The sequence below is a fragment of the Ornithorhynchus anatinus genome, chromosome 10 (genome assembly GCF_004115215.2).
Source record: "Ornithorhynchus anatinus isolate Pmale09 chromosome 10, mOrnAna1.pri.v4, whole genome shotgun sequence".
Lineage (NCBI taxonomy): Eukaryota > Metazoa > Chordata > Mammalia > Monotremata > Ornithorhynchidae > Ornithorhynchus > Ornithorhynchus anatinus.
The window spans coordinates 55,820,672-55,888,444 of record NC_041737.1 but is presented as its reverse complement, the minus strand read 5'-3'; the positions used below and the strand labels follow the sequence as shown (position 1 = coordinate 55,888,444).

At 66.2% G+C, this 67,773-nt stretch overlaps 2 protein-coding genes across 3 annotated transcripts in view; both read left to right on the top strand.

Moving 5' to 3' along the window:
* Positions 1-24,144: 24,144 nt before the first annotated feature.
* On the top strand, positions 24,145-55,495 carry DIP2B (disco interacting protein 2 homolog B). Of its 2 annotated transcripts, XM_029073373.1 has the most exons (36): positions 24,145-24,228; positions 27,357-27,482; positions 33,137-33,349; positions 35,040-35,186; positions 35,875-35,994; positions 37,189-37,386; positions 38,375-38,466; positions 39,064-39,174; positions 39,504-39,627; positions 40,248-40,357; positions 41,041-41,143; positions 41,864-41,928; positions 42,383-42,476; positions 42,933-43,052; positions 43,391-43,505; positions 44,282-44,421; positions 44,639-44,775; positions 44,967-45,047; positions 45,754-45,881; positions 46,312-46,426; positions 46,815-47,016; positions 47,272-47,381; positions 47,490-47,570; positions 48,056-48,179; positions 48,809-48,930; positions 49,101-49,212; positions 49,438-49,547; positions 49,873-50,003; positions 50,131-50,299; positions 50,378-50,548; positions 51,646-51,707; positions 52,162-52,219; positions 52,828-52,902; positions 54,023-54,200; positions 54,377-54,500; positions 55,163-55,495. In XM_029073373.1, the coding sequence occupies exons 2-36, from the start codon at positions 27,410-27,412 to the stop codon at positions 55,413-55,415; spliced, it is 4,368 nt and encodes a 1,455-aa protein (XP_028929206.1). In that variant the 5' UTR covers positions 24,145-24,228; positions 27,357-27,409; the 3' UTR covers positions 55,416-55,495. The 2 variants fall into 2 exon arrangements, with proteins under 2 accessions (XP_028929206.1, XP_028929207.1); XM_029073374.1 differs by lacking the exon at positions 33,137-33,349 and having other exon boundaries at positions 55,163-55,415.
* Positions 55,496-63,302: 7,807 nt separating this feature from the next.
* The window catches only part of ATF1 (activating transcription factor 1), a 19,612-nt gene continuing 15,141 nt past the window's right edge, over positions 63,303-67,773 (top strand). The window contains exon 1 of the mRNA XM_029073608.2: positions 63,303-63,444. The gene's annotated coding sequence lies outside the window, so the exon portion shown is untranslated. The remainder of the gene's footprint in view (positions 63,445-67,773) is intronic.

The following is a 67,773-nucleotide window of genomic DNA, read 5'->3' as shown; positions in this document are numbered from 1 at the left end:
CCCGGCTCCGCCACTCATCTGCAGGGTGACCTTGGGCAAGTCGCTTGACTTCTCTGGGCCTCCGACCCCTCACCTGTAGAGTGAGGATGAAGACCGGGACCCCCGGGTGGGACAGACGGAGCCCGTCGTCGTGGGCGGGGAATGGGTCTGCTTATCGTTGTACTGTCCTCCCCCGAGCGCTCAGCAAATATGATCGAACGGATGAGTGCCGATCTCGTATCGACCCCGGCGTTCAGGAGAGGGCCGGACGCGGCGCAGGCGCTCAGTCCGGCGCTCAGTCGATACGATCGGATGAAAGTGAGCACTTAAGAAATACCTTAACAGCCGAAAAATCAAGCATCGCCCGGGAGCCGGCTGGGCCGGGGCTCGCCTTGTCCCGGTGCCCGGGAGGCCCTAGGAGACGGCCGGGACCCCGAGAGTATGCGCGGGGCGGGGGAGAGGAGGCCGCGCCGACAATGAGCAGAGGCCCGGGGGGGGGGGGGGGGGGCCCGGGGGTCCTCACCCCGGCACTCAGTTTCCCACGGAGACTGTCTTACCTCAGTTTTTTGGTTTCCGTTTTTGTGTTTTTACTTCGTCTTCTAGGCGCTTACTGTGCGCCGTGCACCGTTCTGAGCGCCGGGGAAGGTTCACCAGGCCAGATACGGGCCCGTCCCACACGGGGCTCACGGCCCGGGGAGACGGAGCCAGGGACTGAAGCGTGGTGTAGCGGATGGACTCCGGGCCTGGGAGTCAGGAGGCCGTGGGTTCCAATCCTGGCCGGGCCACTTGTCTGCCGTGTGACCTTGGGCGCAAGGCGCTTCACTTCTCTGGGCCTCAGGCACCTCATTGAGACGGGGTCCCGTTTAATTTTGCCTCTGTCCACCCCGGCGCTTGTTTTAGTCTGACTCGTAGGAAGCGCTTAACAAATACCGTCGCCGTCGTCAGCACTTTACAGTTGAGAGAACTGAGGCACAGAGACGTTTTTGAGGGGGTTTTTAATGGAATTTTTGAAGCGTTCGCTCTGCGCCAGTCGCACGCACAAGTTACTCAGGCCGGACACGGTCCCCGGCCCACACGGGGCTCACGGTCTCAAGCCCCGTTGAGGCGACTGAGGCCCAGAGACGCGAAGTGACCGGCCCAGCGTCACGCGGCAGGCGAGCGGCGGAGCGGGGATTAGAACCCAGGTCCTCCGGCGCCCGGGCTATACCCGCCGGGCTACGCTGCTTCTCGCCAGACCCCGCTGTTTCCGGTCAGATCAATCGGTAGTGTTTAGTGAGCGCTTACCGTGGGTGGAGCACTCTACTGAACGCTCGGGAGAGTGTAATATAATCGTCGGAAGGCACATCCCCTGCCCGCGGCGTCCTTACGGTCTAGACTGGGAGCCCGGTGGTGGGTAGGGGTGGTCTCTATCCGTTGCTTACTACAGCGCTCGGCACACGGTGGGCGCTCACTGAGTACGACAGAAATAAATAAACCGCCGCTATGGACAGAAGTGGCTGGGGACGGGGGACGGGACTTTGGGCGAGTCACTTCACTGCTCTGGGCCCCGGTTACCTCATCTGTAAAATGGGGGTTAAGACCGTGAGCCCCGCGTGGGACAGCCTGATCCCCTTGCACCCCCCCCCCCCCCCGCCAGCGCTTAGAAAGGTGCTTGGCACATTCATTCGTTCGATAGTATTTATCGAGCGCTCACTATGTGCGGGGCACTGTACTAAGCGCGTGGAATGGACAGTTCGGCAACAGATGGCCACAATCCCTGCCCGTTGACGGGCGGCAAATGCCATTATTATTATTATTATTATTTTTATAAAGGGCGTAAATCCGAGCAGAGGCGCCACACAGGAGGGAGTGGGAGAAGAGGAAATTGAGGGCCTAGTCAGGAAAGGCCTCTCTCCTCCGTAATCTGCCGTTTCGGGCCCCCTGCCAGCCCGAAGAGAGGGGAACCCGTCCTCTCGGCTCATTCCCCGCTCGGGGGAGGACTCCAGACCCTCCCCCCCCACCCCCCCGCCTCAGTTGGCGCGGAGGCTTCTCGTCGCCCTGTCCTTCGGGCCCGCAGCCCGAGGAAACCCCCCGGCCTCCGTAGCGAGAGTCGAGGCCGCGACTCCGCTCCACCGCGTCAGGCCCCCCCCCCCCCCCCCCCCCCCCCCCCCCCCCCGGCGCCCGGGAGCCCGGCTGGTGAAGCGGGAGGCCGCGCTGCGCTCCGGGAGCCTCGGGCCCGGCGGCCGTCCACGCAGGGTCAGCGCCGTACGGGCGGGCGGAGGACGAGGGTGACTCATTTTTCTTCCCCTCGGGGTCACGGACAAGGGGAAAACCTCTCCTTCTGTGGAAAGAAAGTCCCAGAGAGTCGAGGGGCAGTCACCGCTGGCGGGGGAGGAGTTGGTCCGCCGAGCAGCGTGGCCTAGCGGGAAGAGCCCGGGCCCCGCGAGTCAGAGGACCGGTTTATTTATCCGTTTACTCCTCTTACCGTTCCGTCTCCCCCTCTGGACCGGAAGCTCGCTGTGGGCCGAGAAAGTGTCTGTCTGTTGTTCTCTTTTACTCTTCCAGATGCTTAGTACAGGGTTTCGGATACAGTAAGGGCTCAGTAGATACAAGAAGCAGCGTGGCTCGGTGGAAAGAACCCGGGCTTGGGCGTCAGAGGACTTGGGTTCTAATCCCGACTCTGCCGCTTGTCGCCTTGGGTGAGCCACTTCACTTCCCTGTGCCTCAGTTACCTCACCTGTAAAATGGGGGTGAAGACTGAGCCTCTACGTGGGACAACCTGATGATCTTGTATCTACCCCAGTGCTTAGAACATAGTAAGCGCTTAACAAGTACTAACATTGTTATTATTGTTGGATGAATGAATGAGTTGGGTTCTCATCCTCATCACTTGTCCGCTTGAGTGACTTCACTTCTGGGGGGCCTTGGTTTCCCCCTCCGTAAAATGGGGATTCGGCGCCTCTTCTCCCCCCTTGCCCGTGAGCCCCCGTGGGACGGGGACCGCGACCGGTCCGACGAGGTCGTACGTAACCCGGCGCTTACTACAGAGCCTGGCCCACGGTAAGCGCCTTACAGGCAGCGCGATCTTTATGGGCAGGGGGTTCACGCTCGCGGCCGTTTTACGAATGACCGGGGACTGACCGATGGCTCGATGGATTGACGGGTCGGAGGCAGCGGCCCCCCGGGCCGTGAGTCCGGGGAGGGGGGTAGTCCGAGGAGCCGCTCCCCGTTGGCGTGAGCCGGTCGCGGACGGGGACCGGCCGTCACCGCTCCCCGCGGGCGCTGGGGACGTATCGGTACCGCCACGACTTCCGCAGCCGGTCGCGTCGGCCGCCCCGCGTCCGCGGGGCCGGTCGGCGGCGGGGGGTAGGGGACTCCGCGGCCTCCTCGGACCTGTGCATTTAGCGATCCCGGCGCTTCGTGGGGCGTCGGGTCGATTTTCCTTCCCCACCGGATGGACTGGTCTTCCTTCCCTCTCCCCACCCCACCCCGGGCCCTTCCCTTTCCCCGCCCCGTTTTCGAGAAGCCGCCCCGTAAGGATGGGCCGGAAATGAGCGGCACCTGATGGAAAAGTTGATAGAGGCTTTCGGTCATTCTGTCGGCATTCAAGGAGAGAGCAGATTTGAGCTTAAAGCAGACTGCCCACTGCCCGCTCTGTGCAGGGGGTTTCTTGTAGGGGGGGCGAGGTTTCAGCTGCAAACGAGGAGGCGGCCGATCTGGGCGGGACTGTCCTACGTCTTGCCCGGCGCGGGACGGGGCACCCGTGAGTAAGAACAGACGGGACCCGCGACGGCTTTGCCAGCGGCGAAGCCGACGGCCCTCCCGCCTCCGGGTCGGCCCCCCGAGACCAGCGTCGACCTGGACACGCGGCGGTCCGGGGAGGGGCCGTGGGAGAGGAGGGGACGCCGGGGGAGAAGGCTTCCTCCTCCTGCTTCCAAACTCCTCCTAACCTGCCGGGCGGGCAGCCCATTCCCTCCTCGAGTCATTTCCCGCCGTTTTCTCAAGGTCCCCCTTTCCCAGTCGCGGCCAAGTCTGACACTGCTCACCTGAGCATTTGGGCGGCTCCCTTCCACCCCACGCACGCCCCAGTTCAGCTCTAAACTCACCTTATCTTCTCCTCTGGAGTTCAAGCTCCCCGAGGGCAGGGCTCGGGGCTACTAATAATAAAGAACTCAAGCGAGCTCAGCAGCGGGTGCTGGTTTTGCCGACTGATGGATTGATATCCGTCGATCCCTCATTTCCTCTTCTCCCACTCCCTTCTTCGCCGCCCCGTTTCGCTCCCTTCGTTCACCATCCCCACCTCCGCCCCACGGCACTTCTGTCCACACCCGTAATCTCTGCATTTCCGTTAACGTCCGTCCCCGTGACCCGTCTTACTCGGTCGAGTCGTCTTCGACCCGTAGCGACCCCACGAACGCATCTCTCGCCGAGTGCCCCGCCTCTGTCCACAGTAGGGAACGTGTCTACCAACTCGGGTCGCTTCGGGCCCTCCCGAGCGCGTAGTTCAGCGCCCCGCACGCAGTCAGTGCTCGTTGCGAGCGACGGATCGATCGGCTGTGCCTAGGAGCGCTCGCGGCCCAGGGCATTCCTCCAGAGCGGCAGACGTCCTGGGGTCTGGAGCCATCAGTGCCCCGTCGCTTTCCCGTTTGGGGGCGTTAGAAAGAGGCGGCGGGTGCCCCGGGGGAGAAGAGGAGGTCAGGGGGTGGCGGGCGGGACCCATCCGCGCCCTCCATGTCCCAAAGGGGTGGAAGAGGGGCCGCCCCCACCCCCGGGACCCCCTCGCCCCGGCTTATGCCCCCCGGGGTCACGGCTGGGGGTGGGGAGAGGGAGAGAAAGAAAGAGAGACGGGCGAGAGGAGGGAGAGAAGGGAGGCCAAGGCCCCGGGGTACAAGCTAGGCGACCCCCTGGCGGGGCACCCAGCCCGTCCCCGGCCCGCCGAGGTGGGTCTGACCGGTCACAGGTCAGACCGGGGTCAGTGAATGATCATCATAATTAAGAATAATAACGATGGCATTTGTTAAGTCCTCAGTGTGTGGCGAGCACTGTTCTAAGCACCGAGGTAGATACGAGAAAATAATAATGATGTTGGTATTTGTTAAGCGCTCACTACGTGCAGAGCACCGTTCTAAGCGCTGGGGGAGATACAGGGTCATCAGGTGGTCCCACGTGAGGCTCCCAGTTAATCCCCATTTGACAGATGAGGTCACCGAATCCCGGAGATGTGAAGCGACTCGCCCACGGTCACACAGCTGACAAGTGGCAGAGCCGGGATTCGAACCGAAGACCTCTGACTCCGAAGCCCGGGCCCCGTCCACTGCTTCTCTAATCAGTTTGGACCCAGCCCCTGTCCCACTTGGGGGTCACGGTCTCAATCCCCATTTAACAGATGGGAGAACTGAGGCCCGGAGAGGGGAAGGGACTCGCCCAACCTCACCCAGCCGACAAGCGGCGGAGCCGGGATGAGAACCCGGGGCCTTCCGGCTCCCGGGCCCGGAGTCCATCCGCTACGCCACGCCCACCGCGGCGTTTGCCCCCGACCTCTCGGCCCGACCCCCCGCCGCGGGCAGGGGGGTACTCAGGCCCGACTGGGACCCTCTGATCTTCGGAGAAACCCTTCGGAGTCAGTCCCACCCCTCCAAGCGGGCCCCCTCCCTCCGGCCCCGGCGGGCTTTGAATTTCCCTTTACCGGACAACCGCTACTCCTAGCCGGCCTCGGATTGGTAGTTTACTTCACCTTTTCGAGGGCCGGACCCCCTTCGTGAAATCCCCGAGACCCAGCGGCCGAAGGGGAAAACTCGGACTGGAAACTGAAGTGGTGTTTGGAGAAGGGGAGGAGTAGGGAACTCTCGAGGATAACCATCGGTAGGTCGGGGCTTTCTGTAAACGGAGGAGACCGTAGGTCGAGCGGTGTTTATTTTGGTCTCGGTGGGAAACGCACACGTTGAACGACTCGAGGTTGGGGCTCTGCGGCCCGAATTGGGCCGAACGGCTTTGGGGTCTCGGTCGGTTTGGATTTCCAGCTCCTCCCCTTCCGCCCCGCTCAGCACCGGGAGCCGATTCCGTGGAACGTCGCTCGATCCGGGGTGTTTACCGAACGCTCACCGCGTGGAAGCGCTCACCGGATTCCGTCGTTATTGTCGTCGTCGTCATTAAGCGCTCGGGAGGAGACAGGAGGCGTCGGTAGGCGTCATCCCCGGCCCTCAAGTAGCCGACAGGCTGAGCGGCGGGCCGACCGGCGGAGTTGGTGGGCCCGTGTTCCCTGCCGGCAGAGAGCTTCCGGTCCAGCTCGCCGATGACCGGCTGATTTCCCGGAGGCGGATGACTCGACCCGGAAGGTCCCGTTACGGGGGACCCTCCTCTGGGGCGGGGGATTGAATGAAAGAGTGAATGGAAGTGCCACGTCGCCCCGCCGCCGGCTGGTCGAGTCACCCTCCCGACTCCCACGAGGCCGCTCTGGGTTTCGGGGGGGGTCTCGTTAAGGGGGTCCCGGGCCTCCGGAGCCAGCCCGGCCCGCGACGGCCACGCGGGGCTTTCCGTGGATCTGTTTGCCGAGCGGGGAGAGGCGGATCGGGCCCGGAAAGGATCGCCGGCTGTCGGAGAGAGGGCAAACAGAGACCCGCAATAAAAGACTATAAAAAGAAAGCCCGGGTTTCACCCCGGCCCCGCTCCCCGCGAGGTTCGCTCTACTCACGCCCGTGTTGGCCCGGGCTTTGGAAAAGATGCTCAGGAAGGAGCTTTTGAAAAAAACGAAGGAATCCAAAAGGAAAGAGCCACCCCCCCCGAAGAACGCCTTTCCTTTTCGGCCCTCCCTGCTCTTCCAGTTCCACGGCCTCGACGTTCCTTACGCCCAGCGCAGACTGTGTCACCCGTGACTCAGCGCGGGGCTCCGCAGGGGAGGGATGAACTCAGCTTCCTGACTCACCCGGTCCGGGTTCGAGGGTTACCTCGAAACGGTGAGGGAAAGAGAAAAAAGTTCCCGGGGAGGACTCGGGCCCCCGGGCTCCCGGCTCTGACTCCCGGCTCCGCCCCGTGCCAGCCGGGCGACCCCGGGCAAGTCACCTCACTCTGGGCCTCGGTTCCCTCCTCTGTGAAATGGGGATCTGGAGCGTGAACGGGGAATGTGACCTGATGAACTTGGATGGCCCCCAGGGCTTAGGATGGTGCTTGGCACATAGTGAGCGCTTACAAGGACCATTGTTATTATTCAAAGGAGACCTCTGGGTGGACGGTCGGTCCCCCAGAAGCCCGGGAAGGGAGGGAGTCGCACCGTGGACCGTCCCGGCTACTCCCAGATGGGGTACGCTCTCTGTCTCTCCTTCACCGTCCGCCCTCCTCCTCCTCCTCCTGAACCCCGGCTGGCTCAACGGAGGCCTCCTCCGCTGGTTTGTCGCCGTGGATGGACGACGGAGACTGCGGCCCCCTCCTCCCCTCCTCCGGCCCCCTCTCCCCCCCCGGGCTGTGCCGTCGGCGGGGGCCGGGGAGTTCCTCGGCTACCCCGCGGCTTTCCGGGATTCCTTGTCCACGTTGGGGGGTGGGGAGGACCCCCTTCCGATGCCCCCGGCCTCTTCCTCCCGCCCTCCGTCCTCCGGTGTCGACGGGCCGACTGACGGGGCGCGCCCCGGTCTCGGCGGCCCGGGCAGCTCCCGCAGACGGCCGTCGCCCCGGGGGAACTGACCGGGGCCGGCCCCGCCCGGCCCGCCTCTTCCTTGTCCTTCCCTTTCTGGTTTGCCTCCCCCCCCCCCCCCCCCCCCGCCCGGAGGCGGGGGCAGGCCTCGGGGCCTCCCGGCGGAGCCCCGGCCCGCAGATCCTCGGGAGCGATTCGCCAGCGGCGGGCGACGTGGACCGAGAGGGCCGCCGGCCGGATATCTCCGGGGAGGCGTCGGCCGGGTCGCGTAGGCCAGGTGGAAAGATCCCGGACCTGGGAGTCGGGAGTCCCCGGGTTCTAAGGCCGACTCCGCCACCCGTCTGCTGCGTGGCCTCGGGCGAGTCGCTTCCCTTCTCCGGGCCTCGGTCTCCTCGTCTGTACGGTGGGGACTCGAAGCCTGTTCTCCCTCCCCCTCAGTCCGGCGGAATTAGCAGAGCCGTCCCCTGCCCGCACCAAACCCACCATCCCGAGCGGGAGAGAGGTCCAGAGATGAATAACTAAATTCCGGCGACGACGGGAACGCGGGCGCCGGCCTCGGGGGAGGTCTCCGGGGCGGTGGGTCCGCGGGCCGTCGGCGATCGGGGAAGCGAGCGCTTGGCATCGCTTTCCCCGGCCGCGTCCGGCCCAGGCGAGGACACAGCGGGCATTGTGCCGGGGGAGCGTTCGTGACCGGCCGAAAGGTCGCGTTCTTCGCCCTCGCCCCGCCGGGGGGGCCGGAAGGGCTCGACGCCGGGTGCCGGGCCGTACCCGCGGCCGGCGGAATTGCATTCCGCCTCGGTTCCCCTCCCCGCCCGTCGGCGAGGCGCGGGGGCCGCGCTCGAGGGGGGCGTGCGGGGGGAGGAGGGGCCGCCGTCCCGCAGAACGGAGTGGCCGGCGGGCTCTCCTCAGCGTCGGGGCCCCGGGATAGAGCGTGGCCCAGTGGCGAGAGCCCGGGCCCGGGAGTCAGAAGGTCGTGGGTTCTAATCCCGACTCTGCCACGTGTCTGCTGGGTGACCTTGGACAAGTCACTTCACTTCTCTGGGCCTCATTTCCCTCATCTGTAAAATGGAGCTCGAGACTGTGAACCCCACGTGGGACAGGGACCGCGGCCAACCCGACTGGCTTGTAACCGCCCCAAGCGCTTAGTACGGTACCCGGCACGTAGGAAGCGCTTAACGAGCACCATAATTATTATAATTGTTAGGGGTCGAGGGTCCTCCGAGCTCAGACACGGGCGACGAAAGTCGGTCGTCAGTCAGTCGTGTTTATTGAGCACTCACTGTGCGCTGAGCACCGGGGACAGTGCCACGGAACAACATTCAGTCGTCCGTCTTGATCGAGCGCTCGCCGCGTGCCGAATGCCGTACTGAGCGCTTGGGAAAGTAATAGAACACGAAAGGGGGCACGTTCCCTGCCCACAACGAGCTCACGGTCCAGAGGGGGAGACGGACGTTACCGGCGCTCTCCCGTTCGGGCCCGGGCCGTCCGGACCGGGGTTTCCGGAACGGCTCGGCTCCGAAACCCCGGGGGCTCCCCGGCAGCGCCGGCGGTGAATCGATCCGGACGGTGGATTTCCCCGCCTCTCCCCTCCCCGCCCCCTGCCAGACCCTAAACTCCGCCAAGGCCGGGATCAGAATAAAACCCGATTATACGTCCCCTGACGCCTCTCTGGTACAGTGCTCCGCGCACAGTGGGCGCTCCGTAAATACGGCTGAATGAATGAATGGCTAAACGAGCAGATTCGATCGCTCAGTTGTATTTATCGAGCCCTCGTTACGTGCAGAGCACTGCACTAAAAGCTTGGGAGCGGACAACACGAGAGTGTAGCAGACGCGCGTTCCCTCCCTCGCACGACTGGTGCTCGACCGATGCCGGGGACGGATGGTTGGAATTTGGGTGCCGGGTAGCGCCCCGGACCCCACAAGGATGGGAAATTAATGCCGGAGATGGAGAACGGGAGAGAAGCGGCGTGGCCTAACGGATAGAGCGTAGACCCGGGAGTCAGCGGGACCCGGGTTCTAATCCCCGGCCCGGGCAGATGTGTCTGCTGTGCGTTGCCGGGCAGATCGCTTCACTTCTCTGGGTCTCGGTTCCCTCATCTGTAAAATGGGGATGAAGACCGTGAGCCCCGTGTGGGACCGGGACAGCGCCCAACCCGATCACCCTGCGTCTGCCCCGGCGCTTAGTACGGTGTCATTGTGAGGGCTCAGCCGATGCCACGGTTATCGTCATTATCGTTATGATTATCATTACGAGGAGGGATCGCAACCACAGTCCGCCCCGGGGGGGGCCCTCCCCCGGGAAGAGTCAGCGCTCTCTAAAAATCCCCAGTCGTCCCCCGACCGGAAGCCCGGGCTCCGGGGAAGACCGTCCAGTCCGACGTGCGGCCCCGCGCCTTTTATGGCGGCGCCGCCAAGCAGCGCCAAGCCCCTGCGGAGCGGGGAGCGGCCCGTGCGGTTTCGGACCTCCCGGCCTCCCCGCATCGAGCTGCGGCCCCCGCCGAGGGGAAGGAGGCGGAGGGGATCGGGAGGATTTATTGGTGCCGCCGTCGTCCCCGACACCCTTTCCCCACAGGCTACCTGCGCTCGGCGGCGGGTGGTGGTGGGGTGGGGGGGCGGGTCACGAGCTCGCCGCCTCTCTTATTGTCTTGTTCGCTTCCTGTTGATGTAATCCGCGGCAGCCGCTCGGCGAGGAAATCCGTATTTACATTCGGATTCAACTGTTTCCATTTCCCGCAGGGTAGCAGGACGGGACCCGGCAAAAAAAAAAAAAAATGCCGGAGAGGTTTGTTTCCTTTTCTCTCATCGAGCCACACCGAGAGACCCCCGAGGGAGCGGGAGGCTCGTCGGCAGTCAGTCGGGGCCGTTGGAGCGAGCGCCGATGGGGCGCGGGGCACCGACCTGAGCGGGAGGGAGAGCGCGGGAGGAGCCGCGCGGCCTAGCGGAAGGAGCACGGGATCGGGACTCAGAGGACGTGGGTTCTCGTCCCGGCCCCGTCGCCCCGTCTGCTCCGCGGCCTCGGTCGCCTCATCTGTAAAACGGGGATTGAGACCGCGCGTCAATTCTCGATCCGCGTTTTTCGGACGAGGGGACGGAGGCCCAGAGGAGTCCCGCCGCCCGCTCGAGGTCCCGCGGCAGACGAGCGGCGGAGCCGGGATCGGGACCCGCCTGTGGGCTGAGCCCTTGGGAGAGGGGGCCGGTAGACGCGTTCCCTGCCCCCGGGGGGCTTCCGGCCTGGAGAGGCGGCGTGGCCTAGTGGAAGGAGCTCGGGCTTGGGAGTCAGAGGTCGTGGGTTCTAATTCCGGCTCCGCCGCTCATCAGCTGGGTGACTTTGGCCGAGTCACTTCACTTCTCCGTGCCTCGGTGACCTCGTGTGTAAAATGGGGACTAAGACTGTGAGCCCCACGTGCGACAACCTGTTTCGCTCCCAGTGCTTAGAACAGTGCTTGGCGCATAGTAAGTGCTTAACAGACACTATAATTACTATTAGTTCCTTTGGAAGGATGTCTCCCCCCCCCCCCCCCTTTCCCCGACGTGGATCGCGGACGCTTCCGATTCTACAAGCCTAGACTGAAAGCTCCTCGCGGGCGGGGAACGCGTCTACCGGTCGACTCTCTTGCACCGTAATAACAATAATAATAATAATTACGGTATTTGTTAAGCACTTACTCTGCGCCAAGCACTGTTCTGAGTGCTGGAGTAGATACGAGGTAATAGGATTGTCCCGCGTGGGGCCGGATTTAGCCCAGCGAAGAGGAGACCGAGGGAAGACCAGACCTCCTAAAGGTTGTTAACTGACCTCATTCGTTCAGTCAGTCGTATTTCTTGAGCGCTCACTCTGTGCAGAGCACCGTACTACGCGCCGGGGAGAGTCCACGCCGAGCGAATCAGCAGCCGCGTTCCCCGCCGCCGGTCCGGAGGGGGAGACGGACATTCGGAGGAAGGGATGATCGATCAGACTTAATTTAGAGCGATGTCCGTAAATCCCGCGGGCTCGGGAGCGGGGCGAGTATCAGATGGCCAAAGGTCACGGATTCCAGTGTCGACAGAGGGAGAGGGAGCGGTGGAAAGGTGGGGTCGATCAGGGAAGGCCTCCCGGAGGAGATGAGACCTTAAGAAAGACTTCGGAGGCGGGGGAGAGCGACGGTCGGGGGGATGTGCAGAGGGAGGGTGTTCCAAGCCAGGGGGAGGCCGTGGGAAAGGGGTCGGCAGCGAGCTAAATAATAATAATAATAACGCTGGTATTTGTTAAGCGCTTACTATGCGCAGAGCACCGGTCTAAGCGCTGGGGGAGATACAGGGTCCTCAGGTTGTCCCACGTGAGGCTCACAGTCTTCATCCCCCTTTTTCCAGATGTGGGAACCGAGGCCCAGAGAAGCGAAGTGACTCGCCCACCGTCACCCGGCTGATAAGTGGCAGAGCCGGGTGTCGAACCCACGACCTCTGACTCCCGAGCCCGGGCTCTTGCCACCGAGCCTCGCTGCCCCTCCGTGGGATCGGGCACAGCGAGTATAAGCCGGCGCTAGGGGAGCAGGGTCTGTCGATCGGTGGGATTTACTGAGCGCTTCCTACGTACAGAGCGCTGTGCTGGGCCCTTGGAAGAGAACGACAATAAGCAGACCCATTCCTTAGTGGAGTCAAACGGGGATTGAGACCACGAACCCCATGTGGGACCTGGACTACCTCTATCTAGGAAGCGCTTAAATACCACAATTATTATTAATATTATCGGGAGCGGGCCGCAGTAGGGGGCTCAGTGAGGTCCTCGTGTCGGAGCGTCCCATTCACGTATTCGTTCTTTCACTCGGTCGTATTTATCGCGCCCTTAATGTATGCCGAGGTCGAAGCGGCATGGCTCAGTGGACAGAGCGCGGGCTTTGGAGCCAGAGGTCGTGGGTTCGAATCCCGGCTCTGCCACTCGTCAGCTGGGTGACTGTGGGCGAGTCACTTCCCTTCTCCGGGCCTCAGTGACCTCATCTGTCAAATGGGGATCAAGACTGTGAGCCCCACGGGGGACAACCCGATTCGCCTGTGTCTACCCCAGCGCTTAGAACAGTGCTCTGCACGTAGTAGGCGCTTAACAAATACCAACGTTATTATTGATTAATATCATCACCGAACGCTCGGGAGGGGACAGCGGTAAAGAGACGCATTCCCCGCCCGCGAGGAGCTTACGGTCTAGAGGGGGAGACGGGCATTAATGGAAAGAAAGAAATGAGCGATGTGGACCTAAGCGGCGCGGGGCCGGGCCGGGGGATGAAGAAAGGGAGCGAGTCAGGGCGACGCAGAAGGGAGTGGGAGACGAGGAAAGGGGGGATTCATCGGGGAAGGCCTCTCGGAGGAGGCGGGCCTTGGATTAGGGGGCCGGAGAGGAGGCGCTCCGCCGGGCTCGGGGGAGCAGGAGCCGTGCCTCCGGCGGCCGGCGGCCTTTCCCGCCCCGGGCTTGGTCCTGCCGAGGAGCAGCGCGGCTCAGTGGAAAGAGCCCGGGCTTGGGAGTCAGAGGTCACGGGCTCGAATCCCGGCCCTGCCGCTTGTCAGCTGGGTGACTGTGGGCGAGTCGCTTCACTTCTCTGGGCCTCTGTTAACGCATCTGGGAAATGGGGATTAACTGGGAGCCTCCCGTGGGACGACCCGATGACCCTGTTATGTCCCCCAGCGCTCAGAACGGTGCTCTGCTCAGAGTAAGCGCTTAACAGATACCAACATTTTGGGGGGGGGGGGCGGGCGGCGTGGCCGACCCAGCAGCCCGGGGCCGCCGGAAGAAGCAGCGGGGCCGAGCGGATGGAGCCCGGGGCCCGGGGGTCGGAAAGATCTGGGTTCTAATCCCGGCTCTGCCACTTGTCTGGGCAAGTCGCTTCAGTTCTGTGGGCCTCAGTCACCTCATCCGGAGAATGGGGATGAAGACCAGGAGCCCCACGTGGGACAGGGACTGGCTCCAACCTGACTGACTTGTATCTGCACCGGCGCTTAGTACGGTTCCTGGCACATAGTCAGCGTTTAACAGATGCCACGATGATTAATATTAATTATTATCCTCATTATCACCCGGCCAGGATTCGGGGGGGTCGACGGACCCGGTCCCGTTGACCCCCCCCCACCCCCCCCCCCACCGGCCTTTGGCAGAAGCTTAGGCAGACTCGGTGTCCAGTCAGTCAGCCAGCGGTATTTATTGAGCGCTTACCGTGTGCAGAGCACTGTACTAAACGTTCGGGAGAGGACAGTAGAACGGACACCCTCCCTGCCCCCGAGGAGCTTCCGGTCTAGTAGAGAGGAAAACGGACATAGAGATGCTCCGCCTCAGTGGCCCCCGGGGGTTCATTCGTTCGTATTTGTTGAGCGCTACGTGCGGAGCACCGTTTAGGCGCTCGGGAGGGTACAAGAGGACAACGCAGTGCTCCGCACACAGTAAGCGCTCAGTATTCATTTAAACACCGCTGGATGAACAACAGAACAATAGAGCGGTGACGTTCCCTGCCCACAACGAGCTGACGGTCTGGATGGGGGGAGGCAGGCCTTAATGCAAATAAATAAAATGACACATGAGGGCTGCGGGGAGGATGCCACGTCCCGCGGCCCCGGGGGTCCCCGGGGTGGGGTGGGCCCGAGTGATTCCCCCCCCCCCCCGGTCCTGTCCTGCGGGCAGCGGCCCGGCCGATGCAAACCCACAGATGAGTTCAAAATGGAAACCCCTCCGGGTCGGTACTTTCCACCTGCCCCCCTCGTCCCCCGCCGTCCCCCCGCCCTCTTCCTGAGCCCGTCCCCAGCCGCCAGGGGCCCGTTGCGGTTTCCGCTCCTCCTCCGTCGTCGGTCCGGTCGTGTCTATCGAGCACTTGCAACGCGCTGCGCCCGGAGCCCGGGCCGCGGAGGCGGAGGGTCGTGGGTTCCATCCCCGGCGCCGCCGCGCGGCTGCTGCCGTGTGACCTGGAGCAGGTCACTCCTCCACGCCTCGGCTGCTTCCTCGCGTGGGACAGGGACTGTGTCCGATCTGGCTTGCCGGTATCCACCCCGGCGCTTAGGACAGGGCTTGGCACATAATCAGCGCTTGGCGGTTACCGGCATTACTGGTGATAATAACGATGATTTATTTGTTTGTTGGTGTTTGTTAAGCGCTTACTCTGTGCCGAGCACTGTTCTGAGCGCTGGGGTAGATACAGGGTCGTCAGGTTGTCCCACGTGGGGCTCACGGTCTTCATCCCCATTTGACAGATGAGGTAACGGAGGCACAGAGAAGTAAAGTGACTCGCCCACAGTCTCACAGCTGACAAGTGGCGGAGCCGGGATTCGAACCCATGACCTCCGCCTCCCAAGCCCGGGCTCTTTCCACCGAGCCTGGCGACTGATGGTTTCATCCATTCATTCAGTGGTATTTACTGAGCGCTTACTGTGCGCGGAGCACTGTGCTGAGCGCTTGGAATGGACGATTCGGCAGCAGAGACCATCCCCGCCCGACGACGGGCTGGCAGTCTTGAGCTCATCTGTAAAAAGGGGACTGAGCGTGTGAGCCCCGGGTGGGACGGGGACCGGGTCCAACCCGATTAGCCTGTATCCCCCCCGGTGCTTAGAACAGTGCTCGGCACATAGCGAGGGCTTAACAAGTATCCCGTTATTATTTGCGAAGCACTTCCTACGCGGCAAGCAGCGTTGTAAGCGCTGTGGGGGGCGGGGGGGGGGATCCAAGGAATCAGGTCAGACACAGCCCCCGTGGACTCGCAGTTTAATGGGGGAGGGAGGACAGGTATGGAATTCCCAGTTTCCAGACGAGGAAACCGAGGCCCGGAGAAGCCAAGCGACTTCCCCGGATCACCCGGCCGGCGAGGGGCGAGGCGCCGGCCACTTCCCGGACGGGGGTCCGGGGGAGAGGGTCTGGTCCTAGAACCGCCCCGCCGGCGGAGGCCGGGCCGGGCGGGAGAGCCGGGGGCCCCCACGGAATACTTGGCGAACTCGAGTACGATTAGAGCGCTAATAAGCGGGAGCGCGGCGGGGAGGGGAGGACGTTTTCTGTGGAGATTTCAAACGCGACGAGACGACGGGCTCCCTCAGGCCGACAATGGCGGGATTGTGTGGCCGGGCCGGGGAGGACGCCCCCCCCCCCCCCCTTCCCCTCCCCGGTGGCTCCCAGACCCCCGGGAGGCTCCCGTCGGCCTCGGTGTCGAGCCGTCGGGCCCCCGGGGGGAGCCGGGGACGGTCCGGAGATACCACCGGGGCAGGAGAGCGACGTCCCGCCGGGAGCCGGGGCGGGTCGCGAAGGGAGTAGGGCAGCCGAGCGCTCACGGGGGGAGGAGACGGTCGGCGAGGAGCGGTCTGTACGTCCCGTGTTACGTGCGCCCGAGACGCCGCGGCCTCGCCGCTAGAGCCCGGACCCGGGAGTCAGAGGACCTGGGTTCTAATCCCGGCTCTGCCGCTTCGTCCGCTGGGTGACCGTGGGCCAGTCACTTCTCTCCTCCGGGCCCTCGTTCCCCACTTCTCCCTCCTACTCAGATCGTGAAGTCAAAGCGGGACGGGGACTCTGTCCGACCTAATTCTCCTGTACCCACCGCGGCGCTTAGAACTGTGTTTGACACGTAGTGAGCGCTTAACCGAGACCATAAAAACCCCCAAAAGACCAGAATCACAGAGCCGAGGCCGGGGAGATCCTCCCCGGGCCCCCTCCCTAACCCCCCCCGTCTTGGACTTAATCGACGGAATTTAATGAGCACTTAACGGTGTGCAGAGCACTGTACTCAGCCCTTGGGAGAGTCTAGCAGAGTTCGTAGACACGTTCCCTGCCCACAAGGAGCTTCCAGTCTAGAAGAGAGTCTAGTCTAGACTCCAAACGGGACCCGGGGTGGGGATGTCAGAGAGCAAAGGAAGAGGTGGGGAGAGGCGACCCGGCCCGGCCAAGAGCGTGTGCTTTCTTTTTGGCGACCACCCGGAGCGGGGACCGGCTCGAATCCCGTAAACGCCGGTCCCGGTTGTCCGGTCCGCCGGGGCGGTGCCCCGCGGGGGCTGCTCCTGCCCCCCGCCGCCCCGCCGAGCGGGCGCCGCCTCCCCACGGGGTGACTCCTCGGGGCAGGCCCGCTCCGAAAAGTGCCCCCCGGACCACCCTCCCGCCTCGAGGGAGAGCCGAGACGCTCCGCGTTCCGGGCCCGCTCTCGGCCCCGCCACCGGGAACGCGGCCCCGTCGGGCCCCCGCCCCCAGCCGAGGGCGGCCGGACCCCTTAGCGGCGCACGTGGCGGGGGTCGAGTCTCTTGTAACGCCGCTCCGTTTCTTCTCCTTTTCAGGGGACATCACCCAGAAGGGATATGAGAAGAAGAGGTCGAAGCTCCTGGCTCCTTACGTCCCTCCGATCCAAGGTGAGGGTCACCCCGCATCCTCCTCACCCAACCCTCCCAACCCAGCACGCCTTTAAACGGCGGCGAGGGAGCCGGGGGGCGGGGAGTCGGGACGGGACCGGAGCCGAGGAGAGACCGTAAGCCCGTCGCGGGCGGGGGGATGTGCCCGTTCCGTCGTCCTCTTCCAATCGATCGATGGTATTTATTGAGCGCTTACTCTGTGCCGGGCACTGGGCTGAGGGCTAGGGAGGGGACGACGCGACATAATCAGCGGACGCGTTCCCCGCCCATAAGGGGCCGACGGGCCAGGGGGTCGTTCACGGAGACCCTAAGCTCCTCGAGGGCAGGGGTCGCGTCGGTCGTCCCGTAGCCCCCCCCCGGGTGCTCGGCACGGTGCCGCGCCCGCGGGGATCAGTAAGTCGTTTTATTGGGCGCTCTCTGCGTGCAGAGCACTGTTCCGAGCGCTCCGGAGAGGACATAGGAACACATTCCCTGCCGACGGTGTAGAGGGGGAAGGATCGGCGCCGGTCGACGGATGGAGGTTGGCTGGGCCGGCCGAGTCACCCGCACGGCCGGGCCCGGAGACGGGCGGGATGCCCTCCGGCCCCCCGCTTCGGCCCCGCGGAGCTGGACCGGAGGAGGATCCCGGGTCCTCCCGCTCCGTCCCGGGGGCGATCCCGCCGTCTTCCTGCGGGACGGCCACGGGGTCTCTTCTCCGTCCCTCAGCTCCCGGGGCGGTGAGAGCTCCTCGTCCTCGTAGCTTCCGGTCCTCTGGAACGGAGCGGTGCCGCGCGTTAGAGGAGAACCACGGGGAAGGTGTCCGGGGCTTTCACTTATCGGGAACGGCGTGCCCCCGCCCTCCCCCAGAATGTCCCGGGCGTTCCTCGGCCCGGGCGGGGACGGGACCCGCCTCCCGTGGCCGGGCCTTCCCCCAGCTCGCCAAGAAGGAGCTGGCGTGGAGTCATCTTCCACCCAGGGCGGAGCCCACCTGCGGCCATTCCCACGCCCCTCCCCGCCGCCGGGCGCTCCGGGTCCTCTCCCTCCCTCCCGCGCCTTTGGGCGCCCCCACCCCGAGCCGGCTCCCCGGTCAGTGCTCGCCCGGCCCCGCCCGACCCTCCCGGCGCCTCTCGACCCCCTCAGGGCGCTCGCTCCCGGGGTCCCGAGGGCGGACCGGGCTGGGGAGCCCCCCGCCCCGCCCACCCGGCCTGGCCCAGGAGGACCAGGTCGGAAGCCGCCCCGACTGAATGGGCCCGGCAGAGAGGGCCTCGGGTAGTCCTAATGATGATGTCGGTATCTGTTAAGCGCTCACTGTGTGCAGAGCACCGTTCTAAGCGCTGGGGGAGATACAGGGTCGTCAGGTTGGCCCACGTGAGGCTCACGGTCTTCATCCCCATTTTCTGAGGCACAGAGAAGTTAAATGACCTGCCCACAGCTGACAAGGGGCAGAGCTGGGATTCGAACCCACGACCCCTGCCTCCCAAGCCCTGGCTCTCTCCACCGAGCCGCGCCCTGCCACCAGCCTGGGGGGCCGGGAGCCGGGGGGCCCCGGAGCCGAGCCGCCTCCCCACTCTACGGCGGGGGCCGGGTCTCGCCCGTCCGGAATCCCCGCCCGGGGCCGGCGGCCAGCGGAGGTGGGGAGAGGCCCGGTCCGGGGCCACGTCAGCCCGCCTGCCTTTCGGCCCTCGCCTTCCCTCCCGAAACGCAAACCGCCCCACCGCCCCCCTCGACCGCCCCGGCTCCTACCCCCGGGGTCTCTCGGCTCGACCCGGTCTGCCCGGACAGGGTCCCGAGCCCCGGGACGACGCTTCGCGGACAGCGGGCCCCCCGACCGAACCGATCGATCGGTCGGCGGGCTGAGGGGGCCGGTCGGTTGAGCCGGGCCTTCCGGGGTGGGGGGGGGGGGGGCGTCGGGAGAGGATCCCGGCCCAGCGGCGTCAGGTGGTCCCGGTGCCGGGCGGGGGGGGGGGGGGGGGCGGGATCTCCCTCCGCCGGCGAACCCCGACCTGAGGCCCGGCGGGGAGGGAGGGGTTGGAAGGGCGTGGAGTTTGGGTGGCCGGGGGGGGGGGGGGGGGGGAAAGCAAGGCAGGCGTCCTGTGGCTTTTTCTTGCAACTTTCCATTTTGCAAACCAAGTCCACGTCCAGATCCGCTGCTGACACCTAGTGGGTCCGTGGGGAGGCCCCGTGGTCCGGCCCGCTCGACGGACTCGCCGGGCTCCCCCTCCGCCCCGCCGCGCTCGGTCCGTCGACGGTCGGCGTATTGAGCGCTTACTCGGTGCGGACCCCCGCCCTGAGCGCCGGGGAGAGGACGGCGCGATGGACTCGGTGGCCGTGAGCTCCGCTTAGAAGGAGCTAGCGAGTCTTTTTTTTTTTTTAACGGTGTCGGTTAGGCGCTTACTGGGCGCCGGTACTCTAGCAATAATGATGATGTTGGTATTTGTTAAGCGCTTAGTATGTGCCGCGCACTGTTCCGAGCGCTGGGGGAGACACGGGGTCATCAGATTGTCCCACTGTGGGTCTTCATCCCCATTTTGCAGATGAGGCAACCGAGGCCCAGAGAAGTGAAGAGATTTGCCCAGTGTCACCCAGCCGGCAAGCGGCGGGGCCGGGATTAGAACCCGCGACCTCTGACTCCCAAGCCCGGGCTCTTTGCACTGAGCCACGCTGCTTCTCCACGCGCCGGGGTGGATGGGTTGGGCGCGGTCCCCGCCCCACAAGAGACGCGCAGCGTCTGTCCCCGATTCACAAAGTGAGGTCACCGAGGCGCAGACAGGCCAAGTGACCCGCTCGAGGTCACACAGCCGAGCGAGCGGTGGCGGACCCGGGACGAGAACCCGGGTCTTCTAGGCCCGCGGCGGGTCCGCCGGGCCACGTCCTCTACCCACTAGCCCACGTGAGCGGCGGCAGCGTGGCTCAGTGGATAGATCACGGGCCTGGGACTCAAAAGGACCCGCGTTCTAATCCCGGCTCCGCCACGTGTCTGCTCCGTGACCTTGGGCAAGTCACTTCTCTGTGCCTCACTCACCTCGTCTGTAAAACGGGGATCAAGAGGGTCAGCCCCAGGTGGGACAGGGACCGGGTCCGACCCGATTAACCCGTCTCCACCTCGGCCCCGAGAACGGCGCTTGGCGCCTGGTAGGCGGATGACAAGGACCGTCGTCATTATCATTAGTAGGCCGCGCCGAGTCTCCATCTACTTCTATTTCATCGGTCAACCGCTGGAATTTACGAAGCGCGTGTGCGGAGGACTGTGGTGAACCTTCGGGAGAGTAGAATGCGGCGGAGCGGGTGGCTGCCATTCTGTCACTACTGATCGGAAGGTGCCACCTCGGTCCGGGGACGGGAGCGAGGGCAGGCCACACCCATAGCCGGCGTCTCGCCCCCTCAGTTCGCGGTCCCTTTCCCGTCGCGGTGTCCTGCCCCCCCAGCCCCTCTCCCCCGCCGTGGCCTCCCCTCGCGCCCCGCGGGGCAGGCAGCTGGCGTTCTCCTCTCCTCAGCCTCCCCCTCGTCCCGGATTCCCCCCGGGCCGGGCCGGCTCGGCCCTCTCCGCTCGCGCCGTGCCCCCGGGCCTGGGAGATTCTCCCCGTGAAACGCGGGGGAGCCCCCGGGTCGGCGAGCCCGGCGGCGGGCATGGTGGGGGGCTGCTTCCCGGCCCCGGGCCGCCCGCCGGGCTCTCCGGCGGTGGAGATGACGGCACCGCGGCTGGCCCCCTCCCGCCGGCCAGATGGGCGGCGGGGCGCGGGGGGGATGCTGCCGGGGGGATCTCAAATGTCAGCGGCCTGGGGTTTGTGCAGCTCCCAGCGGGCACAGTGCCCCCTGCCCGGGTCTCGGAGACAAGGGCCCCGTCCCCTCCCCTCCCGGGGATTTGGACCGGACGCCCCCGGGAGCCGACCGCCCTCGGTCTGGTCCCCGACCCCGGGCCTTGGGGAACGGCGAGCTTCCACGGGAACCGAGAGGCGGCCACGGGCGGGATGGGAGGTAGCCCGCCCGGCCCACGGACGGGGGACGGCCCGCCCGCGCCGCGGCCGGGCCCCGGGGCCGGAGATCTCCCGCCGGATGGGCCCCCGCGCGGCGGAGGGGCCGGCCAGGGCGCGCCGCCCCGGCGGTACGTGCCCCAGGCGCGATGGAGAGCACATCAGACTTCTAGAGTTGGGGTGGGGGGGGGGGGGGTTCAAAGGTAGTGGGTTCAAGTCCGACCGGAGTCGCTGTTTCTCTGTCTCGTTTACGACCTCTCGCCCACATCCTCCCTCTGGCGTGGAATGCCCTCCCTCCTCCTATCAGCCAGAAAATTGCTCGCCCCCCGCCCGCCCGAAACCTTCTTGCCGGCCCAGCTCCTCCAGGAAGCCTCCCCTGACTAAACCCTCCTCCCCTCTTCTCCCACTCCCTTCTGCGCTGCTCTTACCTGCTCCCTCCCATCCCCGCGGCACATCAGTAATTTACAATAATAATAACGATGGCATCTGTTAAGCGCCTACTCTGTGCCAAGCACTGTTCTAAGCGCTGGGGTACATACGAGGTCATCCAGCTCACAGTCTTCATCCCCATTTTACAGATGAGGTCACGGAGGCCAAGCGAAGTGAAGCGATTGGCCCCGGGTCACCCGGCAGACAAGCGGGGGGGGGCCGGGATTAGAACCCACGTCCGCCGACTCCCGAGCCCGGGCTCTTTCCGCTAAGTCTCGCTGCTCCCCCGTTTATTTATATTACCGCCTCCCCCTCTAGACTGTGGGCTCGTTGTGGGCAGGGCGTGTGTCCGCTTGTTGTTAAATTGTCCTCTCCCCGGCATTTAGTTCGGTGCCTTGCGCTCAGTGAAGATGAATGAACGAATGGGGTGGGCACCTGGTGGCGTGTGCCCCCGGCGGCTCGTGCGCCTGGCGCCGTACGCCCCCCGGGAGAGGTACCCGAAAGAGCGTGCCCGGCGGCGTGCGCCCGGCAGGATGTTTCGATCCGGGCCCGCCGGGGCCCGCCGCACGCCAATTACGGTTTTCTGTCGCCGTCGCACGAACCGCTCGTCGGTCGACGGAGCGCGGCGGGCGGTCGGGTGGGCCCGCTCGCGGCGGGCGCGTTCCGGCCTCCGCCGTGAACCCGGGCTCCGCCAGCCGCAGCTGGCGTGGCGCCCGCCCGCCCCCCGGCAGAAGCCGCCCGCCGGGGGCCGACGGCGCTTCCTTCCTGCGAGTGCCACGTGGGCCCCGGGGAGCAAAAATAGCAGCTTCCTCGTCGGTCCCCCCGGCCTATTTCGGGCGGCGCGGCTCTCTCCGGAGGTAGGGGGGTTGCCGGCGCCACTTTCTCCGTCTCCGGGGGCTCTTTGCAGACCCCCGCGTCGGCGTAGAAAGTTTGCGGCAAGGTGGTCGCCGGCCCGGCGCGCCCGGAGCCCCGCCGAGCTACGGCGGGACCGGGGCCGAGCGAACCCGGAGGGGGCCCCGGAACGGTCCACCGCGGAACGGCGGGGCCCGGTGGCTAGAACCCGGGCCCGGGAGTCGGAAGGTCACGGGTCGTAATCCCGGCTCTGCCGCTTGTCGGCCCGGTGACCTTGGGCAAGTCGCTTCACTTCTCTGGGCCTCGGTCCCGGACGCCGCTTTAAATCCTAGGTTACAAATTACTTGTTGATTCGTATTAACGACCGCCTCCCCCTCCAGACGGTCAGCTCGGTACGGGCGGGGAACCCGTCCGCTAATTCCTTTGGATCGGACTCTCCCGGGCGCCGAGTACAGTGCTCCGCATTCGTTCAGTAGTATTTATTGAACGCTGACTATGCGCGGAGCGCTGTCCTGAGCGCTTGGAATGGACAGTTAGGCAACAGAGAGAGACACTCCCTGCCCGTCGACGGTCTAATCGGGGGAGACGGACGGACAGAAACAATAGCAGTAAATAGGATCAAGTGGATGTACGCCTCATTAACGAAATAAATAGGGTAATAGATGGTAAGATAGTCTTTCTGCAGCTAGTAAGCGCCTAGTAAAGACCTTTGATTGATGTATTGATTGACTGTGATCTCGGACAAGGCGCTAGGCCTCCCCGGGCCTCCGTCTCCTCGTCTCCCCTCCCTCCGAGACCCGGAGTCCAGTGGGGGTCAGGGACTGTGACCGATCTGATTTTTTTTTTTTTTCAGTATTATTAGTTAGGCGCTTGCTGTGTGCCAGGCACTGTTCTGAACCCTGGGGTGGACACAAGGCACGGTCGGTGGTCCCACGTGGGGCGGGCGGTCTCAATCCCCGTGTTACAGATGAGGTCACTGAGGCCCAGAGAAGCGAAGCGACTTGCTCAAGGTCACACAGCAGTCACGTGGCGGAGCCGGGATGACTCCCAGCCCGCGGTCTCTCCGCTACGCCACGCCGCTCCCATACCCCTCCTCCCTCCCACCTGGACGGCGAGCCCTGCGGGAGACGGACTCCGTCCAACCTGAACGTCCCTCAAGAACAGTGCTTAACTCATAGTAAGCGCTGAACGGGTACCACGGTTAAAATTGTTAACGGCGTGCCCGCCGGGAGCCCGGGAGATAGACCGCAACAGAGCGGGCCACTCTCCCCGCCCGCCGGGAGCTGGCACCGACCGATCGCTCGGTCAGTCACCCAGTGGCATTGATTGGGCGCAGCGGGGAGGGGAGCGGGTGGCCGGGTTCAAGGACGGAAACCGAAACGGGGGAGGCGGTCGCCGAGGAGCCGAGGAGGAGAACGTTTCCGCTCCCGAGGCCGAGGTCACGGAGGCTGAGGTGGGCTCTCGCCCGTCACTGGGCAGGGGTGGTCTCTGTCTGTTGCCGAATGGTATATTCCAAGCGCTTGGTACGGTGCTCTGCACGTAGTGAGCGCTCAATAAATACTATTGAATGAATGAGTGAACGAATAAGCCCCCCAATCTTCGGGACCCCCAGCTCCGGGCCACCCGGCCGGCGGACGGGCTGCGGGCGGGCAGGGTGGGCGTCTCGGTGAGCCCGGCGGGGCCCGGAGTCTAGTCTTCCCCGGGTCACGGAGCCGGGAGGCGTCTCCAAGGGCAGGGAGGGGTCAGCTCGTCGGGCGGCCCCTGCGTGGTAACGGGCCCCGGTCCCGCCCCGCCGCCAAGGACGAGCGGGGTGGGGCTCCTCGACACCCCCCCGCCCCCCTCCGCCGGCGGGTCCCCGGGACCCCGAGCCCCCTCCTCCCGCGGCATCCGGGACCCGGGCCGGCCTTCGGTCCCGTGACGACGAAAACCCACCTGTCCGACCTCGCTTCCCCAGGAACGGACCCCGCCTCGCAGAAGGAGCCGCGCCACCAGACGGCGGCCCCGTCCGCGGCCCCGGCCTCGGCCCCCTCCAAGTACCACCGGGCCCGCTCGGGGGGCGCCCGCGACGAACGCTACCGCTCAGGTGAGGAGAGGGCCGGGGGGGGGGTCGGCCCCCGCGGCCCGGCCGGGGGACCCCGGGGGCTCGGCGGAGGGGGCGGGGGGGTTCCGGGGACGGGGCTCGGAAGGAAAGCAGGAGGAGGAGGCGTCCCCCGACCTGCGGCTCTGAGGGCGCCCCGGCGTTCCGGCGTTCAGTAGAGGGGCAGTGTGGCCCAGTGGCAAGAGCACGGGCTTGAGAGTCAGAGGATGTGGCCTCTGATCTCGCCTCCGCCACTTCTCGGTTGCGTAACCTGGGGCAAGTCACACAGCTTCTCCGGGCCTTCGTTACTTCATCCGTAAAATGGGAATTAAGACCGTGAGCCCCAAGTGGGACAGGGACTGTGTCCGACCCGATTACCCTCTGTCTACCCCAGCACTTAGAACAGTGTTTGGCACGTGGTAAGGACTTAACAGATACCGTAATAATAATTAATAATATCCGTTCGATCGTATTTATTGAGCACTTACTGTGTGCAGAGCACTGTACTGAGCGCTTGGAAAGTACAGTTCAGCAATAAAGAGACAATCCCTGCCCGCACCGGGCTTCAAGTCTAGAAGGGGAGACAGACATCAAGAAAATGGGCGTCGGTATAAATAAATAGAATTATAGGTATGTACATATATGCACAAGTGCTGCGGGGAGGGAGGGTAGAGGAAAGGGAGCGAATGGAGGCGACGCGGGGGGAGGGGGCTGAGGAAAGTGGGGGCTCAGGCGGGGAAGGCCTCTTGGAGGAGGGGAGCCTTCCGTGGGGCTTTGAAAGGAAGGGAAGTGTGACGGTCTGGTGGATTTGAGGAGGGAGGACGTTCCGGGCCGGAGGTAGGATGTGGGCCGGCGGGACGGGCGAGGACGGGGAACAGTGAGAAGGTGAGCGGGAGCGGAGGGTGCGGGCCGGGATGGAGGAGGAGAGAAGGGAGGTGAGCTAAGAGGGGGCAGGGGGATGGAGAACTTTGAAGCCGAGAGTGGGGAGCTTTTGTTTGAGGCAGAGTTTGATGGGCAACCGCTGGAGGTTTTTGAGGAGGGGGGTGACGTGCCCAGAGCATTTCTCTAGGAAGATAATCCGGGTAGCGGAGTGAAGTGTGGAAGTGGGGAGAGACAGGAGGTTGGGAGGTCAGCAAGGAGGCCGATGGAGTCATCCAGTCGGGACAGGATGAGGGATCGTACCGACGACGTGGCGGTTTGGATGGCGAGGAGAGGGCGGATCTCGGCCACGTTGGGAAGGTGAGACCGGCAGGTCCCGGTGACGGATCGGATGTGTGGGGTGAGTGAGAGCGCGGGGTCGAGGACGACACCGAGGTTGCGGGCGCGGGAGAGGGCGAGGACGGTTGAGCCGTTCGGAGAGGGAGGGTAGGAGGGAGACGAGGCCGTAACCGGCGGGGGCCGTGGGGGCCGAGGGAAGGGGACGGCAAGCCCCGTTTTCCAGGTGAGGTAGCCGAGGCGCGGAGAAGTGCGGCGATTCGCCCGAGGTCACGGCAGACAAGTGACGGAGCCGGGATTAGAACCCGTGACCTTCTGACTCCCGGGCCCCGGCTCTCTCCACTGGGCCAGGCCGCACTGAGTCGGTGGGCACGTTGCCTGCCCGTAACGACTTGCAGCCCAGAGGGGAGTCTAGCGGCTACCGCGCTCCGTTCGCTAGCCCGCGCTGCTCCTCCGAAGGCCACGGCGCTTCTCTTTACGAGCAGAGGAATCGAAACCCGCCAGCGGATGGGGGAGAGGGGAGGGCCGGCCGGGGGGGAGAGGGGCGTGGGGGTGGGTTCGCGGGCCGGGGACGACCTCGACGCCGTCAGTGGCGTGAGCCCGGAGGTCTCGCCGAGGCGGTGGCCCCGCCGCGACCGAACGGCCAGAGCCGAGCGGCGCCCGCTCTCCGGGGCGCTTCCAGGGAGGGCGATGATCACTACGAATCGCCGCGGTATCGGGCGGGCGCTTAGTACGTGCCCAGCCGGGGATGAGGGAGACAGGAGCCCGTCATCGGGCGGGGATGGTCTCTGTCTGTGCCGGATTATACGTTCCGAGCGCTCGGAACAGCACTGTGCACATGGTAAGCGCTCGGTGAACACTGGCCAATGAAAGACATACGGGCCCCAGGGAGCCCCGTCGGCCCTGGCCGTATTCTGAGTGGGGAAGGTGGGCGGCGCCTGGCCGAGAGAGACGCGCTGCGGCCTGGTGGTTAGAGCCCGGGCCTGGGAGTCGGAAGGACCGGGGTTCTCGTCCCGGCCCCGCCGCTCGTCCGCCCTGGGACCTTGGGCCAGTCAGTTCGCCGCTCTGTGCCTCAGTTTCCTCCTCTGTAAAATGGGGGTGAAGACTGCTTGTATCTAACCAGCGCTTAGAGTAAGCGTGTAGAAAGTACCATTTAAAAAGAGAGAGAGCTCAAGCTCCTTGAGCCCAGGGATTGTGTCTGCTGACTCGACTCCCCCCGCCCCGCCCCCAGGTCACGCCTAGTACAACGCTCCGCAGAGAGTGGGCACTCGGTAATTGCCATCGGTGGGCAGGAATTAATCGAGGATGGACAGAGCCCGGGCCCGGGGATCAGGGGACCCAGCTTCTCATCCCGGCTCCGCCGCTCGCCTGCCGGGTGGCCCTGGGCAAGTCACTTCACTTCTCCGGCCCTCGGTGCCCTCGTCTGTAAAACGGGGCTTCGACAGCCCCCGTGGGCTTTCCCGTCTCCCGGCACGGTTCCGGTCACCGGACGAGCCGCGGGATTTTCGGAGCACCCGAGGTGACCCTGGGGCTTCCTGTCCCCACCCCCCGCCGAAAGACTCCTGTCGGTGTCTGATGCCGTGCCGGGCCCTGGAGAGACCAAGAAGAAGACTACTGATGATACCGCCGCCGATCACGGCCGTATTTTTTAAGCGCTTGCTCTGCGCCCGGCCCTGTGCCGAGCGCCGGGCTAGAGGCGAGATGATCCGGTCGGACCCCGGCCTCCGGCCCCGCTTCGGGGGTCGGTGAAATGCGGTCCGGTCGCCGGGCCGAGCGGAAAGGGCCCGGGAGGCCTGCGTTCCGAGCCCGGGCCTGAGAGGCGCCGAGCCGGACGGGGTTGCCGTCCCCGTCTCCTCCGGGCAGGTGGAGGGGCGACGGCGCTCACCGCCACCCCCCTCCCGCCCCTTTGGTCTTTTCAGACATCCACACCGAGGCGGTGCAGGCAGCTCTGGCGAAGCACAAGGAACAGAAGATGGCACTGCCCATGCCCACCAAAAGGCGGTCTACGTTCGTCCAGTCGCCCGCGGACGCCTGCACGCCCCCAGGTGAGTCCGAGCGCGGCCCCCGGCGACCGAGGCCGGGCCGATTCCCCAGCCGGGCGGGTGGTCCTCATCCGGCCCGCCCCACCGCCCGCAGCCCCGGAGATCGGGGAAGCCCGTCTCCCGTCCCAGGTTCCGGCACCGGCGGCACCGGCCCGCTCCCCTGGGTGGGAGGGGGTCCCCGGGGGCCGGGCCAGATGTCCCCCAGAGCGAACATCCGACTCCGACCCGAAGCGGCAATACTTGGGATGTTGGTTCGGCGCTCGGTATGGGCCCAAGCGCCGTCCCGAGCGCTTGGCTCCCGCCTCACCGGGGGCTCGCGTTCCAAGATGGAGGGAGCGAAGCAGCGTGGCCTGAAGGGGAGAGCCCAGGCTTGCCAGTCGGAGGACCTGGGCTCTCTTCCCAGTTCCTCCCCTTTCCCGCTGAGGGACCTCGGACAAGTCACTCACTTCACGGGGTCTCAGTTTCCTCCTCTGTTAAACCGGATTCCGTACTTAACCTCCCTCCCCTTTTCCCCGCGAGCCCCGAGTCGCACCTGCCTGTCTCGAAACGGCCCCGGCGCTCGGTACGGTGCCTGGCACCTAGACGGGTTTGACCGTCACCGTTACTATTATAATTATTTATCAGGGATTCCACACTCGTCTTTCCCCATTTATTAGGGATCCCGCACTCATTTGTCCCCAGAGTCCTTCCGGCATCAACAGCGACATTGCCGACCCTCCCTCCTCACCTGCCGCGGGTCCCGGAGCCCCCGTCGCTCCGAGAGGAAAGGGTCTCGCTCGGCACCCGGGGCGGGGGGCGGGGGGGACCCCCAAAAAGAGCACTCCCCTCTCCCGAGGGCAAGAGGGCGGCGGGCAGGGCGTCCCCCTCCCCGGCCTCGGAGACGAGAGCGGCCTCCAGCCGAATGGGTCTGTCGTGGGGCCGGGCTTCCTCTTCCTCACTCCGCCTCGGCGTATCGGGGTGTGTGTGGCGGGTCCCCTTCCCCTGCCTCTGCTCCCGCCTCTGCCCCCGCCTGTCTCTGCTTCCCCCCGCCCCATCCCCGGTCTGCGGTGTCGGCTCGGCATGTGTCTGACGGCCAGATGGCTCTGCGGCTTTGAGTGTTTCCCCCGCGGCTACCGTCCCGTCAACCCGTCGGGTGTCCGGAGGGACCGGGGGCTTGGGGGGGCGACGGGGACCCGTTCCACCGCCGGTCCGGCCGGCCGGGGGGGGGGGACGGGTCTCTCTCGGAGGTCCCGGAGGCGGCAGCCCCTGCCCTCAGTCGGCTTCCGCCCCGGTGGGCCGCCCCTAGCCGGCGGCCCTCGACGGAGCCCGCTCCGATTCAACCCCGGCCGCCGGAGCGAAGCCCGGGTCTCCGGCCGGGGGCCGGGGAGGGGTCAGGGCTGCGGCCCCGTGGTCCCCCGGGGGAGGCGCGGGCCCGCGGCGTCCGCCCGCCCGCCCCCCGCTCTTCCAGCCGAGGCGGCGGAACGTCGGCCCTCGTCCCGTCGTCGCCCCGGGGCGCCCCTCGCCCATCTCGGAGAGCGCCAGCCGTCGGAGCCGGAGTGCTCCCCGCGCCGGGGGGAGGGCGATTCGCATTCTTTCGGCCGGGTTGAATTCCTGCCATCCAGTTTCCCTTTATGTGCTGAAATCATTTACTCATGTCATGAGGCCATTACCTCAGCGCCCGCTCTGTAGGAGTTCTTTGTGTGCAGATATTACTCACGCTGCCGGGCCGGCGCGCTCACAGAAACCCAGCCCGCGCCGGCTGACTGAAATCCCGGCCGGAAGGGCGGGCGGGGGGGGGGGGAGCCGGGAGGGAGGGAGGCGTTTCTGGAGGGGCGTCCGGGCCCCCCCCCCGGCGTGCCCGGTGCCGGCCCAGACTCCGGGGCGCGGGCACCCCGAGGGGACCGCGGGGCGAGGGGAGAACGCCAGGCCGGGCCGGTTCCGACGCCCCCGCGGGCCCCGGGGCGTGGCGCCCGGCGTGCGAGGAAGCTGGCGGGCAGGGTTCGCCCAGAGGCCGGCTGAACCCGCCCCCCGCCCGGCACGAAAGAGCGGTAGAGGAGTCGAACCTGGCCTCGGGTTGAGGGGGAGAGGCCGAGCCGGGAGACGAGCGCTTACCACTTCAAGCGTTCAGTACGGCGCTCCGCACGGAGCGAGCGCTCAGTAAATGTCGCGGATTGATTGCCGCTCCCAGTCGGCCACACGGACCGGGGAGGGGAGGGGGGTGGGTAATACAACCCCGCGGAGAATAAAAAGGAAGGGCGGTGACTGGACCCCATCAAAATAGTAATAATGATATCTGTGGTAATCGTTGAGCACTTACTGGATGACAGGCACTGTATTAAGCACCCCAGTGGATGCGGAGGGAGTCTGGAGGAGCTGCTCTCGTGGTTCAGCGGGCCTCAGCCCGGGAGGGCCTGGGTTCTAATCTCGCCGCCACGTACCTTCCGTGTGATCTAGGACAAGTCGCTTAGCTCCTTCCTCTGCGTCTAAATCCGTTCCTGATATCTATCGAGTGCTGACTGTGTGCTGAGCGCTGTACTGAGCACTTGGGAGAGTCCAGGGCAACAGAGTCGGGAGACCCGTCCCCGGCCCACAGGGTGCTCACGGTTTCCTTCTGTGTGATATGAGGAAGCAGCGTGGCCTAGTGGAAAGAGGGTGGACTTGGGAGTCAGGGGACCTGGGTTCTAATCCCGACTCTGCCACATACTTGCAGTGTGACCTCGGGCGAGGCACTTCTCTGCGCCTCGGTGCCCCTCATCTGCGAAGTGGGAAAACGACGCCTGCCCTCCCCTCTGCTTAAACTGGGAGCACCATGTGGGACTTGATCATCTTGTTATCTCCCGCAGGGCCTAGCCTAGTGCTCGGCGCGTAGTAAGTGCTTAAGAAAGACCCCAGTTGTTAATATGGGGATGAAATTCCCATTCCCTTTCCCCCGGGAGCTCAGGATGGAAGAGCCAGGAAGGCAGGCGGACCCCCGGAGCCCCCGTCCTGCGCCTCGACCCCCGATTGGCGCGCTCCGTTAATCCCGTCCGCCCGGGCCTAGCCGAAAGCCGCCGAACTCGGCGCCCGCTCCCCGCCCCCTCGCCCCCCACCCAGCCCCATCCGGAGGGGCCCGGGGTGGACCCTCACTCGGCCGGACCTCTGGGCTTGCGGGCACCGTCAGTGAGTCGCTCGGCCAGTCGGTGGCGTTGATTGAGCGCCTCCTGGGAGCGGGAGCACTGGACCGATGGGTTGACAGACCCTGTCCCTGCCCTCGAGGAGCTCTCAGTCCGGGGCGGGGCGGGGAGGCGGGGCACGAGAGTGAGGTTTGAGCCCCGATGCTGTCGATCAGGTGATGGACTGACGGATGATCGAGAACGGCGGGCGCTGCGGGTTTTGAAAAATCGGCCTCGTCGGCCAAGTCCGGGGCTCCTCTGTCTCGCTTCCCCTCCCCACCGCCGACACGAAACCGAGGTGTCCCCTTGCCCCCCCCCCCAACCCCGCTCAGCTCTCAGAGCCCCGCCACCCCCCCCCCGGGGTCCGCCAGCCCCCTCCTCCCTCCCCCAGATCCAGGGAGAAGCGAAGCATCCCAGCCCTTCCTCGGACGGGGCCTCTGCCGGGGGCCGGCTCGGAGCCGTTAGGATCTCCGTTACCGACAGGCAGACAGATTGGGTAATTGAATGCAAGCGATACACCTAATTATATAATTGATCCAATAAGGAGACCTCACGAAGGCAGTTGGCTCTAAGACCCAGTCAGGAAAGCCCCGGTGTGGAGATGGAGAAGCGGCGTGGTCCGGGGGAAAGAGCGGGACCCGGGCGCTCATCCCGGTCCCGCCCGTTGCCCGCCGGGTGCCCGCGGCCGCGGGCAACATTCGATGCTTGTTCTCCCCGAGCCCTCTGAGACCGGGACCCCTCGGGGGCGGGGACCGTGTCCCAGCTGATGGCCCTGTATTCACCCGAGAGCCCGATGCAGTGCTTGGCACAGAGTTAGCGCTTAACAAATGCCCTGATTATTATTAATGTTATTATTAGATGGGGTCATTCCGATTCGAAGATGCTCCCAAGCGTGGTTAGGGTCTGCCCCAGGGGCTCCGGGCACGGGCGGGGAGGGAACGCCACACTTCCCGGGAGGCGGGTGGGAACACGCCCGGCCCCTCGGGCTCCCTGTCAGTCATATCGATCGAGCGCTTACCGTGCGCAGAGCTCTGTAGTAAGCGTTTGGGCAAGGGCAGTACAACACGGGAAGTAAGTTCCCTGACCACGAGCTCACAGTCCAGAGAGGGAGACGGACATTGATAGAAATGAAGTCATTCGTTCATTGGTCGTATTTATTGAGCCCTTACCGTGCTTGTCCAGAGTGGGAAACGGACATGAATAGAAATAAAGAAATGCCAGATATGGACGTAAGCGGGGTGGGGCCGGGAGGGGGATGAATAAAGGGAGCGAGTCGAGCAACGCAGAAGGGAGTGGGAGAAGAGGAGAGGGGAGTTTAGTCCGGGAAGGCCTCTTGGAAGAGATGGGCCTACGGAAGGGCTTGGCAGTACGGGGGAGAGTAACGGTCTGGTGGATTTGAGGAAGGAGGGCGTTCCAGGCCAGAGGCGGGACGCGGGCCAGGGGTCAGAGGTGAGATAAATAAATCACAGCTATGGACTTAAGTGCTCCCTGCCGGTTCCCGCCCCCCGGGGTCCTGGCGGGGAGCTTTCTCAAGCTGCCCCGGGGCACCGCCAGTGGAGTGGAGCTGGGTGGAGCCGGCGGCCCGGTGGAGATCTGGGAGAAAGGCGCTTCCCTGCTGGGCCAGACGGTGTTGATTGAGCGCTTGCTTAGGGAAGTGTGCGGAGAGGCCGTACGTACCGAGCGCTCCGGAGAGTACGGTGGCTTTGGGAGGTACAGTCTGGAGGGGAGACAGACAGACGACTTCTCAGGGGCCGGCCCGCTCGTCCGAGGGGAAGGGGCCGTGAATCGGGCCTGAGTCCTCGCCGCCCTCCGGCTTTCTATGCCGGGGGCCGGCCCCGAGCTGAAAGAGGCCGGGGGCTGCCGGAGAGAGTTTCGTCTCGGGCCCTGAGCTGCCGGCCCCAGCCCGGGGGTCGCCGATTAACCTCCAACCCGGGGCCACCGGGTGCCACCCGAGCCAGGGAGCTCCCGACCCAGGCTGGGGCCCTCTCTCACCGAGCTGGTTCCCCCGGTGCCCTTCCTCCCTCTCTCTGGTGCACGGTGGCCCCGGCTGTTTCTCTGGCAAATTTCTCTGGGCTCTGAGGGAGGGATCCGCGGCCGGACACCGCCCCGCCACCCCCATCTGCTAGAAAATGGGGGAAATCCCGATCGAATGGGCCGCCGTCTCGGGATGAGGGGCGAAGACCCTTGTCCGGGGCGGCGCCGCTTGCCCGGCCGACGGCAGCGGTAATCGTGTGGCCGAGGTTCCAGCTCTGCCCGGCGACCCCAGGGAGGACCCCGTCCTCCCCGGATTTCATCTGGACGGGGGTCGGACGGGCGCCTCCGGCGAGGAGCGCCCGCGGCCCCCGGCCGGACTCAAGGAGCCGCCGGTTCCGAAGCCACCGGTCGTCCCGGGGCCATCCAGAAGGGTCGTCCCCTCGTCGGGGGCCGAGAGGGGAGGCCGCCCGTCTCCGCCGGCCCGAGCCCCCCGCCCGCCTGGAGGAGCCGTGGACCCCGGGCGCCAACGTCTTGTTTTCTGCTCCCGCACAGACACGTCTTCGGCCTCGGAGGACGAGGGCTCTCTGCGGCGCCAGGCTGCCCTGTCCGCCGCCCTGCAGCAGAGCCTCCAGAACACCGAGTCCTGGATCAACCGCTCCGTCCAGGGATCGTCCACCTCCTCCTCCGCCTCCTCTACGCTGTCCCACGGCGAGGCCAAGGGGACCAGCGGGTCGCTGGCCGAGGTGTTTGCCGGCCCCAGGATAGGTAGGCGCCGGAGCCCGTGGGGGAGACGCGCCCGCGACGGGGCCGGCCGAGAGCAGGGCCGGGCGGCGGGGGGCCCCGAGCCCGGCCGCCCCATCCGGGCCGCGTGCCCGGGGAGCCTCTGAGCTCCGGAGCCGCCCGCCCGAAGCCGGGGAGCGCCAGCGCCCGCGCTCCTGCCGCCGGCCGAGGCGGACGGCGGCGGCCCGTGAGGTCTGAGCGATGAGCTGCTCGGGGGGAGGGGGGAAAGCGATCGAGCGGACACGTCGTCCGCTTAAACAGCCTGGGACAGCCCCCCTCTAGACTGTGAGCTCCCTGTGGGCAGGAAACGTGAGTGTGTCTATTGTATCGTACTCTCCCAAGCGCCTCGTACAGTGCTCTGCACACAGTAAGCGCTCAATAAATACGATTGAGCGAATGAACAGATGAACCCGTTAGAGCCCCAAAAGATCGCCTGAAGGAAGAGACTTTTCCTTCCAGAATCCCCGAAACGGCGGGCTTGGGAGTCCGAGGACACGGGTTCTGAAACCGACTCCGCCACTTGTCTGTGTGACCTTGGGCAAGTCGGTTCACTTCTCTGGGCCTCGGTTCCCTCGTCTGTAAAATGGGGATTAAGACTGTGAACCCCCTGTGGGCCAGGGACTGTGTCCAACCCGATTATCTTGTCTCTGCCCCAGCGCTTAGAACGGTGCCTGGCACACAGTAAGCGCTTCACGGGTACCGTCGTGCTTATAATTATCACCGTCATCCTCTGTGCCCCGTCCTCGATTCCGGCACCGTAGTCTCCGCGCCTGCGCCGTGGCCCGCGGGCCGGGCCGGGGGTGGGCTCCCTCGGCTGGTCCGCCGCCCCGCCCCGAGCTGACGGCTTCCGCTTGGCTCTGCCGTTCGCCTCCCCGCATGCCGCTCTGGCCCGTGCCGCCCGGGGCAGGTTGGGGGTGGGGGCCGCAGGCCGCTCTTGGGCTCCTTGTGCACCCGCTCCCCCCGGCCCTCCCCCCGCGTCTCCCCCCGCCGGCTGGCCGCCCGTCGTCTTCCTGCCGCGGCACCATCTGCCTCTGTGTGCCGGTCTTTGGCCGAGCGGCGGCTTTCCCGGAAGAGAAGGGCCGTCGGATGCCGTTTGCCGTCGCCTCCCACGGTTCTGGGGAAGGAGAGAAATTCCCCAGGGGTGGGCACCCAGGCGTCTGGGGAAAACACCCCGGGGCCTGGGCACCTCCCCTCCCCTGCCCGCCGGGGAGACACGGAAGGAGCGGGGGGGCGGGGCTCCTACACTTCCCCTCACTCTCCCCGCCACCGCCCGCGCGGCAGGGGTCAGCGGTCGGAGGCGGGGAGAAGCCAGGGGGCCCTCAGCTTAGTCGAGTTAGAAATCCCATCACTCCAGTGCCGATTTGATCGCCGAAAATGGCTCCCTCTTCTACGACCTCCCCTCCCCTGACTCTGAGCCGGGCTCCCCCGGCCCCCGGGTTTCTCACGCGGACACCCTCCCCCTGGCCACGTCCGGCCAGAGGGCTGGCAGCCTCGGACGCCCCCGCCAAGGACCGGGGGGCCCGGACCAGCGACCCCATCCCGGCGAGGCTGGCGGGATCGGTTCGGGACGCCGGGGGAGAGAGGGCAAAGTAGGGGGCCGAGGCGACCCGCCCCCGCTACGGTCGGGACTCCGGGTGGGGTTCTGAATTGCCCGCGCGCTCCGTTTCCCCCGCAGAGAATTTCTCCACGCCCCCAGATGTCACAACTACCTCCTCGTCTTCGTCCTCGGCGCGCCCGGCCAACATCGACCTGCCCCCGTCCGGGATCGTCAAAGGCTCGCACAAGGGCTCCAACCGCTCCAGCCTCATGGACACCGCTGATGGTATGCGGGCCCCGGCCCGGCCTCCTCGCCTCGCTGGGGTCGCGCCCCCCTCCCCCCCCGCCCGCCCGCCCCCTGCCCACCGGGCCCGGCCCGCTGCCCTCTCTCCCGCCGTCCCCCGTTGGCCGGTGCCTGCCGGGCGGCCTCGGCCCCCGGAGGCTCCGGGGTCGCCCTTCGACTCTCCCGAACGATCCGTCGTTTCCGGAGCGCCCGCTCCGTGCGGAGCGCCGTACTGAGCGCTCGGGAGAGTTGGGTCCGACGGGACTAGCCGCCGGGTTCCCCGCCCACGGTATTTACGGAGCGCTCACGGCGTGCAGAGAGCACTGGACGGAGCACTCGGGCGGGGACGGTTCCAGCGGAGCGGTCGGCACCTTCCCGGACCGCGAGGGGCGTACGGTCTAGAGGCGTCCCGCTCCCCGAGGCCGCCGGGTATCGGAACCGGGGCGGGCAGAGCTGCAGCCCGAGGTGACCGGAGGAGTAGGAGGGCGGCCGAAGGAGGAGGCCACGGAAAGCCCGTCCTCCCCGACCCTACCCCGAGTTGCTTCTCGGTCCCCGGATGTCCCCTCGCCCTGCCAGAGCCATCCGGGCGGGCGGGGCAAGCCAGCCCCGGGGGCTCTCCGGGCGAGAGGCGACGGGCGGCTCGGAGGCAGCGGAATCTGGGACCGAGCCTGACCGCGGGCTTCCTCCGCAGGGGTCCCCATCAGCAGCCGGGTCTCCACGAAAATCCAGCAGCTTCTCAACACTCTCAAGCGGCCCAAGAGGCCCCCGCTCAAGGAGTTCTTCGTGGACGATTTTGAAGAAATCGTGGAAGGTAGTACCGGCGTCCCCCCGCCGCTCCCTGTCTGAGAGGCCGCCGCCTCCGGACGGGAACGTGCTCCGGGAGGCCGACTGAACTCATTCATTCGCTCGTTCGGTCGTATTGATTGAGCGCTTACCGTGTGCAGAGCACCGGAGTAAGCGCTTGGAAGAGTGCAATACGGTAATAAGCAGACACGTTCCACGTGCACAATGAGCTTACCGTCTGGGGCGGGCCGAGACGGACGCGAACAGAGAGGAGGAAACGGCAGATAAGGACTTAAGTGCCGTGGGGCCGGGAGGGAGGGGGATGAGCGAAGGGAGCGAGTCGGGGCGACGCAGAAGGGAGTGGGAGGAGAGGAAAGGAGGGCTCGGTCAGGGAAGGCCTCTGGGAGGAGGTGGGCCCTCGGTAAGGCTTTGAAGCGGGGGAGAGTCATTGTCAGCGTTGGGGAGAGGAGGCCGTTGCGGGCCAGAGGCGGGGCGTGGGCCAGGGGTCAGTGGCCAGATGGGTGAGATCGAGGCACGGTGAAAAGGTGAGCGTGAGGCCGAGGTCGGTCCCAGCAGGGGAATCCTCCCTGCGGTCAGGGGACGTCCCCGGCTGGCGGGGGCTGGCTGGCCGGCCCGTCCGGGCGCCGCGGCCGAGGGGAGGCGAGCGGCAGCCTCTCGGGATCCCGGCGGGCCGCCGGCGGGATCCGGGGTCTTTCCCCCGGGACGGGTCGGCCGGTGCCGGTCCCACCTCCGTTCCGTTCGAGAAGAGTCCCGGCGGAACCGACGGACACAAGAAGTGGTTGTTCGGTTCATTCATTCGATTTGTATTTATCGAGCGCTTACTGCGTGCAGAGCACTGTACCGAGTGCTTGGGGGAGGACCATGACAAACAACGGACACGTTCCCTGCCCGCAACGCGCTCCCACCGACCGGTCAGGCCCACGTCCTCGCTTCGGTCGCCGTGCCCCTCTCCAGTCCGGGCGCTCGGGCCTCGCAACTGTCAGTCAGTACAAGTGTCTGGAACTTTCCGTCCCCGAGGACCCTGGGACTCCACCCCCCGACGTATTTACCGAACGCTACCGTGGGCGGAGCTCTTTACTGAGCGCCTACCGTGGGCAGAGGCGGCTGCCGCGCGGCGGCCGCCGTGGGGAGTCCGAACCCGCCCTTCCCGATCAGGCCCGCGCCCCAAGTGCTCACCGACTGTCTCCTCTTCCTCCCCCAGTCCCCCAGCCGGACCCCAACCAGCCCAGGCCCGAGGGGCGGCAGATGACGCCCGTGAAGGGCGAGCCCCTGGGCGTGGTCTGCAACTGGCCTCCTGCTCTGGAGGTGGCCCTGCAGCGCTGGGGCACCACGCAGGCCAAGTGCCCGTGCCTGACCGCCCTGGACGTGATGGGGAAGCCGGTGTACACCCTCACCTACGGTAAGCCGCGCGGCCCGGGCACGAGGGGTGCCGGGCAAAGCGGCGGTTTGACCCCGAGGGTCGGCGGTCAGCAGCCCGTGGGCAGGGCAGCCCAGCGTCCCCCTCTCATTAGATGGCCAGAGCCCTGGATCTGGGCCGGGTCCTTCCGTTGATTCGTTCGGTCCTATTTACTGAGCGCTTACTGTGTGCGGAGGACTGGACTAAGCGCTTGGAGACAGGTACGTTCCCCGTCCACAACGAGCTCACAGTCTAGAGGGACTAACTGTGTTATTTGTTACTACGTGCCAGGCACTGTACTGAGGGTGCTGATCTGTTGCCGCCAACTCCGCGGGCCGGGCAGGGAGAGACCCCGGGTCCGCGGGGTGAGGGCTGGGTGGACATCTGCGTCCCGCTGGAGGTTTCCGGCCTAGGCGAGAGGTTTGGGACACTGATCAGATAGGAGAGGCTCAACTGCCGGGTGGTGGGAAGAATTGGGCCGACGCCCCGGGGGCTTCTCCGGGAGCCATTCGGCCCCCCGGGTGGCTCCTCGGCTGCAGGGACCGGATCCGGGAATTCCCAGCAGACCGACGATGGGACGGTGGGACGGTCCCTCTTCCAAACTCCGTCCCCTCCCACGTCCTGGTCGGCAGCCTGGCGAGCCGGGTCGGGAGTCCCGGCTCGATCCTTGGGGCCGCTGCCGGAGGGGAAGGGCCAGGACAGAGGTGGGGAGCCCTGCCTCCCCCCCCGTAATTGTCCCCCTCAGCCCCTTCCCCTGCGAGCTGCGAGTGGCCGGGGCAGGCGGAGGGACTTTGACCTGTGGGAAAGGAGGTGGGGGGTGGGTAGGGTGGGCGGGGGGAGAGCCCGCCCCAGGGGAAACCTCTGGAAACCTCATTCCGGCCCTGCTTTCACCTGGCCACCCCACATCCGCTTCAGTTCAAGTTTCCATCCCGGACGGAGGGGCCCCCTCTCCTCCCGCCGACCCCCTCTTCCTGTTCCCTTGTTCTGCCAGGCAAGCTGTGGAGCAGAAGCCTCAAGCTGGCCTACACCCTGCTCAATAAACTGGGCACCAAGAACGAGCCTGTGCTCAAATCCGGAGACAGGGTAAGGACCCTCGCCCTCTCTGCTGGGACCTCTCGCCGGCCACCGGGGTTTACGGAGCGCCCGCCGCGGGCAGAGCGCCTCGCTGAGCACGTGGGAGAGGGCGGTAGCGGGAGGAGACCCGGTCCCTGCCCTCGAGGAGCTGACGGTCTGTGGGTAGGGGGGAGATGAACGCACGGCGTTCGTGGCCCGGACCTGACTTGGGCCCGAGGGGACTGAGTCAAGAGCTGGGCTCTCTGCGGAACCGGGCCCCGCCAGGAGTCCGGGGCCGAGGCTCAGCACCCGGGACGGGATCCGGAGTGGGGTTGGAAGCGGATCTCACCTCTGACCCTGCTCCTCTAGCCCGCTCCTCTGGAGCGCCGGAGGGGCGGGGGGGGGGGGGGGTCCCCTTCCCCTCTGGGAGCTGGAGCTCTGTGGTTCAGGACTAGGGGTTCCACCCCGTTTTGTAGCCTGGGGTCCCTCCGGCAAAGCACAGGTGTGGGTAGGAGACGTTCACCCACTCTGTTAGATGGTCCTCTCCCGGGGGCTTAGTCCAGTGCTCCTCACCCGCTAAGTGCTCGGTAAATACAATCGACCGACTGATGGATTGATCGGTTTCAGGTGGCCCTGGTCTACCCCAACAACGACCCGGTCATGTTCACCGTGGCCTTCTACGGCTGTCTCCTGGCAGAAGTGATCCCAGTGCCGATAGAAGTGCCTCTCACCCGCAAGGTACCGGCGGAGGGACTGAGCCGTAGGACTGGGGTGGAGGAGGGATGGGGGGGGGACTCCCCGGGGGACGGGCGAGACGGCCGCAGACCGGGCCAAGAAGCCGGGCTAAGGTGGGCTGGCGACAGTAGCCGGGGAATCGATCGGGAACCCACCGGGCCCGGGCCGGCTCCTGCCGGGGAGCCGGGGGGCCGGTCGGCGATCGCCGCCGCCGCCGGGGAGGCTCGGTCCCATCCTGCCGGAGGGCTTCCGGCCGGCAGATCGAGGGGGCACGGGAGGGGCCGACCCCTACCCCCCCGGGGCTGAGTCTCTCCGTCTCTCCCCGCTCGCAGGACGCCGGAGGCCAGCAGATTGGCTTCCTGCTGGGGAGCTGCGGCATCGCTCTGGCCCTCACCAGCGAGGTGTGCCTCAAGGGGTTGCCAAAGACTCAGAACGGCGAGATCGTGCAGTTTAAAGGTGGGTGACGGCTGCCCCCGAAATCACCCGCCCCTGCCCTCCCCTCTCTGCCCGCCGCCTCCCAGCTGGCCGCGGAACCGGCCCTCGGCCGTCCGAGAGAGCCGGGGACCTTCCTCACCCCCGAGGGAGAATGCTCGAGACCGACGAGGCTGGAGGAATCAGGAGCTCGGAGTAGAGCGGGGCCAGGAAGCCCCTCCGGGGCGAGCAGAGGGGGGCAGCAAAGAAAGGGGGTGAGGAATCTGGCCCCGTGTAAGCCCCCCTCGGGGTTGGCGGGCGGGACAACTCTCCCCCGTCTGCCGAGGGGCCGGGGGACTGTCGATGTCGGGGACGCTGGTCTCCCTGGCTGCCGACACGGGGGACGTTCCGGCCACCCGTGGATGTTGACGTCGGGGGTTCCGATCTCCCTAACTGCTGAGGGACGGACGGTCCGGGCTCCCCTCATGTTGACGTCGGGGGTTCCCCGGGCCTCCCTGACGGCCGTCAGGGGTTTGGTCCGAGTCTCCCTGGTCCTCGGCAGTGGCGACGCCGGTCTGGTCTCCGTGGCCGTTGACGGGGGAATCGAGCCGCCCTCGCAGACGGCGGGGGCCGGGATTGACGCTCCCTCTCTGGGCCCGCTCTAGGTTGGCCCCGGTTGAAGTGGGTGGTCACGGACTCCAAATACCTTTCCAAGCCTCCCAAAGACTGGCAGCCGCACATCTCCCCCGCCGGGACGGAGCCGGCTTATATCGAGGTAGGCCGCCAAGCTGCAGCTCCCGCGCCCCGCTTCTGGGCGCCAGCTTCCCCCGAGCCCCCGCCTTCTCTCCCGGCTCATCCTGAGCCCTGGCGTCGCACCAGGCGGAGGAAGCGGCTGGCACGGGGGATCCGCGACGACGGCGGGCGGGGAATGGCTAGAGTTCGTCTGAAGGGAAGAGCGGGAGCCCGGAGGACTGGGGCAGGGTGTGCCAGGTGGCTCCAGGCTGCGGGAGAGGAGAGGATCGGTGCAGGGGAGCGGAAGGAGCCAGAGGACGTGGGCTGAATAAAATGAGGGTGGACAGAGAGGGCAGGGGGGCCAACGGGAGAGGAAGGGGGGGGGGTGGAGACCTATCTCAGCCTGACTAGTGGTTCGAAGGATAATGTTTTCCAGGAAGGGACCCCAAACCGAGGGCTTCGACCTCCTTTCCCAGGGCAGGGAGGGCCGGGCCGGGCCGGACAGAGGCTCCCAGGGCCCGTGTACTCTGGGGTTTCTATGGGCAAGGGCCTCCCGCGACCCCGCCTCGGCTCCCGGCGTCCCGTCGCTGTCCCCGACCTCCCCGCCTCGACCACCCTGGGACCCCAGCGCTCGGGCACCAGAGGGCGGAGCGGGACAGAACGGGCCGGGACCGGCCGGGGCCGGCAGCCCGTGCCCACCCTGCCCGCCGGGCCTTCGTCTTCCAGTACAAGACCAGCAAGGAGGGGAGCGTGATGGGTGTGACCGTGTCCCGGGTGGCCATGCTGGCCCACTGCCAAGCCCTGTCGCAGGCCTGCAACTACTCCGAAGGTCAGATCCCGACCCCCGTCCCCCGTCCCCCCAGCCCTCCCGGTCCCCGGACACACCGACTGGCCAACAGACCCTGTTCCCGGCTGAGCAGTCTCCCGGCCTTTGAGGGCCGCTGGGGGCCGGGCCTGCGTTTCCCCCCCCGCGGTCCGGGATTATGGGAATGGCGTCAGTGGCCAGGAAGGGGGTCCGGCGTCCCCACACACGCTAGGGTCCCGGCCCAGTGGGGTCATTGGTCAACTGCAGCCTTCGGGCGCTCCGGGAGGGGGCCGACCTTCGTCGGCAAGTCGGCCGCCCTCGTGCCGGCTGCCCCCCACCCCCGCCGCGTCCCCTGGCTTTCCAAACCCCGGGGCTCGAAGGGGGTAAGAGAAGCGTAGTGGAAAGAGGACGGGCCTAGGAGGAAGAGGGCCTGAATTCTAATCCCCCCTCCACCGTGTCCCTGCTGTGTGACCTTGGCAAGTCACTTCACTTCTGTGGGCCTCAGTTCCCTCATCTGCAGAAATGGGATTCACCCCCCATTCTCCCCCCTACTCCGGCTGGGAACCCCATATGGGACCTGACGATCCCGTGTCTGCCCCGGCGCTTAGGACGGTGCTCGGCACGTAGTGAGCGCCTAACGAATACCACTGTCGTTACGATCACGGGGGCCCGAAGGCCGCCCGTGCCACTCCGGGGGCGGCGAAGGTCCCACTCTTCGGCTTGGACAAACCTCTCCTCCCGCAGGGGAGACCGTCGTCAACGTCCTGGACTTCAAGAAGGACGCCGGGCTGTGGCACGGCATGTTTGCGGTAGGTAGCGGGGACGGTGCTGTGCGCAGCCCTGCCCCACCCGCGGGGAACTCCCACTCCGTGGGGAGATGGGCTCCCGGGAACCGTCTTCCAGGGGCATCGGGGAGGGTCACAGGGCGTCCGGGCGGTGCCTGGCCAAGCCCGGGTGGGGCGCCGGGGCCCATCGTGGGCCTTCTACGCCGGTGGCCTCCGGCCCCCCGGACCGCCCGTCCTCACGGCCCCGGCTGCGGGGGAGGGACGGGCCGGTCCCCGGCCTCGGTCGGTCCGTCCGTCGGTCCCCGGCGGAGGAGCCTCGCCCCCCCCCGGGAGCTGAGCGGACCAGATAAGGAGAGGGAGGACCAGACCGATCCCTGCCCCCGGGGAGCCGACCTTACGTGGGGACGGCGACCTGTCGAGCGTGCCCGGCGCCACGGGGGGGGGGCCCCCGTCTCAGTGGTCTCTCTCGGCCTCCCAGAACGTCATGAATAAGATGCACACGATCAGCGTCCCCTACTCCGTGATGAAGACCTGCCCTCTGTCCTGGGTGCAGCGAGTTCACACCCACAAAGGTAGGCCCGGCCTCTCACGGAGGGCCGGTTGGGCGGACGGGCTGGCCCTCGCCTGGCGGCCCGGGGGTGGTCGGGGCAAGGATACCCTCTGTCTGCTCAACCCATCCGGCGGCGCAGACGGGCGGGGGAAGGAGCTCCTGGATGGGTTCCGAGCCCCGGCCCCACGGCCGTCGAGATTCGAACCGTTCCCTTGTCGCCTCTCGGGGGGATTTGGAGACCCTCCCGCTCCCTCCGCCCGGTCCCCCCCCCCCAAGGTGCAGAGTCCTGCCCCAGCTCCGGGGAGGCCGCCGTCGAGTAAGGGACCCGGGCCCTGGCCAGCAGGGGCTCGGCGGATGCCGTGGGACGCAGCAGGCTCTTTGACCTTGCTTTGCCGCCGCCTTGGGGAGAGTCCCCCGGGGGCTCCCTTGCCCGGTTCTCCACTTCCGACTTTCCTCCCCTCCCTTCGCCCCCCCCCAGCCAAGGTGGCGTTGGTCAAGTGTCGAGACTTGCACTGGGCCATGATGGCCCACCGGGACCAGAGGGACGTCAGCCTGAGTTCGCTGCGCATGCTGATCGTGACCGACGGGGCCAACCCCTGTGAGTGCCCCTGCCCCCCTCTCCTCCCCCCCACCCACCCCCAGCCCCGCCCCGTCCAGACACGGGAGGACTCCCGGGAGTGGGAAGGCCCAGAGAGGTCACCGGTCACCGAGGGCAAAGCCCCGGCCCCCAGACACCGGACGTCGTAGTGCGGTGAGAGTTTTGGTCGGCGTCCCCCGAGAGCAGGGATGAGCGGCAACTGGGACGTCTCGCCATCCCTCCCCGCGCTCTCCCCGCCTCCCACCCCGACCCCCGGGGCCTCCTCTGCCGTGTCGGTGCCGTCGCGCCGAGGCAGTGAGCCACTCTGGGGTCGTGAGCGGCTGCCCGCCTCCCCACAGGGTCGGTGTCGTCCTGCGACGCGTTCCTCAGTCTCTTCCAGAGCCACGGGCTGAAACCCGAGGCCATCTGCCCGTGCGCCACGTCGGCCGAGGCGATGACCGTGGCCATCCGCAGGTGCGGCGGGGGGCCCCGGGGTGGGAGTGCTGGGGGGCGGGGGCTAGGAGGGAGCGAGATGGGGCGGCCAGCCCGGGCTAGAAGGCGTCTCTAGCGCGGGGGAGTTAGCGGCCTCCCGGGGGTGGCTGTTCCGTCGAGCAGCGACGGAGCTTTACCTGGGCATCTTGTGGGCATAACCTGGGAGAGAGCGGCATACTGGTTCCCCCCAGGGGCCAGTCCATCAGCGGCTACTTTTCCTCCTCCTCCTCCCCTTCCTCTCCCCCCATCCTGAAGTCCCTCTCGGACATTTCTCCTCGGGCCCCCTTTCTCCTCTGCCGGCTCCGGGGGAGCTGCATGTCGGCGGGCGGGAGGGCACCGGGTCGGGCGATCTCGTCAACGGAGGGTTTCCGAGCCCACGCTCGGCAGCCTCTCCCGGCGGCCCGGGCCACGTCTTGGGCACCGAGGGACACCCACCTGACAGGTCTGCCTAGTGCCGGGAGGGAGGCTCTTAAGGGAGTCCTTAAATGACGAAATTCCATATCCGTAATTCATTTTTATTACTGAATGTCTGCCGCTAGACTGTAAACTCTTGGTGGGCGGGGAACACGGTCAGTTATATTTTTGTGTTGTGCTCGCCCAGCTTAATACGGTGCTCCGCACGCAGTAGATCAGTCGATCGATCCGTTGATCGATCGGCGGCCAACAGGCGGGACCCGGGGGCACCCGGCCCACCCCACCGCCCCCCCCGGGGCGGTCCGTGCCCTCTGACCCCGGGGCGGCCTGTGCTGTCTCTGCAGGCCGGGTGTCCCCGGGGCGCCGCTGCCGGGACGGGCCATCCTGTCGATGAACGGGCTGAGCTACGGGGTGATCCGGGTGAACACCGAGGACAAGAACTCGGCTCTCACGGTCCAGGACGTGGGGCACGCCATGCCCGGGGGTGAGAAGGCCGCGCCGGGTGGCCGGCGGCGGGGTCCTCCGGGGCGCGGGGCCCGGGCGGCGGGGGTCCCTCCCCGGGGCCCGACTCAGCCCCGGCCGCCCGGCGCCCTTCAGCCAGCCCGGCCTCGGCTCAGGGCTCCCCGCGCTGGGCCGGGCGGGGGGACCGGGAGCGGTCCCGAGGGCGAGCGCCCGACCCCGCGTTCATCTGGGTCCCCCAGGGACCATGTGCGTCGTCAGGCCGGACGGGCCCCCGCAGCTCTGCAAGACGGACGAGATCGGGGAGATCTGCGTCAGCTCCCGGACCGGGGGCATGTCCTACTTCGGCCTCGCCGGGGTGACCAAGAGCACGTTTGAGGTATTTGGCCCGTCCGCCCTCCCCGCCCGGCCTCGCCGGGCGCCCCCGGCTGCCCTCCCTCCCTCCCTCCCTCCTTCCCGCCGCAACCCGAGCCCTCAATGGATCGCCTAGCGGGGTTCTCGGACGGCCGACGGCCCGACGCCCCCCCACCCTCCGTCGTCGTCCGTCCAGCTTCCGCTTGGGGCTTTCAGGTGATCCCGGTGAACGCGGCCGGGGCCGCCGTCGGCGACGTCCCCTTCGTCCGGTCGGGCCTGCTGGGATTCGTCGGACCGGTGAGCGGCGGGTGCCCTTCCCTCCCCCGACCGGCCCCCGGCCCGGGAACCGAGGGGAGGCCGAAGGGAAGGTCGTCACCGGGCTCGGCCCGGGGCCGGGAAATAGGCCAGTCGCTCCGGTGGACCGGGACGTGGCTGAGACGCGCTCCCCGCCGCCTCCTTTTCGATGGGCTCGGCCTCCCCTTCCGCTCCCCCCGTATACCCATCTGGGGTAGCCCTTCCCCTGGACACACACACGCCTGGGGTAACACCCCCACGGCGATCTCGCCGGGCGGCCGTCTCTCCCGTGTAACCGGAGGGAAAGCATCCCGTCCCTTAGCCTCTAGACCGTCGGCCCGTTACGGGCGGGGAAGCTGTCTGCTAATTGTGCCGTGTGGCACTCGCCCAAGCACTTAGCGCGGCGCTCTGAACTTTGTAAATGCTCGACGACACTACCACTGATGGATGGATTGAGCCCGCGCAGTAAGCAGGTTCCGCTCGACGCCCGTGGGCCCGTCCGCATCCGGCGGTCGGCAGCGGGGACGCCGTCCCCCGACTCGTCCGCCCCAGGAGCGGACCCCGCCACCCCGGCCGAGGCCACAGCGGCCCCGGGCCGTCCCAGTCCTGGGCCCGTGGGGCGGAGGGGGACAGCCGTCCGGGGGGGCGGCGGCCACGGGCCCGTCTCCCCCGCGAGCCCAGTGCCCTTAGCGGGCGGGTCTCCCTCCAGGGGAGCCTGGTGTTCGTGGTGGGGAAAATGGACGGGCTCCAGATGGTCAGCGGTCGCCGACACAACGCCGACGACATCGTCGCCACCGGCCTGGCCGTGGAGTCCATCAAGACGGTCTACCGAGGGAGGTGCGCGGCCCCGGTCGCCGGCTCGCGGGAGGTTCACCCAGCCCTGGGCGGGGGCGGGCGGGCGGAGCGGACGCCACCCACGGGGCACAGGGGGCGGGTCTCGGTCGGACGGTCTCCGGGCCCTCGTGTGCCCTCGGTGGATACGGGGTCTCCACCCCGGGGCGGGCAGGAGAGCGTACCCCGCGGTCCCCGGTGAGGGGCCAAGGGCCAGTTCACGGGAAGGGATCGGCCAGGGGCCGGGAATCTTGGTTTCAGTGCGCCGGGTTGCCCGGGTGGGGCGCATGAGAGCGGCCCCCCGCCCCGGAGAGGCGGGAGCCCTTGGAAGAGAGGGGCGCCGGGCCCCGGGGACGGCCTCCGCGGGCGGGCGGGCGGGCGGGGGCGGGTCCCGGGCCGGGCTGCTGACCCCCCGCCATCCCCGCCCCGCCCCCAGGATCGCCGTGTTCTCCGTGTCCGTGTTCTACGACGAGCGCATCGTGGTGGTGGCCGAGCAGCGGCCCGACGCCTCCGAGGAGGACAGCTTCCAGTGGATGAGCCGCGTGCTCCAGGTGGGAGCTTCCCGCCCCCTCGCGCCCCCCCGTGGGCCTCAACCGCCGGGCCTCTCGACTCCTCGGGGCAGCGTGCCCCGGGCCTCGGGTTTCCCCCGTGGAAGATGGGCATCTGGTCCGCCGGCGGTCCCCGTGGCTCCCCCCGAGCGGCCGCCCCGAGGGCCGAACGGGGGAGGGGCGGGGAGGCGGGAGGACGGGAGCCACGGAGAGAGTCGCGGGGGTCCGAGGGAAGACCGCCGACGCGGGCACGGGCTCCTGGATTCCCGCGCTCGGCCCCCCGGGCCCCGGCCGGTTAACCGAGCGCGGGAGGCGGGGCCGGGGAGGGTGGCGGGGTAGATCGCCCCCCCGCCACCCTCCCGACGGGCCCGGCCCTCCCGCCGCCATCCAGGCCATCGACAGCATCCACCAAGTGGGCGTCTACTGTCTGGCCCTGGTCCCGGCCAACACGCTGCCCAAGACCCCGCTGGGAGGGATCCACATCTCGCAGACCAAGCAGCACTTCCTGGAGGGCTCCCTGCACCCGTGCAATATCCTCATGTGCCCGCACACCTGCGTCACCAACCTGCCCAAGCCCCGCCAGAAGCAGCCAGGTACCGGGCCCGCCGGGAGAGGATCCTGGGGGACGGGCCGTGGGGCCGGGGGGGCAGCCGGGGGCCTTTCTCCAGCCGGGGGGCCTAGGCCGGCCGAGCCTACGCGGGGCGGGGCGGGTTCGGAGACGCCCCCGGGCTCGGGCCCGGCCCGGTGCGGTGGTCCCGGGGCGGGGGAGGGGTCCCGGAGCGAGGGGCCCAGGCCGGGGCCGGGGGGGGCGCTCATTCCGGCTCCCCGCGACCTCCGTCCGTGTCCAGTGGTGGGTCCGGCCTCCGTGCTGGTGGGGAACCTGGTGGCCGGGAAGCGGATCGCCCAGGCGGCGGGCAGGGACCTGGGACAGATCGAAGAGAACGACTTGGTGCGGAAGGTGAGGGGGGGGCCCCGGGAGGGAGGCGCCGCGCGCCGGGGGGCGGGGGGGGCGCGGACCCCCCCCCCCCCGCCGCTCACCTGGGCTCGCCTTCTTCCTTGGCGGCAGCACCAGTTCCTGGCGGAGGTGCTGCAGTGGAGAGCCCAGGCCACGCCCGACCACGTGCTCTTCCTCCTGCTCAACGCCAAGGTGCCCGGGGCCGGTGGGGGTGACGCCGCCGCCGGCGGGTCTCGGTCGGTCGGAGGGAGAGCGGGGCCGGGAGGAAGGGCACCGGGCCGGCCCTCGAGAGACCGGGGTTGAGTCCCGACGCCGCCTCTCGGCCCTGCCGTGTGCCCTCGGGGAGGCCCCTTGCCCTCTCCGGGCCTCGGGTCCTCGCCCGTCCGGTGGGGAGGAGGGGCTCCCCTCTCCGTCCCAGGAGGCGGTGCGGATCCGTTCGCTCGTGATAATGGAGCGCTCGCTGCGTGCGGAGCGCCGCACCGAGCGCCTGGGAGAGGCCAACGTAAGAATGAGCGGACACGTCCCCTGCCCACGGCGAGCTTATAGTCTAGGGGATGAAACGAGGCGGCGGGAGTGAAAGGGCCCCGGGGAACGGGGGTCTCCCCGGGCCGGTCCGATCCCTCGGGCCCGGGGCGTGGCGCGTGGCGGGTGACGCGTGGGGCCTCTCCCGCGGGAAGGGAACGACGGTGTGCACCGCCAGCTGCCTGCAGCTGCACAAGCGAGCGGAGCGGATCGCCGCCACCCTGGGCGACAAGGGTCACCTCAACGCCGGGGACAGCGTGGTGCTGCTCTACCCTCCCGGTACGGCCGACCGCTCCCCGCGGCGGGGGGCGGGGCGGCGGGGCGGGCCCCCTTCGGTTCGGGAATTGGGGGAGGGGCCGCCTCTCCAACCTCGGCGAAGCCCCGTCAGAGATCGTTCGGCTCCCGTCGGCCCTCCCCGGCCTCCGCCTTCGGCCTCTCCTCCCGCTTGTCCTCCTCGTGCTCTTGTGCCCCGTCGGTCAGTGGTATTTATCGAGTGTCTGCTGTGTGCGGAGCACTGTACTGAGCAGTCGAGAGAGTGCGATAGAACAATCTTAACGGACACGGTCTCCGCCGCCAGTGAGCGTTCTGCCGTGCCCTCTGTGGTCCTCCCCGTAGCGGGGTAGATAGTGAGCAGCGCCTCCTCCCCCTTGGGTCCCCCCTCCACACTCCCGCCCCCCGGCCCCGGAACCCGACTTGGTCCCGCTCCCCAACTCCTCCTGCCTCCCCGCCCCCTTCCCGGGCCGGCGTCGCGTCTGCCCCGTTCCCGCCGCCGCCGCGCCCTGCGGAGGGGATGGGTCCGAGGCGTTGGCCGAGGCCCCGGGCGGGCCGGATGGGGGCGGCCTGGCGGCGAGCCCCGAGTGACCGTCCCCTCCACCCCCCCCCCCCCCCCGTGGTCTCCGCGTCCACAGGCATCGATCTCATCGCCGCCTTCTACGGCTGCCTGTACGCCGGGTGCGTCCCCGTGACCGTCCGGCCGCCCCACCCCCAGAACCTCACCGCCACCCTCCCCACCGTCCGCATGATCGTCGACGTGAGTATCCCCCCCGGCCCCGGTCCGTCCCGGTCCCGAGGCGAGCCCCTCCCCTGCCGGGCCCCACGGGGGAGAGCGACGGCCGGGCCCAGCCCCGGGGAGTGCGAGCGGCGGTCGGGAGGGCCGGGGGCCGCCGGCCCCCGGGTTCACCCGGCCCGTTCCGTCTCCAGGTCAGTAAAGCCGCCTGCATCCTCACAACTCAGCCCCTCCTCAGGCTGCTCAAGTCCCGGGAGGCGGCGGGGGCTGTGGACGTGAAGACCTGGCCCACCGTCATCGACACAGGTGGGCCCCCCCCCCCCCCGCCTCCGCCGCCGGCCCCGCTCGGGGTCGGGCAGGCGCCTTCCAGAGTGCCTCGGGAGGGCGGGCCGGGGGCGGGAGGGTCGCCGTGACGCCGCCGTCGGCTCGAGACCTGCTCCCGGCGAGTCCGCGTCCGCCGGGCACCCGGTGGCCCGGATCCCTCCCGGATGCTCGGGGGGCCGTTCGACCGGCGATCGCTCCCCTTTCCAGACGACTTGCCCAGGAGACGGCTACCTCAGCTGTACAAGCCCCCCACGGCCGAGATGCTGGCCTACCTCGACTTCAGCGTCTCCACCACGGGCATGCTCACCGGAGTCAAGGTACGGCGCGGGGGCCCGCGGGCCACGCCGGGGGCCGCTCGCCGGTCCTCCGGTCGGCCGGGCCTCGGGGGACCGGCCGCCTCCGGGGGATCGGCAGGGCGGGCGCCCGGGGCGCGGGGCGGGGCCGGCCTCCCGACCCCGGGAGCCCTACGGGAAGGGGAGCCGGAGGGACGCCGCGGTCCGGGCGCCGGGGCGGACCGAGGGCGAGCCCGCCGGCGGCGGGAGGCCGGGACGCGGTCCCGGTGGGGGAGCGGGCTCGGGGCGGAAGGCCGGGCGGCGGTCCCCGGGGGCTCGGCGGCCCACGCCACGCTCCGTCCCTCCCCAGATGTCCCACGCCGCGGTGAACGCCCTGTGCCGAGCCGTGAAGCTGCAGTGCGAGCTGTACTCCTCCCGGCAGATCGCCGTCTGCCTCGACCCCTACTGCGGCCTGGGCTTCGCCCTCTGGTGCCTCTGCAGGTGGGGCCGCCGGGGGAGGGGGCACCGGGGCGGCGGGAGCGCGGGGAGCGGGCCGGCCCCGGCCCCCGGCCCCCGGCCCCCGGCTCTGACTCCGCGCGTCCCCGTCCGTCCCTCTCGTCGGCGGCAGCGTGTACTCGGGCCACCAGTCCATCCTCATCCCCCCGGCGGAGCTGGAGAACAACCTGTTCCTCTGGCTGGCCACCGTCAGCCAGTACCGCGTCCGGGACACTTTCTGCTCCTACTCCGTCATGGAGCTGTGCACCAAGGGGCTCGGGAACCAGGTGGACGTGCTCAAGGTGGGGAGGCGCCGGCGGGGGCGGCGGGGGAGGGGGACCCCCGCCGCGGGCGGTGGAGGTGACGGCCGGGTCCCGCAGGCCCGGGGGATCCAGCTGTCGTGCGTGCGGACGTGCGTGGTGGTGGCGGAGGAGCGCCCGCGGACGGCCCTGCAGCATTCCTTCTCCAAGCTGTTCAAGGACATCGGGCTGTCCCCGCGGGCCGTCAGCGCCACCTTCGGCTCCAGGGTCAACGTGGCCATCTGTCTGCAGGTGAGCGCCCGGACCCCTCTTCCCCCCGCCCAGCGCCCCGGTCCGGCTCTTCCGGCGAGCCGGGGGGGCGTCCCCCGGGCCCGCGGAAGGATCCCCGTCTCCGAGCCCCCGCCGAGGGTCTCCCTCCCCCGGGGGTTCCCGCGCCCTCCGCCCCCCCCTCGGTCAACCGACCCGTGCGGAGCGCCGGGCCGAGCGCCCGGGGGAGGACGGGGCGGTGGAGTCGGCGGACGCGCTCCCCGCCCGCCGGGAGCTCACGGTCCAGGGGGAGAGGCGGCCCCTGAGCCGATTTCCAGAGGGGGAGACGGCCGTTAGATCAGATTCCAGAGCCGGGGGCCCGGCGGGGGTGAGGAGGAGGGCACGAGCGCTGCCCGGCCGCGGGCGAGGAGACCGTCGAGCGTTTCGGGGGGACGGATCGTAGGCGACGCGGAAAGGAGGGCGAGAGAGGGAAACGAGGGCCTAGGGAAGGCCTCTCGGAGGGGATGGGATCCGAGTAGGGCCGTGGAAGCGGGGAAGAGAGGCGGACCGTCGGCTGCGCGGCAGGGGGACGTGGGCGAGGGGTTGGCGGCGAGGCGGAGGTACGGCGAACGGGGCGGCCCTTAGAGGAGCGCGGTGTGCGGGTTGAGCCGTGGCAGGAGAGCGGCGAGGTGGGAGGGGGCGAGTTGATGGAGCGCCTCGGAGCCGACGGCGGGGCGTCTCTCCGTCGGAGAGGGAGGTGGACGGGCAGCCGCCGGCGGTTCTTGAGGAGCGGCCAGGGCTGAGGGAGCGAGCCCCGGGCACGGCCGGAGGAGAGGGCGGCCACGCGGGCGCCCGAACGTCCGGCTGGGAGGCGGGCCCAACTGACCCGTGGTCGAGGCGGTTCGGAGCTGGTCGGCCTGACCGGGGCAGGCGGCCATCGCGCCTGCCCCGGGGAGCGTTGGCCGTGGGGCCGCGGTCCCGGGGGAGGGCGTAGGGACCCCCATCCTAACCGGGCTTCGTCTCGCCGCTGGCGCCTCGCCCTCCCGGCCCCCGTGGCCGTTTCGCGCCGGCCCCACCCCCGGCCCCCGGCCCGGAGTTTAGGGCCCGGAGCGGCAAACCCTCTAACCTCCACCTGCCCCCAGGGCACCTCGGGACCCGACCCCACCACCGTCTACGTGGATCTGAAGTCGCTGAGACACGACAGGTACCGTCCATCCGCCCGGGCCGCCGGCCCCTCCGCCTCCCCTTCCCCCGCTGTCTCCTCCCGACGGAAGGCAAGCTCGCCCATCCGCCTTCTCTCTGGATCGGGTGGCCCTCCGGCGTGCCGCCTCGCACCCGGGCCCGACGGAAATAAGGCCGGATGTCGGCCAAGTGGGCCTGCGGGCCGGAGGGAGCTTTAATGGGGACACTGGGGTTGGCCCGGGGTAGATCCATCAGCGCCCCCCACCCCGCTCCCCGACTTGGCTGGTCCCAGCTCAGTAGCGAGCAGCAGCAGGAGCCGTCCCCCACCGCCGGTCGCCAGACGTCAGGCCTCCGTCCCGCCTGGACTGGGACGCTTGGGGTCCCTCCCTGCCCGCGAGCGCATCGCCTCGGTGACGCCGGGGAGGAGCGCTTGGCCTTCTGGCTTGATTTGGAGGCGACCCCCTTTCCTCCCGCAGGGTACGCCTCGTGGAACGGGGAGCCCCCCAGAGCCTGCTGCTCTCGGAGTCCGGGAAGGTAACTCCACCCCCTCCCCCCCCCACCCCGGGGCGACCCCCACCCCAACCCCGCCCCGGGGACTGGCTCCTCGGGGAAGCCCCTGGGGGAACGGGCTCCTCTCGGAGGACCCCCGAGGACCGCGTGCCGCCCGCCCGGCCGGTCGGTCCGTGCGGTCGTGGAGCGGCCCTTAGCGGGAGTAGCAGTATGTACCGGGCGTCCCCTGCCCGCCACGGGCTGACCCTCCGATGTGGGAGACAGACACAGAGATCTTTCCGAGGGGGGTCATCGGCATCATCCTGCGGTCAGCTGAATAAGAATGCTACAGAAGGGCTTGGCCCGGGCCGGGGGGTGCCGGGAGCCCAACGGGGAAGACTCGTCGGGGGCGGCGGGATTGACGGAGGGCCCACGGGCGGGCGGGGAGCGCTGCGGTCCGTTGGCTCGGCGGAGGGAGGGAGGGAGATCCGGGTCAGGGGGACGGGGAGGGCAGGAGGACAGCCGGAAGCCCGCGGCCCCCCAACGCCGTGTCCAGAGAGACCCAGGTGTCCCCAGACCTCCCTGGGCAGAAACCCCGGGGCCTCGACCGCCCCCCACCCCGACCCCACCCGCCGCCCCGCGTTCCGCCGTAGATCCTGCCCGGCGTCAAGGTGGTCATCGTGAACCCGGACACCAAAGGGCCCGTCGGGGACTCCCACCTCGGAGAGGTCGGTACCCTCGGTCCGTCGGTGGGATTTATCGAGCGCCCACCGTGTGCAGAGCGCCGGACTGGACGCTGGGGAGGGGACGGTACCGCGGAGTTGATAGACGTGGGCCCTGCCCACAAGGAGCTTCCGGTCTCCGGGCACTCGGGGGCCTGTTCGTGGCGGGGGCGTCTGCCCTGGTTTTAATGCTCTCGCCAGACTGGGATGCCCCAACTATCGGCGGATGCCCCCTCCTCGACGGCCCCCTCCTTAATGGGAATAGCCGTGGTGTCCGTTGAGCGTCTGCGTGTCGAGCGCCGTACCGAGCGCCGGGGTAGATGCCAGCCGATCCGGTTGGACGCGGCCCCTGCCCCACCTGGGGCTCGCGGTCTGAGGAACAGGCATCGAAACCCCCGTTTTACAGATGAGGAGATTGAGGTCCGGAGAAGCGACGTGACTTGCCTAAAGAGAACTCGGGTCCGCCGGCCTCCAGGCCCGGGCTCCAGTCACTAGGCCACGCCGCTTCCCCATCTGCCGCTCGGCCCGAACGTGGCGGACTCCGGGGAGGTTGTGGGGGCGGGGTGGGATGGGCATCCCGCAGCGTAGAGAAGCAGCATGGCTCAGTGGAAAGAGCACGGGCTTTGGAGCCGGAGGTCATGAGTTCGAATCCCAGCTCTGCCACTTGTCAGCTGTGTGACTGTGGGCGAGTCACTTCACTTCTCTGTGTCTCAGTTACCTCATCTGTAAAATGGGGATTAAGACTGTGAGCCCCACGTGGGACATCCTGATTCCCCCGTATCTTCCCCCAGCGCTTAGAACGGTGCTCGGCACACAGTAAGCGCCTAACAAATACCAACATTATTATTATTACTATTATGGGGCCCGCGCCCCGGGAGTGCCGGGCGTCCGGCGGGCCGGTCTTCCTCCTGCCGGGGACGGACGCCCCCCCCCGGCCCAACCCCCGTCCCGGCCGGCCAGCGTCGCCCGCGTGTCCGCCCGGCCGAACTCCCGCCGGCGTTCCCGGCCGCGCTGCTTCCCGGCGGGTGGGAGGGAGGCCCCGTGCGCTGGCCCCCGCCAGGGGAAGATGCCTCCAGGCCGCCCGCCCGAGGGTCACCGCCCCTCCGTCCCGCCCCTCCCGCCGCAGGTGTGGGTGAACAGCCCGCACACGGCCAGCGGCTACTACACCATCTACGACAACGAGACGCTGCAGGCCGACCACTTCAACACGCGCCTCAGCTTCGGGGACGCCGCGCAGACGCTCTGGGCCCGCACCGGCTACCTGGGGTTCGTCCGCCGGACGGAGCTCACGGCCGCCTCCGGAGGTACGGCGCCGGCCCGCCCCCGGGCCCCTGAGCCGCCCCCGTGGGGGCGGAAGCCGGGGGGGCGGGGGGAGCCCCTCGGAGGCAGGGCCGGGCCGGGGCGACCCCCGGGGAGGGGAGGGTTAGACGGGCGGCGCCGCCCCCGCCGACGCGCCCCTCGGTTTTCCCGCGGCGGCCAGAACGCCACGACGCCCTGTACGTGGTGGGAGCCCTGGACGAGACCCTGGAGCTGCGGGGGCTGCGCTACCACCCCACCGACATCGAGACCTCCGTGTCCCGCACCCACCGCAGCATCGCCGAATGGTAGGCCGCCCGCCCGGCGGGCTCGGGGCGGCGGGAGCCGGGGAGGCCGAGGGGGAGGCGCGGTTTTTCGGCCCGGGGGTCCGGCCCACCGAGAGGCACCGACCGTCGCCCTCACCCCCGAGGCCTCCGGCCGCCCCCCCCCCCGCTCCTCCTCCGTCAGCCAAGTCGGCGGCGGCGGCCGGGCGCCCGCCGCGTCGAGCGCTCGGGAGGGCTCGGTAGAGCCCGGCGACGCGATCCCCGCCCTCGAGGAGCCGCCAGGCGATTCCGGGGGTCAGACGGACCCTGAGATCAATTAGGGGCAAAGGGGAGAGGGACGCGAGTTGGCCCTTACGGCGGGGGGCGGGTAAGAGCCGGTCGGACGTGCCGTGGGGAAGCGCCGGTGGGCCGAGCAGACGGCGGGCGGATAGGTGGCGGGGAGCGGTCGGGGAAGCCCTCCCGGAGGGGGCGTGGTTTCACTAGACCTCCCTGTCCGGACTCGAAACCCCCGGTCTGGGCAAGGAGGCCGACGGAAGCTTCTCGGCCGGGACGGAGCAAGCTGCGGGGGCCTCTCCTCTCCCTCCTCCTCCTCCCCCCCCCGGCGGGCCCGGCGGGGCCGGACCACCCCCCCAACCCCTCCCCGCGGCCCCCCCGGGCTCGCTCAGCCCCCGCCCGTGCCCTTCCAGCGCCGTCTTCACCTGGACCAACCTGCTGGTGGTGGTGGTGGAGCTGTGCGGCTGCGAGCAGGAGGCCCTGGACCTGGTGCCCCTGGTGACCAACGTGGTCCTGGAAGAGCACTACCTCATCGTCGGGGTCGTGGTGGTGGTGGACCCCGGGGTCATCCCCATCAACTCGCGGGGCGAGAAGCAGCGGATGCACCTGCGCGACAGCTTCCTGGCCGACCAGCTGGACCCCATCTACGTGGCCTACAACATGTGAGCCGCCGGACGGACGGGGAGGCGAGGCCCCCGCCCGCAGGTGGACGGACGGGCCCCGGCCCCCGGCGCGGTCGGGGGCGGAGGGGACGTTCCCCGCCCGCCTCCCGCCGTCTCGGCAGCCCCGCCGTGGCCGGTCCCGAGGCTCCGGGCTGCGGCCGGCCGGGACCCGCCCGGACCGGAGACCGCCCCCGAACCCCATCCGCCGCCCGCCCGTGCCGTCCCCTCCGCTCGCGCCCCCGGCCCGGCACCGCCCCGAGCGCCCTGCAGCTTTCAGACTCGCTTCCCGTTCCCTCCGGCTGCACGTCGTCGTCGCCTCCGCTCACGGCTCGGCCCGGGGGTCCGCGCCGTCTGGCCGGACTCGGGACGGGGGGCGTCCCGGGTCTCCGTCTCCGAGGCGGCGGCCAGGAAGGGAGCTGAGGGGCGGGGGGGGCCGGCGGGAGAAGCGGACGGCGCCCCCCGAGTCCCGCCCCTCCGACTGGGAACGTTAAAGCGGCGGCGCCGCCCCGGTCGGCCGCCCCACCTCCGAGGCCCCCCGCCCCGACTCCCGGCCCGGGAGTCCGGGGGAGGGCCGGGGACCGGCCCACACAAATGGGCAACGACCCCTTCCCGCCCCAGATCACGACCCAGTGGGATTTTCCTATTTTTTTCTTACAGAAATATTTTTAAAAACGAGAAAAACTTCAGTGAGAGAGAGAGAAAGAGAGAGCGAGAGAAAGTGTGATGTCAGGTGGTTCTCTGGGACCAGGCTGGCTGTTGTGTAAATACGCACCTAGACTATTTTAATATGGACGCTGCCCGTCTCCGCCCCGTCCCACCGTGTAAAGGAAGTGCATCTCTAGACCGTCTGCCACCGCGGGCTCGGATCGGGCTCGGACCGGGCGGCCGGCGAGGCAGGTCGGGAGCGGGACGCGGCCCCCTCTGGGAGACGGGGTGGTCCGGGCTGCGGGGCGGCCGCCGACCGCGCCGATCAAGTCGGCCCCTCGGGTCCCGCTCCCCCCCCCCCCCCAGGGGTGGGGGGGATGGAGGAGGGGAAGCCGCCGGCCCGGGAGGAAGGCAGTTGTGACATTCAGCTTCCCTTCCCGCGTCCCAGTTACCCAACGCGGGGGCGGCCTGAGCCGGCCGGGCCCGGGCGGGCCGGCGCCCTGCCGTCTCTCCGCTCCCGGCTCGGCCGGGCCGGAGGGAGAAGGGGGACCGGCTTCTCACCACGCCGTCACGTACGAGCCGTCCCATTTCCCCCTTCCGGCCCCGGTCCGGCCCCCGCGACTCGGGAGTTGTTCGGGGCGGGTTCCTTACGAGGCTGCCGGAGGCCGGGGAACGGACAAGATGACCTTATCCGGGGCCCGGCCAACGAGGCCGGTCTCGAGCCCTTTCCAGTTGAGGGCCCCCTCCCCCCGAAACACACACTATAGCTCCCCGCTGTTCTCCCCGCTGAAAGCTCGCCTAGGGCGGAAAGGGTCCCCCCCCCGAGGGCCTGGACCTGGGCCACCCCCGGCTCGACTCGCAAGGTGCTGACTCGGAGCCCCTCGCCCCTCCCGGGCTCCGTCCCGCTCCTCTGATCCCCCGGCCCCGGGCCAGGTGCTGTCTCCCCTCCACCACACCCTGGAATCTTGAGTGGGTCATGGCCCTGCTCCGCCTCCCGCTGGTCCCCGGGCCCTCCCCCTCCGCCGGCCCTCACCCCCTCACCACTAGCCGCGCCCCCCCCCCCCCCCCCGCCGCCGTGGGACCCGGAGGCCGGGGCCGGCGAGATGGTCCCCGCCGAGCGGCGGGCCGGGAGGCGACGAGAGAAACCCCTTGGACCTCGAGGCGGTCTTCGTCTACCTCCCGGCCCCCGCCAGACCGACGGCAGCCCCCGCCGCCCCGACCCGTGTAATTATGTACAAAGTTTTTTATTTATTTGAAATTAGGCTAGAGATACATTTTTCCATTTAACATCCGGCCGGACGGTGTCCGATTAACCCATCGAATGTGTTTCCTCCGTCTCGTGTTAATAAATACTGATGCCCGTCGTCGCCCGGCTCCCTCCTTGCCCCGAGGGCGGCGGTTCACTAAGCGCTGGGCCGAGTGCCGCGACGGACACGAATCGGCGAGCCGGGACTCCCGGATCAGGTTGGGGGGGGGGGGGTCCCCGGCCCGAGAGGGAGAGCAGGCATCTTCACCGGGGCTGCGGGCCGACCTCCTCCCTCCGGCCAGGTGGCCACAACAGTCCGGGCAGGCGGCTGCCGGTGTCCGGGCGAGGATCTCGGCACCCCTCCCGCCCCCGGAATTCACCGTCCTCACATCTGTCCTGCTGGAATCCCAGCCTGTGGGTCCTCCGGGGGCTAGGAAACGGCAGGCGCGGGGTGCAGCATCCACCCTCAGGAACCCTGTCGATCCTCCGGTAACCACTTTGGGCCGCGGACTCTCCCGTTGCCCATCCCGGGGGTGGTTCCCATGGGGCCAACCCTCCTCCTCATCCTCCTCCCCAGGGACCCCGGGGCCCGGACCTTGGAGCGTCGTCGGCAGAAAGTGGAGCCCCCGAAGGAGGGGGCATCTGGGTGGAGGAGCCACCGCCCCTGGAGGAACAAGGATTTGGGCCTGCTCTCATTCGATCGTATTTATTCAGTCGTATTCATCGAGTGCTTACTGTGTGCCAAGCACTGAACTAAGTACTTACCCTCTGCCCCTCCCAGAGCACACCGCTCAGGGCTCCTGGGGCTTGAACCCCTGAAACTGGGGGAGTTGGGGAGGAGCGGGGAAGCAGTGTGGCCTAGGGGATTAGAGCCCGGGCCTGGGAGTTCAGAAGAACCTAGTTTCTAATCCTGACTCTGCCACTTGTCTATTGTGTGACCCGGAGCAAGTCACTTCACTTCTCTGGGCCTTAGTTTCCTCATCTGGAAAATGGGGATTAAGACTGAGAGTCCCATACCGGACAGGGACTGTGTCCAACCGGATTATCTTGTAATAATAATAACAATGTTGGTATTTGTTAAGCGCTTACTATGTGCAGAGCACTGTTCTAAGCGCTGGGGGAGGTACAGGGTAATCAGGTGGTCCCACGTGAGGCTCACAGTCTTCATCCCCATTTTACAGATGCGGTCACTGAGGCACAGAGAAGTGAAGTGACTTGCCCACAGTCACAGAGCTGACAAGTGGCAGAGCCCGGATTAGAACCCATGACCTCTAACTTCCAAGTCCGGGCTCTTTCCACTGAGCCACGCTGCTTGTATGTCCCCCAGCTCTTAGTACAGTGCCTGGTACATAGTAAGTGCTTAACAAATACCATTTTTTAAAAAAAGCCCCGGGGTTGGGGGAAAAGGGGTTCGGTAAAGTCAGCCGATCAGTCCTACTCATTGAGCGCGTACTGTGTGCAGAGCACTGTCCTGTGCACTTGGGAGAGTTCAATATAACAGTGTTGGTACACATGTTCCCTTCCCACGGTGAGCTCTATACTAATAATAATAATAATGAAAGGATTTGTTAAGCGCTTACAATGTGCTAAGCGCGGGGGTAGATAACAAGGTCACCAGGTGGTCCCACATGGGGCTCAGAGCCTTAATCCCTATTTTACAGATGAGGTAACAGGCACAGAGAAGTTAGGGGACTTACACAGAGTCACACAGCTATCAAGTGGGGGAGCCAGGATTAGAACCCACGACCTCTGACTCATTCCACTGAGCCACGCTACTTCTCCAACCTAGAGGGGGAGAAAAACAGGAATATGAAGGAAATGAGTTCAGAATTAGTGGAAAGAGCACAGGGCTGGGAGTGAGGAAACCCCGGTAAGTAATCCTGCCTCTACCACTTGCCGGCTGGTAACCTTGGGCGAGTTGCTTAGCCTCTCTGGGACTCGGTTTCCTCACCTGGGAAACGGGGGTTAAATATCTGTTGTCCTTCTAGGACCGAGCCTCAAGTGGGACAAAGAATGTGTTCGACTTGATTATCCTGTATCTACCCAAGCAGTTAGTAAAATGACAACAAAAGAGGCGCTTAAATACCACAATTATCAGTATCATGATTATTACCGTTTTTCGAGTTTGTGAAATGGGACGGGCCGCCGGGGGAGGGAAGGTAATCAGGACTATCTGCGTTTACTGAGCATCTTTTCATAGTAATCGTAATCATCCCTGGGGAATTGGCTAGGCACTTACTCTGTGCCGAGCACCGCGCTGAGGGCTGCGGTGGATGCAAGATCATCAGGTCAGGCACAGTCCCTGTCCCCCACGGGGTTCGCGGAATAAGGAGGGGAACAGGTACCAAATTCTCATTTTACCGAAGAGGAAACAGGTATGGGGAAGTGAAGTGACTTGCCCAGGGTCGCCCAATAGGCCAGTGGCAGATCCAGGATGGAAACCCAGGTCCTCTGACCCCGGAGCTCTCTCCGCTAGGCCACGCTGTCTTTTTTGGGGGGCAGGGCTGTGCCAGGCCCTGGGATATTTGAAAGGAGTAAAAAACGCGCTTTCCACCCGGGAGAAGTCTAGCAGGGAAGAGTGAGGTTGGTGCAGAGCTGAGGGAGAGCCCTCCTCCCCCATCTCTGCTGCCCTGCGCGGAGCGGGGCAAGCACCACCGGTGCCATCTGTCCCCTTGGGAGGGGTCTGAGCAAATCAGGTAAGAGCACGCTCACGGTTCTGGTGGCCGGGCGGGGAAGAGGAGGGTGAAGTGATTGGTTCGGACTGGTTTGGAATCCCCCTCGTCTAGGCTCGGCCCGAAATGAGGGTGAAAATTAGCCCTTGGATCCTGGGAATTAACCACCCCCACCCCCCGGCCAGTAAAAGGGCCTGCTGTTGCTGGCCCCTAAGGCACCGGTCTGAACTGGTGGAGGAGGAAGGCTAGTCCCTGCCCCGGAGGGGCTAACATGATGACCGAGACGGGACACGCACAAATAATAATTACGGTCTTTGCTAAGCGCTTACTATGCGCCAGGCACAGTAATAAGCACTGGGATACAAGCAAATCAGGTTGGACACAGCAGTCCCCGTCTCCCACAGAGCTCGCAGGCTCAGTTCCCGTTTTACACACGAGGTTACTGAGGCCCAGAGAAGTGAGGTGACTTACCCAAGGCCACACAGCAGCAAGTGGCGGAGCCGGGATCAGGACCCAAGACCTTCTGACTCCCGGGCCTGTGCTCTTTCTACCACGCCATGCTGCTTCCAACACAAACACTCACACGGGTGCTCTGTCTCTCTTTCTGAGGGCTGGAAGGGGAGGATCCAGATTCTGTCCCCAACGGGTTGCCAGTCCAGTGGAGGACAGACACAACATATATTACGTAAGGGAAGACAGAAAAGAGTGTCCGTAGAAAATGAGGAAGCGACCGATTGCCCAAACCATACCCGGGCAGCAGAGATGGGGGTGGTGCCGGGAACTGCTGGAGGTGACCGTTAGCCGGGCGGTGCCGGTGTCCCTCCCAGACCCCCGATCCGAGCCAACCGCTCAGTAAAACACCGCCGTGCGCCTGTGCCATTTTGTGGTCTGTTGTGGCGCAGGGAAGGGTAAGTGGGAACAGCCACACCAAAGGTCAGGGGAAGTGGAGAGGTTCGTTCTCACACCTCTTTCCCTCTCTCCTCCCAAGTAATCTCCCTGTTTTCCTTGGGCGAGTGCTTTCCTGATGGATTCTGTTCTGGGTCAATCCATCTGTGATATTGCCCGAGTGCTTGCTGTGTGCAGAGAACCGGACGGAGAGCTTGGAAGAGGACAACGGAGTTGGAGGTCGCTGAATCAATCCCTTTGTGGCCTGTGGGTATTGCCCCCAAGAGCGTGGCTCAGTGGAAAGAGCCGGGGCTTCGGAGTCAGAGGTCACGGGTTCGACTCCCGGCTCTGCCACTTGTCAGCTATGTGACTGTGGGCAAGTCACTTAACTTCTCTGTGCCTCAGTTACCTCATCTGTAAAATAGGGATTAACTGTGAGCCTCACAAGGGACGACCTGATGACCCTGTATCTACCCCAGCGCTTAGAACAGTGCTCTGCACATAGTAAGCGCTTAACAAATACACATACCAACCTAACAACTGCCCAGTCCACGGGCCAGATGAGCCCAAAAGTCTGGACTTGGGAGGCGGGAGGGGGCATCCTGCAGTTTGGCCACGAGCCGCTGCCCGGCTCCGGGCTCCGACCCTGGTGGAAGCAGGCCTGACCACGAAGCCTGGGGTTTCTGCCCACTTTAATAATAATGTTGGTATTTGTTCAGCGCTTACTATGTGCAGAGCACTCTTCTAAATGCTGGGGGAGATACAGGGTAACCAGGTTGTCCCATGTGAGGCTCACACTTAATCCCCATATTACAGATGAGGTCACTGAGGCCCAGAAAAGTGAAGTGACTTGCCCACAGTCACACAGCTGACAAGTGGCAGCGCAGGGATTCGACCCCATGACCTGATGCGCCGGGAGGCTCAGCCGCTTGTCTGCTGTGGGATCTGGGATAAGTCACTTATCTTCTCTGTCCTCACTTAACTCATCTGCAAAAGGTACATATCTTTATATTATTTATTATAAATTATTTATTCACCTTAAAGTCTCCCTCACTAGACTATAAGCTCATTATGGGCAGGGACAGTACTCTTGTACTCTCCAGCGCTCAGAACAGTGCTTTGCACACAGTAAGCACTCAACAGGATTGATTGATTGGTATTCAATACCTGTCCTTCCTCCTGCACAGACTGTGGGTCCCATGAGGGACGGGAATTGTATCTGACCTGATTATCCTGTATTTACCCCAGTGCTTGGCACATAATAATAATGTTGGTATTTGTTAAGCGCTTACTATGTGCAGAGCACTGTTCTAAGCGCTGGGGGAGATACAGGGGAATCGGTGTCCCACGTGAGGCTCACAGTTAATCCCCATTTTCCAGCTGAGGGAACTGAGGCCCAGAGAAGCGAAGTGACTTACCCACAGTCACCCAGCTGACGAGCGGCAACGCCGGGATTCGAACCCATGACCTCTGGCTCCCCAGCCCGGGCTCTTTCCACTGAGCCTCGCTGCCCTTAGTAAGTGCTTAATAAATTGACCATTTTGGTCAATTATTACTAATTCTTATGATACACCAAGCCTCCCCAGAGGATGGTTTCACTAGATCCAAGCTATGGGAAGGATGCTGAGACTTTGACCGGATTTTTTTTTTTTCTGGTTTTATTCATTCCGTGGTATTTACTGAGTGCTAACTGCGTGACAAGCCCTGGGCTAAGCACTTGGGAGAGTACCCTATAATAATAAACAGACGCCTTGCCTGCCGACAACGACCTGACGTGGCATTTGTTAGTGGAAAGAGCCCGGGCTTGGGAGTCCGAGGTCATGGGTTCGACTCCCGGCTCTGCCCCCTGTCAGCTGTGGGACTGTGGGCGAGTCACTTCACTTCTCTGGGCCTCAGTGACCCCATCTGTCAGATGGGGATGAAGCCTGGGAGCCTCACGGGGGCCACCTGATGACCCTGGATCTCCCCCGGCGCTTAGAACAGTGCTCGGCACCTCCTAAGCGCTTAACAAATAGCAGCATTATTATGATTATTAAGCACTTACTGTGTGCCGGGCACCGTGCTAAGCATCGGGGAAGATCCGAGGTACAGTCCCCGTCCCACACGGGGCTCCCGGTCTTCAGGCCCCTTTTCCCCATGAGGTAACTGAGGCCCAGCGAAGTGACTCGCCCAAGGTCCCCCGGCGGGCGGGGAGCCGGGTGTGACTGGGTGCTGAGCACCGCGGCGGGCGCTGAGGGGAAGGCTCGGCGGCCGAGCCGGGGCGGCCGAGCCGGGGCCACCTCAGGAGACGACAAGATGGCGGCGGGTCACGTGGGGCGGCGCCCGCGACGTGATGACGCAGCACGTCGGCCCCTCCGACCGCCGCCGCCTCCTCCTCCTCCTCCTCCTCGGCGTCTGTCTCCCCCCCCGCCCCTCCCCCGCCCGGGGCCCGCTGTTGACGAGGCCGCCCTGGGACTGGACGACGACGAGAGGCCCGAGCGGCAGCGGCAAGGGGAGGGGCGGCCGGCGGGCCGCCATTATCCCCTCCCGCCGTCTCCCCGGCCCGGGCCCGCGGCGGGGAGCGGCGGGGGCGGCGGCCGCCTCAGGTGAGGGGCGGGCGGCGCTGGCGCGCGCGCCAAAGGCGCGGGGGGGGGGGGGGGAGGGGGGTGCGCGAGGCGACCCCTGACCGGGGGGGAGGGGGGGGTGCCTGGCGCGCCGCCGTGTGGGGGATGGGGGGAGTTGGCGGGCCGGACGAGTCCACCGGCGCGGGGGGGGTTCGGACCGCCGACCGCCTCTCCCGACCGGACCCCGGACCCCGAACCCCGCCTCGACCTCCCGGGGGGGGCGGCCCCGACCTCGCCCCAACGTTTAGCGCGAAGCGCCGGGGTCTGACCCCGCCCCCCGCCCTCCCCGTTCCCCGGCCTCCCTCCCGTCTCCCCCATTTCCGCCCCGCTCGTCTGCGGGCCCAACGGTCGCCCCGACGGCCGCCGCCAACCAGCCACCCCCCCCCCCCCCTTGTGACGTTTCTTAAGCGCTTACTACGTGCCGGGCACTGTACTGAACGCTGGGGATAGATCCAACCCGCACTGCGAGCCCGTCGTGGGCGGGGATGGTCTCTGTCGCGCAGTCGTCCGGTCCGAGCGCTCCATAGATAACGATTGAAGGCCCGAAGGGCGAAGGCGACTTGCCCAGCGCTTAGTACAGTGCTCCGCGCACCGGGACTGCGCGGGAAATGAGGGAATGCACGGCCCCCGAGGGGATCAGTTGTTGAACCCCCAACCGCTCCGTGGGGTTGTGTTCTCCCTAGCCCTTGGACGGTGCTCTGCACCTAGTAAGCGCTTAATAAATACCAACATGATTATTAGTAAGCACCTAATAATCATGTTGGTATTCGTTAAGCGCCTACTAGGTGCAGAGCACTGTTCTAAGCGCTGGGGGAGATCCAGGTTGTCCCCCGTGAGGCTCACAAATTCCACCGATTGACTGATTCTCTGCCCCCCCCCCCCCCCCATGTTGATAGCGGCGTGGCTCAGTGAAAAGAGCCCGGGCTTGGGAGTCGGCGGTCATGGGTTCGAATCCCGGCTCTGCCACTTGGCAGCAGTGACTGTGGGCAACTCACTTCCCTTCTCTGTGCCTCCGTTACCTCATCTGGTAACTGGCTCTGAGCCTCACCTGGGACAACCTGATTATCCTGTATCTACCCCAGCACTTAGCACAGTGCTGTGCACATAGTAAGCGCATAACAAATACCAACTTTATTATTATTAGAGCTTTCAATGTGAGAAGCAGTGTGGCCTAGTGGAAAGACCCCAGGGCCTGGAACGCCTCTCCTCCAAGAGGCCTTCCCAGCTTAAGCCCCGCTTTTCCTCATCTCCCACTCCCTCCTGTGTCATCCTGACTTGCTCCCTTTGCTCTTCCCCCCCCTTCCCAGCCCCACAGCACTTATGTACATATCTGTCATTTTATTTATCTGTATTGATATCTGTCTCCCCTCAACCCCTAGGCTATAAGCCCGTCATGGGCAGGGAATGTGACTGTTTATTCTCATGCTGTACTCTCCCCAGCGCTGACAGTGCTCCGCACACAGTAAGCGCTCAATAAATACCGCTGAATGAAGTCAGAGGACCTGGGTCCTAATCCTGGCTCTGTCTTCTTTGTCATCTTCGGCAAGTCACTTCACTTCTCTGTGCCTCAGTTCCCTCATCTGTAAAATGGGGATTAAGACCGTGAGCCCCACGTGGGACATGGACTGTGTCCAACCTGATTAGCTTGTATCTACCCCGCGCTTAGGACAGTGCTTGACCCATAGCAAGTACTTGAACAAATACCGTTTTTTAAAAATATGTCTTCTTCCAGCAGTCACTGTCAAGGCCCAGATCCCTAGGCCTAGAAGTGACTTTGAGGGTTCATCCGTTCCGGCCCCCAGTTTCCACACCATCCAGGATAGACCTGGGGGGTCTCACTTGGAGACTACCTATCTTTCTTGGGAACAAGCTTCCCTTTTTGAACATCCTGGCATTGATTGAGCGCCAACTGCAGGCAGAGCACTCTGCTCCAGAGACCCACCACCCCGATGGTTAGGAAGTCCTTCCTTAAGACAGCAACCAAAATCCCTACCACTCCCCATGCCCCCCTCCTGCCACACCTCGCTTCTCTCCACAACCCAGCGCCTATACTTCACTCTTCTAGTGCTAACCTTTGTCGCTCTGCCTCCGTCTCGCCCATCTCGCCGCCGACCCCGCACCCCTGTCCCGCCTCTGGCCTGGAACGCTCTCCCTCCTCAGATCTGACCGACAATGACTCTTTCTCCCTTCAAAGCCTTATTGAAGGCCCTTCTCCTCCAAGAGGCCTTCCCAGACTAAGCCCCACTTTTCCTCATCTCCCATTCCCTTCTGTGTCATCCTGACTTGCTCCCTTTGCTCTTCCCCCCCGTTCCCAGCCCCACAGCACTTAGGTCCGTATCCGTCGTTTTATTCTTTGTATTGATGCCTGTCTCCCCACCCCCCCACCCCTTTGGACTATAAACTCTTCGTGGGCAGAGAACGTGACTGTTTTCTATTGTATCGTACTTTCCCAAATGCTTAATCCAGGGCTGTGCGCACGGTAAGCGCTCAGTAAATACGATTGAATGAATTGAATAGGCCATTCTTGTTAGTTCCGCCACTTGCCTGCCTCGTGGGCTTGGGCAAGCCACTTTGCTTCCCTGAGCCTCAGTTTCTCAACTGCAGAACGGGGATTCAGTACCTGTTCTCCCTCTCACTTAGACTGCGAGCCCCGGGTGGGACAGAGACTACATATGACCTGATTGACTTGTTTCTACCCCAGCATGTAGAACAGCGCTTGACAGATAGGGTTTAACAAAAACCCGCAGTGGCGTCTCGAAACACACCCGCCTCGTGTTTGATGTTTGCCCCGAGACCGACTCCGTGCCAGAGGGGGGTAGAAATCTAATGTCACTGCTGGTGGCTTGGGGGTGGTTCCGATGCCCGCTTCCTACCGGTATCAGACCCAGGAGGTGGAACCCCAGGGAGTGCCCTCCCCCGGCCTCGGGGTCACCTTTGGGTACGGCCTTACGGGAAGCATCAGCCAACTGGCGTAGCTAACACACCGCAGCATCCGTGCACAACTTTCTAACCCCAGCCAGAGTCCCCGCAAACCAGCATCCTCAAGGTGCTGTCGACGCCCCGTTTCACTCCCGCCCCCAACTCTCGTCGGCTTAATGCCTCACAGACGGCAGTGAAATCAGAAGTGTCCCTTCTTGACAGCTGTTGGAATTGTTGAATTGTACATTTGCTTTTCTTTTTAGATAATATGCTCCACCACCGCCTGTCCGGAGCAAGGAGCCGTGGGTCTCGGCACAAGGCTAAGTTCTAGAGTTTTGGCGGACACCGCAGGGAGTCATTAAGAAGGGGAGAAGTGAGATTTTTATCTCTGGGGAGGATGCAGACCAACTTGACAAAACTCTAGCCGTTTTATCTTCTGGCAGAGAGAGACTTGCAGTGTATCACCCAAAGTACTACTGATAAGTAGAAATGTTTCTACAGTTTGACATAGCGTTTTCTCCTTCCCTGCTGACGTTTTCCCCAGCTGCCAGACACTTATTTGATCTCTTAGGGAAGTATCTGTGAGTCACTCGGCCTTTTTTTTTTTTTTGGTGGCGATTTCCAGTCAGTTGGCGACGTTAAAACCACCTTCAGTGGTTCCGTTTGTCATTCAGAATACGCTCTGCCCTCCCTCTTGGTAGTTTGGTGTTTTTTTTTTCCTAGAGATTGACTCATCTTCAAAGTAACTTTAAAAAACAAAAACCTGAGGCCAGCGGAAAGAGGTTGCGAACTCGCCCCAGGCTTAGCCTAACTCTCCTGAACCGGAAGCTACAGATCTGGATTTCGAGGGCCCTGCGTGGGTTAGGGAGGTCTGGGGAGCTGGTTACGGCGGACTGTCGGCAGGGGTGTTTCTCCTTAAAAAGATTTACAGCGATGATGAACTCGGGGCTCGCTGTCTGGGGCAAGACGAACTCCCGGGGGGTTTTATTTTGGATGTGAAAAGCGAGGTTGTGGACTGTAAGCTCTTCGTGGGCAGGAAGTGCGTCTACCAACTCTCTTATGTTGCTATGTTGTACTCTCCCAAGCGCTCAGTACGGGGCTCTGCACACAGTAGGTGTTGGATAAATACCACTGATTGGTTAATGCGGCCTTTGGAGAACAGTGGTCGAACCAGTGGGGCGGAGGCGGGCCCCTCCTCAGGTTCCCCCACGGGACACTCGCCACTCCAGTCGACCTCTCCAAAGGTCCTTCCTCACCCCCCAACATCCACCCAACCCCCTCGTGGGCAACGGCGATGCCGACGACGGCTTCCGGCCCAAAACTCCACAACTCCAGCACGAGGAAGAGGCCGGGGGCGGGTTGGTGGGCTTAGTCGAGGTCTGCTGATTTTGA

Excerpts from the sequence above, each read along its gene's own strand:
- DIP2B (XM_029073373.1), top strand. The coding sequence starts at position 27,410 with ATGGCACTGCCCATGCCCACCAAAAGGCGGTCTACGTTCGTCCAGTCG. Across the intron at positions 39,175-39,503 it reads AAGTGCCTCTCACCCGCAAG|GACGCCGGAGGCCAGCAGAT; the intron begins GTACCGGCGGAG and ends CCCCGCTCGCAG. Across the intron at positions 49,548-49,872 it reads GCATGCTCACCGGAGTCAAG|ATGTCCCACGCCGCGGTGAA; the intron begins GTACGGCGCGGG and ends GTCCCTCCCCAG.